The 72,089-nt window shown below is 43.3% G+C and overlaps 1 protein-coding gene and 1 long non-coding RNA gene across 2 annotated transcripts; one reads left to right on the forward strand and one right to left on the reverse strand.

Annotated features, from left to right (window-relative positions):
* The first annotated feature begins 7,973 nt into the window (after positions 1-7,973).
* LOC135107797 (uncharacterized) lies at positions 7,974-14,847 on the forward strand. Its single transcript, XR_010271993.1, has 2 exons — positions 7,974-8,075; positions 14,738-14,847. It is a non-coding gene; the product is annotated as an uncharacterized LOC135107797 (long non-coding RNA).
* Positions 12,798-24,695, reverse strand: LOC135107796 (homeobox protein Hox-B3a-like). Its single transcript, XM_064018101.1, has 2 exons — positions 24,003-24,695; positions 12,798-14,106 (listed from the first exon to the last, which is right to left on the reverse strand). Exons 1-2 carry the CDS (start codon positions 24,622-24,624, stop codon positions 13,046-13,048), a joined length of 1,683 nt encoding a protein of 560 aa, XP_063874171.1. The 5' UTR covers positions 24,625-24,695; the 3' UTR covers positions 12,798-13,045.
* Between the last annotated feature and the right edge of the window lie 47,394 nt (positions 24,696-72,089).

Below are 72,089 nucleotides of genomic sequence, written 5' to 3' on the forward strand. Positions count from 1 at the left end.
AATTTTTGTTTCTTTTTCTCTAGTTTTTTCCTTCTATTTTTCTGTGAGTTTGTGTGTGTGTGTGTGTGTGTGTGTGTGTGTGTGTGTGTGTGTGTGTGTGTGTGTGTGTGTGCGCGCCCCGATGCGTTTTTTGCCTACACGGAGGTTCGTGATTGGGTGAGAGAGGGACGCTGGTGACGGTACAAGGCAGCGGTGACAGCTTTCCCTCCCTCTTTTCCTTCCCTTCTCTCTCTCTCTCTCTCTCTCTCTCTCTCTCTCTCTCTCTCTCTCTCTCTCTCTCTCTCTCTCTCTCTCAACTTTTTCTCCCGTTCAGATCTTCTCATTGTGGTCTAATTCTCTTACTTAATCTTATTTGATCTTATACAACCTTCTCTCCTCCTTCCTTTCTCTTTCTCTACTTCCTCCTGCTACTGCTGCCACCACCACCACCACCACCACCAACAACAACAACAACATTTCTCCTTCCCTTTATTCTCCTCATCTACCCTTCCATCTCTTATACTGCTCCACGACACACACACACACAGACACACACACACACTCATCAAGGGTACGTGCACTTTCTTCCCACTCCCTCTCTCAGCACCAACCCTTGAGTCAGTGTCACATTTCATTAACGTAACAATCTAATTAATTCAGCTAATCGCCGCCTGTCATTAACTACACGGAGGAGGTCGTCTTGGATTGCCCACTCACCAGTGAAGCGACCCGGAATTAGTGTGGGAGTTTCCGCTTCAAGAATCTTTTAATTTTTTTATCAATTTAAATGTTATAGTTGTGTCCTTTGTTAACATTGAGATCACTGTAATAAATTGTTTAACATTTAGGTGGACATAGAAATATATAATATGAGATTAATATTTGCTAAGCTACAGAAATGCGTTTTTAAGAGACTCCAGTGCGGAAAATAAGTCTTTTAAGAGTTGTAGACGATTATGGAAAGGATAGACTAGCAGTGAAAAGGTTAATACTTCTTTCTTACTTATTTCTTGGTATTTATAAGATAGAGAAACACAAAGGAAGAACAAACAGTACCTGACGTCTTGGCCCTTTGATAAAATTTTTTCTTTAATACCAAAACACCTATTCGAAGCCAACAAATGACTTAAAAACACAAAGTTGCTGTAATTATGTTTTTATTAATTGAGTAATCTGAAACTTGAATAAAATATGCATAACGTGTACAATAAAGTTTTCTATTTGGGATTTCTCTAAGATTATAAATAAATTTTAGACAGAAGCGTTAATTTTGTATCAGTTGAATGGCAAACATTAACTAAATCAGGGTCATTATCAAGTGTTTGGTCAGCCATAAAAGCCTCCATTACAATTCATAGCCACTTTAATAATTTGGCATTCCTTAAATCACGTGCTCATATAACTATCTTAATACTTGTCGTTTTTACACATTTATTTTTCGTGAAGCAATTTTTTTTCCACCACTCCGTTAGCAAGGCAGTCACGTGACACTGAAAAAAAAATACAGTATAAAACAAATAGAGGAATACGCAACAACACCAAAATCAACACTAAAAATACGTGAGATCGAACGAACATAAAGTGAAAAAAAAAAAAAAACGAAAGAAAAAAAAATAGGTTACGATGTGGCCAAAATTAAACAACAAATACATGAAACCGAGAATTTGAGAAGCATACATACCCCACTTTCCCCTGAGCGAGGCGGGAGGAGGCCGGAGCGAGGAGGAGGAGCGGGAGGGGGCCGGAGTGAGGTCGGGAGGGGGCTGCAGGTGGGGCGCGGGCCAACACCTCCCCGAATTTATCACCTGAGCGAGGGTAAAGTACTCGCCAAATGACCCCCGCCGCCATTTTTGCCTCTCCCCTCGCCGTATGATGCTTCACGCTAATATTGAGAGAACGCGAGAGCGAATAAATGTTTATAAATGGTGGTATTGCTGCAGGGGGCTTAATACGCCGGTGGTGGTGGCGGCCTGCCCATTGATCAACAGCATATCACAGCATTGTATTTGTCCACCAAACACAGGACCTGAGCCGTATATTACTCCAGACGGGCTGTGCATCACCACCACCCAGAGGCCCTGCGGTGTCGCGGCGGGTGGTGGTGGTGGCGGTGGTGATGGTGGTGGTGGTGGGTAAGGGAAGGGTCGAAGGAAGACTGGGGAAAGTTTTCAGTATATGAGGTGTGAATTAGGAGCAGGACACTTGTGATGGGAAAATAAGATTGCCTGATGAAGGAAGTTGACACCTGAGGAGATTGGTAATGATGATAATAAGGATGGTGGTGGTGAGGATGGTGGTGAGTGGTGGTGGTGGTGGTAATGATGATGATGATGATGATGATGATGGTGATGGTGATGATGATGATGATGATGATGATGAATGTGATAACGACGATAATGATAACAGTAATGATGATAATAATAATAATAATAATAATAATAATAATAATAATAATAATAATAATAATAATAATAACTACTAAAACTACAAAAAAAATTCAATAATTCCTGAAATAAGATACATTAAAGCAAAGAAAATAAGCAATAAGTAATACATCACCACCACCACCACCACCACCAGCCAACAACAACAACAACAACAACAACAACAACAGATACAGCCATTATCATACGTAACCAAATTAAGTGACACAGTTTCCCTATAATATAGAGTAAGCCGCTTTGTGAGTGCGTGAGTGTGCGTGCGTGTGTTTGTCTTTTAATTGTTCGCCCGTGCTGTGTGTGTGTGTGTGTGTGTGTGTGTGTGTGTGTGTGTGTGTGTGTGTGTGTGTGTGTGTGTGTGTGTGTGTGTGTGTTTTACTGACCTACACACACACACACACACACACACACACACACACACACACACACACACCTGTTTGTCGTCCCTCCCCTCAGGCATTCACTGTCTCCCTGATATCCATACACCTCCGATTTTTCCCCCATTTATATACATTTTTTTTTTCTTTTTCTACCATGAGCTCTATTTTTTCTTCCCCTTTCCTCCTGTTTCCTCCCCTCTGATATATTCCCTGCATGTTGCCTCCCCCAGCGCCCTGAACAAGCTGGATCTGAACTTGCATATTCAGCAACGGGGTGGGGTGTTGACAGTTCGGGGTAGGGCGGAGGGGCGGCCTGAGATACACCCCGCACAGTGCCACACGCCACGGTAACGAGGATCTGGTGGCACTCATCCCCCCCAACAGGGCACTCGTGTTTGTACAGTGCCATTCTTACTGCAGCGGCACCCAAGTCTCTTAGGGATTTATATAAAGGGTATCTGGTAGGTGCTGGCGGCCCATTCCTTTTTCCTTCCTTCTTTCTTTTCTTTTTCTCTCAACTGGTTTGGTGTTTGCTAGAGTGCTTTTATTGAATGTTAAGTAACTATATGCCAGTTTTCATTGCGAGAAGATAGTAAAATTGTATATATGTAAATAGATTAATGTATACATGATTCTTATGTTTCATTCACATTAAATAAAATTTTGGGGTTTTACTTCTATTCTTATTATAAGTTGTATTATTTTATGTCTTTCATGAACACTCGCCTTTATGAAGTGTAGCAACACTGTCCTTTAAGTTTCGTTCAGCATCCTCCATTATGGCAACCCCTTCATTATGACATATCTTATTGAAACGGAACAATTGCTGTGACTGGCATTACAGATAAACTTTCCTCACTCTTAACACATAAATTTATTAAAAGTGCATTTCGATAACGCTTGAAAAAGACGGATTTCCTAGGCTCTGTCGAAGGTTTCTGCTGCAAAATTCAGCTTTTCACTCAGTTTTACTTTGGTTGTTCATAACACAATAAAAAAAAATTGATATAAATATTATGATTATTCGTTAAAGTCCAAAGAAAGCTTTTTATTTTATTTATTTATTTTTTTTACGGAAACTCGTACTTCTTAAAAACAACAAAAATAACGACAACAGCAATTCGCTTGATGATGGCGTGTTATATTTTATAATATTATTCATAGAATGCACACACTCATAGCCATTGAAATACTCACCACAATGACCAGTGAATGCCTCTGTAGCGTGTAGTTGCCAGAGGTCGCCACCAGTGAAACTTCCTGGCAACTGACAACACTCCTGGCCGATTGAAGGCTGTACGTGTCATGCCTACCTGCCTGTTTATGTTTTCGTCTCTCTCTCTCTCTCTCTCTCTCTCTCTCTCTCTCTCTCTCTCTCTCTCTCTCTCTCTCTCTCTCTCTCATCCATCTCTCGTCCTGATCCCCTATTTCCTCAGCAGCCCCGGGCATCCTTCCTCTCGTGTACCTCGCCCCGTCCTCGCGACAAACACCCGCCGCTGTTTGCTCCCCTTTCACTTTCTGCCTCGAGAAGAACCGCGAACCACACACGCTAACGGAGAACCACACACGCTAGAGGCAAAACACACACACACACACACACACACACACACACACACACACACACACACACACACACACACACACACACACACACATCTCCCATCAATACACACCAAAATTGATGCTTTGTGCGAAATGTATTCTTAAAACTCATTAATAAAACATATATACATAAAACAAGGAAGGAAATACAACATCCTTTCTCGGCTATTTTCTCCATTGAAGAAGAAATTCACATACAATGTAGTATATAAAGGAAAAACACCTTTGTATTACTATTTTTTTTGTGGTATCAATAATTACAAATACCATATCACGTAAGTTAAATCCTTAATCTCACCTAAGCTGCTAATTTGACTAACTGTCGTCTCAAACAATGGAAAGCCACGTACGTAAAGCCACTCAACAAAGGACAGGTGTGTATACCGCTGCATATTAAGTCATCTGATTCATCCACCTCATTAAAGTCAGCGGGTCAATAATGATTAACTCGTATTTCTCATCACGTCTTTATGCTCGTCTTCATAATCAACACAGGCACGTCACTCGTCCCTCTACCTCTCCCCACACTGGACACAGAGAGGCCCACTAAGCAGCCCTTAAGGACGGACCTCCACCTAACACCTTGTATAGAGTCAATTCATCTTCAGCTCTCAGGCTAAAACACCACCGGGTGATCAATATTACGTCACGACAGCTTCCATTAACCCATGCTCCGTACACACACACACACACACACACACACACCAGGTGCACAAGTCTGAGGTACACTACACTTAAGGAGCCTCAATCGAAACTCAGGTACGCGTGACCCACTCAACACTCCACGTCAGATCAGTAGCATTTAGTCTCTATTACCCCGGCGCGATTTACTTGGGCGCTGAAGGGTCCTCGAGGCAGCGGCAGTGAGCGGGTGGAGAGATAGCCTTGGAGTACCCTTGACTGTCCACGAGTGTTTGATGACAATATAAAACTTGGCTAAATAATCACCGCACCCTCAGAGTCAACGCACTCGAGAGCTGCCCAAACACTACAGGGGGATGTTCTAGGACCCTCCAGTGACCTCTTCCCCCCTGACTCCCCCTTCCTGGCCCTCCACTCTCCTTCCTCCTTCCTCTACCTCGCATATCCCCAGGCTCCCTCATGGTGGCCTCATCCTTGCCCCGTTTGTGTACTCTTGCTCTTGTCCTTTTGCCGGTGTTTACCTTCTAATTGGCCCAGGTGATGCCACAGACTTGTTAGAGAGGAGAGGAGGTTGTGTCTGAAAGGCGGCAGAGTGAGGCGTTCCCTGTAGCGGGGGTGGCCGTCCCGGGAACACCCCACGATACATGATATGGATGTCTAAATATTGTCACTGTGGTTTTGTAAAGCTTCGCGGGGCCTTTAATGTTCGCTTCTGATGGAGGAGGAGAAGAGGGAGGAGGAGGAGAAGGGGGAACAGGAAGAGGAGGACATGCTGCCGTCGATGAGGTGGCGCCCCCTGATCAGCCTTCCTCCAGGGCGCCGCTAAGATGGGTAAGTAGAGTGGAGGGTAACCCTGTGCCAACAACGTGAAGGAAATCTGATGCATTCGCCTCACGGGAAGCAAAGACAAAGAGAGCAAGCAGCTAGTCACTTGTAACACGACCACAGGCACGCAGCGGAAAGTTGACGTCGGTAGGAAGGTAATTACTGACTCCCTTTTAGGACTAACGCACAGTCAACCTAACTACATCAACACAGGGCGAAGGTGTTGATCTTGATGCTACAGGTGACACGAGATTGCTCCTAAGTCAGCTCTTGAAAACGACAGATCCATTCCTCCGCTTTCTCACATGCTTCTCTATTGCATCTCTCCGGATTAGTACATTAAGTTCATCCGCAATCTTTTTTTCCCTAATGTTCGTTTATGATGGGGGTTAGCCTCTACTGCTTGTTGGCTGGCAATGAGATGACCAAGGTAACAATGGAATGAAAATATATGAAAACTGCAGGGGTGAGGCAGACGATGAGATGTGAGTTTGAGAGGACAGGATGAGCAAGAAGGTTAAGTGAAATGAATGGAAATTAAAAATGGATAAATCATGATACGAAGTAGCAGGGACAGAATGGAGCTTACGACATAATCATGATAGGGAAAACAGAAAGGTTAGCATATTATGATTAACAGAATCAAGTACGGTAAATATATGAACTGGCAGATAAGGATTAAGGTTACAAGAGATTGAGGATGCGATAGAAGTAGCAACAAGAGAGGGAAAATATAATAAAATAATAAAAAAAAGAAGCAAAAAAATATGAAATACATGAAGCAGATAAATAATGAAGAACAGCGTGGATAGAAATGGGCAAGGAGTGGAGGGTAATGGTGGAGGGAGGCATGGATGGAGGATGCTGGGGTGGGGGAGGCAGGGGATGGAGTGGTGGAGACGCTGGTTGATGCAGGGTGTTCGTGGTGGCAGGGTGAGGGAGGATGCCAAACAGGTGCCAGCAGTGATGGATCAAGGCAAGGAAGAAGGAACAGAGGGAAGAGCGAGAGAGAATGGCGAAGAGGAACATACGTGCAGGGGGACAAGAGAACGAAAAATAAGACGGCAGACGATGATATAAAAATAGATATACGTATTACAAAACAACAACAACAACAACAACAACAACTACTACTACAGCAGCAGCAGCAGCAAGATCAAGATCTAGTCAGCTGGTGAGGGAGAAGTAATGTCCACGTTGCATGCAAGTAGAAGGCACAGAGAAATCAAGACGATACGTTCCCACGAGGTACAGGGTTCACTGGAAAAATGAGCAATTGAAACTCGATACAAAATATAAGACAATAAAATAATGACGAGAACGTGTTAGTACATAATGTCCACTACACTTACCTTGACGCGGGGAGCAGCGGCGAGGATGAAAATCTGGCCTCACTGCATGAACTCCTAAATTCTTCACCTGCACTGGTTACCGATGCTCCTTAAGCACCGTCACTGTCTGTTGTGAGGCAGTCCACGCATCCCGCATCCACACGCTGGACTGGTAAGTCACGATGCTCTTAGAAACTAATTAAAAAAAACACCTTACTTTCCGGCACGGTTTCCCGCCTTGTATCTCCGCGGCTGCTGCCTGCCACTGCTGCCAACTTATTATCATTTATTTGTTATTATTTATTTTTTTTTTATGAGGGATTTCAAGCAGCAACATCATGGCTTTAGTTTCTTGCTAGGCTGTTTGGTTTCACTAGACTAAAGAAATTGAGTAAAACTAACAACAGTATAAGGAAAAAAAAGTGTTATCCACGGATGAGACCAGTGCTGCCAACCGTTGATACTCCACCAGTCCTTATATAACACAAAACACATTGTTATATTCTTGTTTTTTTCAATCTTCAGTGGCATTATTTTCCTTCTATATATTTTTATCATTTACAAATTATTAATAATGGTAATCAATATGCACTTTAGATATATTCGGTCAATGTATACAAAATATGAACGCAGCTTGACTACAAAATAATAATTACTTGTTATTTTATTATCTTTATTCCACCTTCTAGTGTTATTAGTACTTATTAATTATTAATACTAATTAGTACTATCCATTTTACGCAAATCAGAAAAAAATGTATAGAAAAAATGGATGAACAGGTGATCAGCCGGTGATTGTTTACTTATCCATTGTGAACTAGTGGATTGTGAGGATACTACTCGAAATCATAACATTTTTCTTTATTTGGATCAAGGTAAGTAAGTGCCTTTGACTCAGTATTATTCAGTGAACCTCAAAGTTTCAATAGAATATCAAGACACTAAGTAAGAGAACAGTGAGACGTGACGAGAGGCTTGGCACTGAGTAAAAGGCTGAACTTAGTAACAAGAACAGCTATTTCGTAACCTACATATTTACCTGTTCACTGAAGAAGTACCGGGTTTTGAAAAAGAGGACAGCAAGGATAGTGGTTTGTTGCGTTGTGAGAATATCAGGCTTTGAAGAAGGTTCTATATTAAGACAACGGGGGTGCTATTTAATTTTGTGTACTATATTATGTGTCTAAGTTACATAAGTGAGATAAGTCTGGAGTGTTCCACCGTATATTTCCATTATTATCCCATTAAGTTTGGTGTATTCATATGGGTATAAGCGACGATAATCAGTTCTCTTCACTATAGCCTAATTTGTCGGTGACGCTGTGGCTCGTGAACTAGGCTGTAAGGTTTTCCTGCTTGCGAAAGTGTTGTTGTTGTTGTTGTTGTTGTTGTTGTTTATCATCATCGTCATCATCATCATTATTACTGGTATTTTTACTGTTACCACAAACATGAAGTTTTAATTCATGTCTGCATTGCCTATATATTGCATGCACGAAGACAGCGCGTAGAGAGAGAGAGAGAGAGAGAGAGAGAGAGAGAGAGAGAGAGTTCTACCAGCTGTTCCTCGTTTAGTGTCAGTGTTTTCAGATGTTACTAGGATACCACCTCACTTGTACGAATTAGGCTCAAATTAATTTAGTATTGTTCTCATCCTATCCAGCAGCGGTCACAGTAGTAGCAGAAGGTATGAAGTGACTTTCTGGCTGGAGAAGTGGTAGCCTCGTCGAATGATATCTGTGGCTCCCCAATTTAATAACTCGCTTGTATTATATTTTGTTCATTAAATATAGAGAGTTTCAGATACAAAAAAAAGTATAGTAATATGAAGCTAATAACAGATAAATACAAATTCTTTTAATGGTTACTGGTCCGGAATCACCAGCAGAGAAGATAAATAGTAATGAATAAGTAAATTGATAAGTTAAACCAAATACATCAATGGATCTTTGTTTAGATATAATTTTATACCATTTGCGTATTTGCGTAACCATCACCCTAACCATCCCTTCCGTCCTACTGGTACTTCACATCCCATCACCCTCACCAGCCTTGCTCCTTCCTTGCTCTCACTACCACCACCACCACCACCACCACCGCCGCCGCCATCACATGTTCCTAGTTCATATACACACAACACCTCATCATCCTCGAAACATATAGACTAATGCATGTGTAATACTTTCCTCCGCTGCAAATCAGGGACTGAACCACCGCACAGAGGATGCCTGACGTAACCCACACAGCACCACATGAACACACTGCCCCACACTCATAACCTTGTCTTCCGTGCACTTTTTCCCCTTCACCTCACAGCCTTATTCTACTTCCACTCCTAGTTCTCCTCGTCCTCCTCCTCCACTGCTCCCTGACCTCCCCCACTACCTCCAAGACGACCATTACACGTCAGAGGCACCCCCATTCAAAAACAATATAATGGGGGTCCACGCCCCACCCCACACGGACGGTATTGACAAATTCAGTCCGATACTCAATAAATAAAGGAAAGTCGTATCGTTTTAACCCCGGAGCGTGTATGCGGGAGAAAGATATCCTGCTTCGGCGTTTGTAAAGTGGAGATAGATATTCCTGGGAGAAGGCTACAGGGCTCCTATTTTACCGTGGGAGGTACTGGGGAGATAGGCGGGGTGAGGCTCGTGTCTAATGATTATAAAGGAAGAGATGGTGATGGGGTCTTGCTTCACCCCCGCACTGCCCCTCCTGACGGTGAATATTTCTCCTGACGGGGGAAAAAACTAAGACATGATCGGCGAGTGATGAGCCCCGGGGGAGGAGACAGCTGACGGGGACTTGGGCTTTGTTACTCCTGGGTTCTTTCTAGTTCGTGACGCCGTTATTGTGACGTTGTTCACTCAACCAGCAGGCTAATAAATGTTTCTAAATATAGTTTGAGAAGCTAGTAATTCTAATAAATGCTGGATAACAAATCATAAATATAAGAAATAATTTATCGCTGTCCCTCAAGATTGCGTATAATTGCTAAGTTTACGTGCTTTCCATGTCTTACAATAAAAACACATGGAAGTTATGCATTCATTTCACCGAATTCCAGTTCTCTTCACGGTTCCTTGGTTCCTTGGTTCCTTACCCCCGCCGTGGCCTAGGTACTCCCGCACCGCCCCAACAGTCGTGACTCCTGAGCCTGACGGCGTACCCTCTTGCCCCTGAATTCTCAAATTTTCAATCGACCATCAGGACAATTCTTCTCTGTCCCGCCGGAGTCAAGAACAGGCAGCTGGGGCGAGGTGAGGGTCCTGGAGGCAGCTATAATCATAATCATTTCTCTCCTCAACTTTCCATAAATTAAGACCAGACTCGGAGGATGAAGGACGGACCCAACTCTCTTCTCTAGCCCACCTTTGCCTCCCAGTCGTCGTCCTCCTCCTTCTCTTCCTCCTCAAACACACAAAAGTCACCACTTCTTTTTTTCCCTTACTATTCCTCCTCTCCCTCCCTCGAAGATGTCCCCTGCAAGTGTGTATTGACTATCGTCATCTATATCCCCCGGGGCACAGTAGTCCAATACGTTGTGATTTTTAGTCATTCCCATGCACAGTCGGGGGGGGAACGAGCAGCCGACTTAGCGTGGTCTTGGTACGAGGGCGCAGCCAGTATTTATGCGCCGGATTTGCATAAAAACTGATTTGGGATGGGCACTCTCCAGATATTTGTCGGAATCAGAGCAACTTATTGGCCTATTCGGCTCCTTGGCAACACACTTCACGTCCAGATTAAAGAGCTCCAAGAAAAGGCATCGTTTACGTCGTTGTTGTCTTTTAGAGTTTTCTCGACTATTTTTATCTTTGTTCTCCCTTCCCTCCCGCATCTCTCTCTCACAAGCTTTCTGTTCTTCCTCTCCTTTTCTACTTTTTTTACTGCCTATTCTCTTCCCCACCTTTGAGATTTTGGTTTATGTCTACATGGAAAGGGATTTTTCATTCTATCTTTGTTTTTCATCTCTTTTTCTATTTGTTTTTCTTTTATTCACTCCTGGTAGCGTGCGTTGAGTCTGTGAGGTAGACAGCGGAGCCCTCCATCAGGCGCCTCGCTGCGTGGGCCACCCGGGGAAGGCATCAGCGAGGAAGATGAATCGTAAACGTGGATTCTGAGGAGGCATTCGTCTGGGTTAAACAATAGCTACTTTTCATAGGATGGAGATGCTGTATTCCATCCTTTTGTTCCTTGCCTGTAGACTGAGTTCATTTGCCTCCTGATGCAGAGAGAGAGAGAGAGAGAGAGAGAGAGAGAGAGAGAGAGAGAGAGAGAGAGAGAGAGAGAGACTGACTCTTACTATTTTTGGGGGTGAAAAGAAATAGTTTTATCATCTGCATATTTAACTGTGAGTGCATATAAAGTTAACAGCTTGCGTTGGATTTAACAAAGAGTATAACCGTTTATACAAAGTGTGTGTGTGTGTGTGTGTGTGTGTGTGTGTGTGTGTGTGTGTGTGTGTGTGTGTGTGTGTTACCGTCCCTCCTGTCCCACCCTTCCCTCTCCTCTTTGCCTCGGCCTATGAAGAATTTTTTACCCTTCCACTTTTTCCCCCTCTCTCTCCTTTTCTCAGCGGGAACACAGACTTCGTTTTAAAGTTTAATTGTTAGTTTGATAATGAAACCAGCTGATCGGGTAGAGTTTTCCATCTTATCTCTCGCCCAGTTCAAACATTGGAAAATCAAATTCCATTCAGAGCTGAAAGTTTTAATAACTCTGAGCTTTGGATTGTATCAAGGGCTTCGATCTGTGTTCCGACGATTACGCTGAATATCGACTCAATCATCATTCACACGTAAATTGTTAGGAAATTGCTCCACTGGATCTCAACTCAACACGGTAAGTATTGTAAATGAGTATAGAAAAACTGCCCTCACTTGATATTCGTGGAAGTTACAATAAACTACATGATTGCATTTAGGTACTAACAGCCCAGGCCGCGGCCAAACGAGGCGAACCGAACGGCTTCCTGTCAGCCAGTGTCTCTATCCGTTGATGGATCGCCGACCAATGACGGATGAGGACACACCCCCTGACACAGCCAATCACACGTTGACATCGCCACACACTCTGCAGCCTTCACTCCGGCACCTACATCACTATTTATAATGATTCAGCCGCATGTAAAAGCGGTGTGACTGTGTCCCGAGACTCGCACTCTTCACACGCCGCCCTTCCATCCATGTTTACGAAAAATCTTTACCTGAGATCCCGAGAGGGCGTTAAAACAACTCCTATATACTAAACTATCTGAATTTCAGCGATACAATGTGGGAAACCTTTGTGAATAGGCGAGCATTACGCACATTACGCCGAGCTCTCAGTAAACCTTTGAATACAACTGGCTGTCATCTGTGGCCCAGCGGCTCGTCACCGGCCTCGGGGGTAACTGATGTATTTATCGGGGACTGAGGGCGAGTGTCGCGTCCCTGAGCTGGCTGACGGACCCTTGGGGCTGCCCTGCCTGCCTCCACCCTTCTCTCCTGACAGCTGCTACTATCACCTCTGTTTTCCCAGCCCTGTACCGCCGCTGCCGCTGCTTCCACTGCTGCTCAGAGAAGGTGATGGAGCTAAAAGCCTTATGATACACTGTTGTCACGGTTTTTATTTAACATAGTAAGGATATTAACAAACACTATTTACAGGAAAATCCACGACACGCTACTGATCACCTAGTGACTACTACTTACACGCTAAGGCCCAAAAGTTAATCACAATCATAATTCGGTTGATAGGCTGACTGGGAAGACACGGACATCCACCATGTGGCAGCACTGGGAGGTGCAGTCAAGCCTGGCAAAAGCTCGACGGGGAGAGGCGCGTCAGAGCGCGGCTAGAGTGACACCAGCTCGTCCTCGTTGTCATGGGGCGGCGACGGATAGCTGTTGGCGAGGCTGGTCATCGCTGAGGTAGTGATGGGGGTTTGAAGGGAAGGCACAGCCCACCCCATCGTCTTTTTGACATCCTGAGCCATGTTGGGTGTGAGGGGCTGCGTGGTATGGGGCGGCAGCGGGGTGAGGGAACACGGAGGGTAGTCCTGCAGTGACGGCGGACACGGGCAGCTCATGTGTCGGTCGTGGTGTCCATCCTGCACGTGAGGAGCCACCGGCTGCCGCTGCTGCTGATGTTGATGTGGTTGTTGTGATTGTTGCTGCTGCTGTTGTTGCTGCTGCTGCTGCTGCTGCTGCTGGTGATGTTGCTGTTGATGAGGATGTTGCTGGTGTGGATGTTGCTGGTGCTGCTGTTGCATTTGTTGGTGTCCTGACGTTGGAAGGGAAAGCCCCAGGGGCAGGGCCTCAGACATGGCCGCGGTGTGCGAGTAAGTCTGAGATCCCAGGAAATGTCCCATCTGACCGTGCGGGCCGGACATGGTGGCCATGCTGGGGCCGAGTTGCTGCTTGGGCCCTGCGCAGGTGTTGGGCGGCAGGTAGTGACGGGCGTCCTGTAGGTGCTGCTGCTGGAGGCGAGGCGGCAGCTGGCTGTGTGGCGCCCCGGAGAGGCCTGGGCCGTGGCAGGAGCCTGCGTGGCACTGGGAAGTTGCAGGCATGGTGGACATGTCCCCTGAGGGAGACATGGGCGGCACGGATGTCGCTGGGGAGGCACAGGGGGAGCTGGGGCCTTTGTCGATGCATCCTTTGGCTTTCTGCTCCTTCTTATACTTCATCCGACGGTTCTGGAACCAGATTTTGATTTGTCGCTCTGAAAGGTTGAGGTGCGCAGCCATCTCGATCCTCCTGGGCCGGCAGAGGTAGCGGTTGTAGTGGAATTCCTTCTCCAGCTCCACCAGCTGGGCAGAGGTGTAGGCGGTGCGGGCACGCTTGGTGGGTGCGCCTGGAACCCCGCCCTGGCCACCCACCCCGCCGGCGACGCCGCCCTCGCCACTCTCACCGTAATCTGAGAACACAGTATATTCATTAGTATATCGTTTGGCCTCGCCCCACACAAGCCCCAGCAAGAACACTCCAGCAGCACAAGTGTCTTAATGGTTATAGTGATCATTATGATGGTGATGATGAATGATGATGACAATGATAATAATAAGAAAAAGAGGGGTGATGATGATGGTGATGGTGATGATGATGATGATGACAATAATAATAATAGTAATAATAATAATAATAATAATAATAATAATAATAATAATAATAATAATAATGATAATTATTATTATTATCATTATTATTATTATTATTATTATTATCATTATTATCATAACAGTAATGATTATATAAGTAATGATATTAACAATGTTAATGATAATGATATTTAAAGAATCAGATCAGTTCAAACATACAAACAAGACATTTTAGATATACATTACTCAGATGTGTCATTTTCCATAACCACAAGTACATAGTTGTTCTCTTCCCCATCCCTCCCACAACCCTTCCTCCCTGTCCCACACCCCGTGTTCCCCCCGCCCTTCCCTCTCCCGCCTCCGGCCAGGGAGAGTCGAGGGGCGGCTCTCGCTACCCACAACAGACGCGACCTCCCTGTTTGTTTACTGTTTATTCCTTGTTTACAGTTCCCAGGAGAGGAAGCCAACACCAGCCCACCACAGGAAGCAGACACGCACTAGGACAGTCACCACCACCACCACCACCTGCTTCCTGTGCCTGAGTGAGCAGAAAAGCTCATATTGGGCGTGACGTGAGTGTTAAATTTGTTATTGTTTGTTTTCTCTGACAGTCATTTTTTTTAAGGAAATTGAATGTTCTAAGACAGCAGAGTAGAGAGAGAGAGAGAGAGAGAGAGAGAGAGAGAGAGAGAGAGAGAGAGAGAGAGAGAGAGAGAGAGAATAACACAGAGACCCCTGCAAGACTTCTCCAGCAGTACCCCCACCTCCCCCGCAGCACAGCCAGACATCAGTCACTCCTCCCCCTCTGACCCACTCTGTCTGTCTTACCCTCTCTGTCTGCTCGCGTCTCTTCCGTCAGTAAACCCTCCCTATGCTCCCCTGTCCCCCGCCCCACTTCCCACCCTTCCAGTCTCCTCGCCCCACACTTCACTGCCTCTCCACGCGAACACTCTTCCTCCCCTCCACGATCCATCTCGAGTAAGTGTCTGAAAGCACTCGATCCCTTAAACAATGGGACGGATGGTTACTCTCGTATGTACCCAGCGCGGGGAGAGACAGGTCAGGTGGACAGGGGTGAAGGTGTGTGTGGTAGGAGGAAACTCAAGCGTCAGGCATTAAAGACACGGCGGCGGAGGTGGACTTTGTGGAAAATAATACAAGTGATACTGTACAGATATGTGGAATAGAGTAATAGTTAAGATGGGTATGTTTATTGATGGGAAATATGTTATGTGGAAAAAAAAATGGTTTATATGAATTTACTGATATATGGGAAAACTTTAAATAATGGAAGGAATTAAGGAAAAAAGTCAGATTTAGTATTCCAGTGTGTGTGTGTGTGTGTGTGTGTGTGTGTGTGTGTGTGTGTAAAGAATCGAAGTATTTTCATGACAGAAAGAATGAAAAGGACAGTAATATGAATTCGTTCACTCTACAAAGGCAGGGAATAATGCAAGGAAGAATTTGAATGATGGAATGAATGGAAGGAAGATAAAACTTACACATATATCGAGTAAGTGTGTGTGTTTTGTGTGTCCAGGAACTGATATACGTAAATAATCAATCTTTACACGTCACAGATACCAACCAGCATTTCTAAAACTAGTATTACGTTTAACTGAGACGTAACGCATTTCATTATTAAGAGTCGGGAGTGCATCAACATTTTCTACACTCTGCGGAGGAAAATAATATCCTTTGGTTCATTGGCTTGAGAACACAGTTAATTTTTGTCTGTGTACTTCCATTCCTACGAAAAAAAAAAATACATAATTGATATAAACTGCAATACATTATCATTACATCAATTTTATTACGGCTGTAGAAAAGAAAGAAGCCAAATGACAAGGGAAAAAAATAAATAAATAAAATACACGTCTAAATAACAAGCAGACAGATAAAAAGAACGTAGTATTATTAGAGACAGACTTACTGAACGGCATAAACAGAGACATGGCAGTAAGGAAGACTCCCATATTAGCTTTGAGGGGACCGCACGGAATGAGAGTGGCGTCACTGCACGATGTGTCAGGGAGAGGGAGAGAAGTGAGTGAGAGGTGATCGATAAACGGAGTCTCGTCCCGTAGCCTGCCATCACGCCACCAAGGACACCAGCCCCCTGTGCCCCCCTGTGCCCCCTGCCTCCTGCCCCTGCCGTCCCTCTCCCTCACTCTCCCAGTCATCCCTAGTATTCCTCACATCCCAACCCGCCTCTTGCTTTCGAAAACGCTCCTCTTACTTCCTCTTCATCTTCTTAGATTCCCTACCTCCTTGCATGAGTGGCTCTTGAACAGTCCTCACCTCGCGGCCTGAAGGTTGTGGGTTCGATCCTGGCTCACGACAGTTTTTCGGTGGAAGAAGTAGCGTCTGGTAATGCTAGCAGGTTTCATATTGGTCTGGTTCTCCTTTCTTTGCTCTATGATGTTCTCTTTTCAACTCTGTACAGCTCTTTTTTTTTTTTTTATCTTTTCCTCTTGGATTTAACTGTCTCCTCTTATTCCTGATTATCTCCTCCTTTCGTTCTCCAAAGCAAGTTCCCCCGTCCTCTCTAATATCTCCTTTCCGTATGTATTTAAATATAGCTTCTTCCCTCTCATTCCCTCCTGATTACCCATTTTCTCTTTCTCTTAAAACCGCTTATCTTTTTTTTTTCATCTTTCATCCTTCTCTTCTTCCTAGACCTCACTTTGTCCATCTTTCAGCCCTTAATTTCCCCACTCGCATCCCTCATTCTCTCTCTCGTACACCCCCACTCCTCCCTCTCTGCAAATCTACCTATCTGTTCTCCTTGCGTATGCCTGTGTACTCCTATATATTAATTCACATAATTTTCCAATCCCACCAATAAATATAATACGCACGTCCTTCTGATGTCAACTCTTCCATCACCAGCCTTCCTCTTCCCTCTCACAACCCTCGCCTTCTTCCATCTTCCAGCCGCTCCTCTTCTCTATGTGAAAGCTTCCTCTCCTTTCCCCCGGCAGCTCTCTTCTCCTCCTCCTTCTCCTCCTCCTCCTCCTCCTCCTCCTCTTCCCGTCCCTCCCATTCCTTACCCCTCAATATACAGCCTCCCCTCCCTTGCAGACAGTCTACACTTCTCCTCTTTCTCCTCCTCCTGCTCCCCAACGCCACACTGTCACTCTTCAGTACAAAGTCCGCCCATCACACAAAATAGCGGAAGGTTGCATGACAGCTCCAGGATTTTTTCTTTGTCTTTACTTAGCGGGGAGCCTTTGAAGTTGTGTTGGTGGATTAGGAGTAAATAATGGCACTAAGATAAGCAAAAAAGTGAAATGAACAGTTCGAAACCTCAACCCGCGGCTTCGTTTGGGCGATTCGGGACAGTCGGGCGGTGTTGGAGGTTTCGTTTTCCGCGTCGCTCGTTGAGGTGAAGCAGTGTCCTTGAGGCGGCGCTTGTCAGGTGTAAGACGAGGCATATGATCGCTAAATGGATGATATTTTTGGCCCACGCCGGTAAATATAGCGTTAAACAGTGGGTATGAGGAGGTTGTGTTAGTGAACAGTGTGTCGGTTCAATTTAAACACACACTGTTGACACAACCTGACCAAACCACGTCACCTGGTGGCCGCCTGGATCCTGCCCCTCCCTCTCCCCCTCTCTCCCTCTCCTCCTCTCTCCAGCCCTCCATCTCACGCCTCCCTCTCCATCCCTCTCCCCTCCTCACTCCAGTCCTCCTTCTCCCACCTCCCTACGCCTCCTCAGCCTCCCGCCTACCATCCCTTCCTCACTCCCTCCTCCTCCTCTTCCTCCTTCTTCCTCTTCTACTACTGCTCATACTACCTTTCCTCCTCTTAATCTTCCTTCCTTCTCTTCCTCCTCTTTCTCCTATCACCACCACATCCTTCTCCCTCCGTGTTCTACCACTCCTACTGCATTTCCTCCTTCTTAAGCTTCCTACCTCTTTCTCCTTCATCCTTCTTTCTGTATCATTCTCTAGTATCGCCTCCACAGCCCCGAGACGTGACTGCATACATTTATCGCGTGTCCCTAACGTATTCATCAGGCAAAAATAAGATACTGGGTTATTGTTGGCTCATATTTTGATTTTGTATTCGTGTTTATTGTAGATTTTGTTATTTTTTTATGCGAATATTTGTTTTATTCATTTTTTTTACTTGTATAGTCTCAGTAAAGGTAAGTGATTGTCCATTAATGATTGTTTGTATACAGATTTTTTTTTTATCTATATTCACCGTCGATTTGTTTTTTTTTTTTTTTATACATAGCTTTATTTTATTTCATCTTTACTCATATAGCGTCAGTAATGTGCACAGTTTATATACATTAGTTTGGATTTAAATATAGTACCTTGTTATTCGTGTCTTTTTCCATATATATATATAAAAACAAATCCACCATCCAAAGTTTCAGTTTTATATTTTTTCTCCCCTTCGCCTAAAATTCCAGAGCTTTTTACGTTTTTACGCCATTTTACATTTTTCTGGATTTATTTTTTATTAGTATTTTTTTCCCGTAGTTTTCAGGGATGCCTCAGCGGCGCACATTCATCATAGGCCGCGGCGAGGGTTTGTCACCGCCAGTATTGACACAAGGGGTAGAAGAGAGTATTTTTTCGAAGGTTTACTTATTAAGGGAGTTGTAGGGGCGTCCCTCGCTGGCGCTGGCGGTCAACATGGCGCCTTTGTGCTTCCTCATCGGTGTTTGCGTGTCGGCGGCGAGGGACGCACGAGGGACAGAAACAAGGTAAAGCTGGAAGGGCTTTCAAGAACAGGTGTGGTTTCCCTTTCCTTACTTTTAACCGCGGCGTTGGTGGTTATTGCCCAGTGGATTGTTATGAAAAAGGATGGTGAAAAAAGTGGTTCACTAAAAGCATTATTAGATCAGGTTCAGCCAAGAGCCAAAAAGTGTGGAAAGATTCAGTTATTAAATAAAAAGGAAGCCATATTGGATCTCGCATTTCACTTATACATTTTTTTTTAAACTAATAGCAAAGAAAATTCATGTATTACGCTGAGACTGAACTAGATAAGAACGCCTGATAAGAAATAAAAATATTGAGGTGCCACCAAAACAAACATCAAATCACGTAATTCGATGATGCTAAATTTACAACAGAAAACAGGAATTCAACACAGCTTGCATTTTCTGACTTCAGGATTCACGTCGCGTTGGAAGAGGAGCTGCTTCACGAACAAAACTGATGCATAACTAATGTAACTTGTACTTTGATCCACAGTGTGTGTAGAGTTTGTGTACGAGCGGTTCTTTTCTACAGTAATTAAGTAGCTTTTGTGTTAACTTAAAAACAAAAAAATACAAGATTTCTTAAGTTATACGTTCATGGAAAGAAAATGATGGAATAGATGTCGAGTAAAACTAAAGGAAAAGGGTAGAGAGAGAGAGAGAGAGAGAGAGAGAGAGAGAGAGAGAGAGAGAGAGAGAGAGAGAGAGAGAGAGAGAGAGAGCAAATATTGACCGCGAATGTGTGGAGAGTGAGAGGAGAAGAGCAAACAAGAGAGGTGGATAATGACGAAGATAAAAAGGAATAAAAAAGAAGAAAGCAAGTACTGAAGACGCGGAATCTTGACTAATAAAAGGAGAACAGAAAAGGAGGAGGAAGAAAAGATTAAAAGCAGAACAACGGTAACACATCAAAAAATACCTTACAAAACACAAGAAAATAAGAAGTAGAAAGATAAAGACGAAGAAGCGAATAAAAACAAGTAGAAATATGGAGGACAAGAGAGGAGGAGAGAGAGTAAGGTAAGGAAAGACAGAGAGGAAGGGAGGAAGGAAGGAAGGAAGGGAGGCAGACAGCTGTTGTCAATGAATCATGTTTCAGTCGCGTCTCTCCCAGCTCCAGTTTATGCCTCGGCAGAGAGACATTCCTCTTTCTCTGTGTTCAGCCTCCTCCCTCTTTCTGTCCCTCGCTTCCACGATCACTCAATTGTTCCAGCCGCGGCCTTCGTGTTGTGACGCATACTCCTCTGTTCCCCGTGCCTCCAGAAATAGAAATCTTTAAATCAGGCACAAAATCAATCCCATGAATCACGAAACTGCATTACCGTAAAATCTTGACTCTACACAAACCCTCCGCATTGTTGGGGCGTTGTGAGGGAGGGAAATGCTCTCTTTGTAGGCTGTTTTAGAGGTTGTTATAAAGGTGATTAAAGCGTGTTTCTTCATTTTTACTTGAATTTATTATGTGAAGTGGTAAAACGTGTCAATTTTGAGTTTTCTTAGAGAGAGAGAGAGAGAGAGAGAGAGAGAGAGAGAGAGAGAGAGAGAGAGAGAGAGAGAGAGAGAGAGAGAGAGAGAGAGGATAAAGAGCTTCACGGCTTCACTATCATATTACTGACCCACTAAAATCAGCAGAATTGAGTTACCTGTATTTGTTAGCAAGACGCGTCACAACATACCAACAAGAACGTAAGGAAGACTAAAGGGACTGGACGTTAAGAAAACCGCAAGACGCGATATGAAAAACAGAAAGCTAAATCAAGAAGTATTAAGAGAAACTGAAAGGTGACAAAGAAGAAAAAAAAAAAGGGCTAAATTATTTGGTACTCTAAGAAACACGAAATATAATAAGAAAACATAGATTGTAAGATATTAAGAAAAAAAAAAAAAAGAAAACAATATACAAAGGAAATGAGCTAAAATCATCAGATATTAAGAGAAACACATAATGAAATAAAAAAAATATCAATATGTATAATTAAAAAAAAAATAGAAAAATAAAATTACAAGAGAGAGACCCAAAATCATCAGATATTAAAAGAACACAATGAAAAAAAATATATATATCAATGGACAATTATAAAAAAAAAATGAATAAATAAATAAATAAAAAAAGTAAAATTACGAGACCCCAAAACCATCAAATATTAAAAGGAAAATCCAAATCGTATAAGAAAAAATCGTATAAAAAAAACCACCAAATTATCAGGAATTAAGGAAACCCTCAAGGCGACGAGAAAGGAGGTAAAGAAAAGCGCCGGGGGACAACAGTGGTGTAAACAAGGGCGGCGCGGAAGAGAAATAGGTCCGTCTGTGGGTGGTGGGGAGCCGCGGCCCGATCCATCACAGCCCATTGACAAAATCGAAGCAGGAATTAATTTTGTCCGTGTCCCCCGCGGCTCTGTGGAGGGGTCAGATGTCCAGCCCCGCCACAGCCCCTCCCTTCCTCACTCTCTCTTTCTCTCCCCAATCTCCCCTCCCCGCTCTCCGCCCTTCCAAGATTCAGGGTTGGTTTATTGTTTTTGTCTGTAGTGGAGGGAGACGGATTGGGAAGTGAAAGGGTTAAAAAGTTTGTATTTGGTGATAAAAATACTCCCTGTTTCTCTGTTTGTGTACACTCGGTAGTGGTGCATTGATAGTGAATTAGGGAAGTGAAAGGGTTGAATAATTTGTATTTTGGTGATGAAAAATATTCCTAGTTTTCCCGTTTAAGTATAAGAGATGGTGTGGAATTGATAGTAAATGAAATGGGGTCTAGGACATAAGAAATAAGGGAAACTGCAAGAAGCCATCAGGCCTACACGTGGCTGTCCCTCTATGAAACATACTTACCTGTTTTCACCTATCATCCCATTCATAAATCTGTCTAATCTTCTCTTATCTGTCTAAGATTGGGATAAAAGGGTTGGGTAGTAACACATTTGCAGGTATAGGTATTCTCCGTTTTCTAGTTTTCTTTCATGTACTTATACGGTGAGGTGTGTCTAACTTAACGTGGAGAATTTGCTGCCGTATTTTCTGAATCTTTCATTTCTTTCTCTTTAAATCCAGCTATTGAATTTAACTGAGCGTGAAGAATTTACGTTCGTACATTCCTGGCATTTCCCTTCCCTTCGTCCTTCTCTTCAGCGTACACACCTCTCTTCTATCCACACATCAACAAAAACCACCATCAACACTTTCCTTCATTCACACCAACATCAAACTTTCTCCCCTCACCGTATCCTTCCTCGTCCCCCTTTCCCTCCGTCCCATTCCCCGGTCCAGGAGACACACAATAAATAATCAACCTCTGCCTCTGCCTCTAACCTTCCCTCACAAACCCCACCACAACCCATAAAGAAACCGCCGATAAAACCTCCCACGTAATCAAATTGTTTCCTCACCGTGTCACAGTTCCCAAAAGAAGAAAAATCGATGTTAGGGAATCCGCAAACGGTGTCTACTCCCCTTCTCCAGTCCCCTTATCCTCCTTCCATCCGGCCTCTCCTCCCTCCCTCCCTCCCAAGCTAGCGTAAAATATGGCACTGGTAGCGGGAGTGTCAGATGATGACTGGGCGGGTGATGGAGTGCCAGAGAGTCGGGTCCGCTGTCTCGAAGAATGGCACGGCGGTGGGGCTGAGTGATGATCCTCCGCGGCCCACTGGATCACCCGGCACCCACTTGAACAGGTGTTGGAAGGGCCTTGGGGGAGCAGGAAGAGGAGGAGGAGAAAAAGGAAGCGAGGGAAACGAGAGGGAAGGGACGACGCTGGAGGTAAAGGAGAGTTATCGAGACGCACTGAGACTGAATAGAAGTAATTGGGATGTGATGCGTTTCCTGCCTGTCTGACGTGTACGAGAGAGAGAGAGAGAGAGAGAGAGAGAGAGAGAGAGAGAGAGAGAGAGAGAGAGAGAGAGAGAGAGAGAGAGACGTAATAGTTCGTCCCTCAAAGACAGCATGGTGAAGATTACGTGGTCTGGCCGTGAACTTAAAAGATGGACGCAATCAAACAATTACGCCTTGGCCGGCACGAGGCGATGACGTGTGAACATGTGCCGCAATGAGTTTATTGTGACAACTTCGTGCCACTGTAATTGAAAGTCTGATACATATTTAAAGTAAAGAAATTTTCGGCAGCTACAGGCAAGTGTTGACTCTCCGACTGCCTCTGAGTTTCATTCAGTTAGTTATCGTTTGTTATATTATAGAGATTGAAAGGTGTTTCTTTGAGTTAACATTCTGTGAAATGTTTCAGCACTTTATACCGCCTGCTTTGCTCTCCCCCGGCACAGGCAGAATTTTTGTAATTTTCATGCATCATATTTGCTCTGTACCCTGAGGACTGAACTGTTTTTTAAAAGCTCTGCAGTAGAGGAATAATCCACTCTGCCTATGAACTCTGGACGTATAAATGTTTCATACAATTAGCATTTGCATGCAGTTAGAAATAGAAGACGCAGATTTTTTTTTATCTTTGTAGAAGAAAAACTGACGCACTAAATGTAACTCAGGAAAGGTCGACAAATTCAATTCGAATAGAAAGAAATTTAGCTCAGACGAGCAGAACTACGCGTCGCGGAAAATTTACTTAAAAGTTGCCCGAGGAAGGACAGAAGAATGTGGACTGGAAGAGGGACGAGGGAGAGTTGCACACGCCTGAAGGACACTGGTGAGGCCTGTGGGAGAGTACTGGAAAAGGATCTGTGAAGGAGCAGTAAGAGGTGACTCGTGTCTTCTGTGCTACTGGAGATATGGACCAGAACGGAGATGAAAAGAGGGGAAAGGAGGAGGAGGAAGAGAATTAAGATGAAGGGACTTCAGTTGACGTGTCACGTTGCACGCCTGTGCCTCAGTGTTAGGTTGCTGCTCCTTTATTGATAGCCAACAACCACATGGATGCTGCCGTAAATTCTATGAAAATATTTGTTTACGAATGAACACACATTCTCCCGGTAGAAATCACACCCTCCCCCTCCCACGCACAACACTGTAACAATAGTGACTCACCTGCACCGGACGGGAGAGAGATGGGCGTGAGTTGATTGGGCGGCGTGACAACGGTGGGAGGATGTCCCTGAGGCGGCGGGGGCGGCTGCACGCTGGGCTGCTGGACGCTGGCCTGCGTTGACGTCTGTGCTGGCGGCTGAAGGGAATGCTGGGTGGCGGGTATCGTAGTGCCCTGAGCTGAAGTGGGAGTCAGATGGGCTGTGGCGGAGAGTGGGGCCGGGCTCTTCTTGCCCTGGCCGCGGGACGTTTCCCTCGCCCAGGCGGGATAGTCCCTGGTGAAGCTGGACTCGTAGTAACCCAGCTGCGGCGAGCTCATGTAGGAGGAGTAGTCTGACTGCGGGCCCTGGCCGATCATGAGGTGCTGCGGCATCATGTTGGAGGCCAGGCCGCACGCTGCACGGTAGTCCACGTACTCGTCGTAATACTGTCCACACGAGCCTGCGTCGTAGGAATAGCCATTGTTGAAGGCGTTGTCGTAATAGGAGGTGTAGGAGGGCGGCTGGGCCGGGTATGTCTCGTAGAAAGTCTTCTGCATGGCGGGGAGGTGAGCGGGCGCGCTCGTGCTCACGTCCTGACCCTCACAAGTCACCAGGTGGACTGACCCCTGCCCGGGCTCGCCCATCTCGACCTCAGGTCACGGCTTGTTCGCCCCTCCCAATCAGTGTAGCCAATCAGGTGACTATATTTTTTCTTCTACCTGCAATGAAAGTTTATTGAATTAATAACTTGAGTGACTAAGTCATTGGGTCATTGGTTTTGTAAATGTAAAAAAAAAAAAAAAAAAAAACATGTAAAATCGGGTAAATACGTCATCTTACCTTCTAAAGTAATGTTACAGAATTAGTACTCGTCCTTGCTCCTCTCTGAATCCCCACAGCAATGATTGTCTTCAGACGTTTACCTTTCCCTTTGATACTCCCAAGGAGTCTGTAATGTGTAGTGAGGCCATAAAGGGCGAGCATGGTCGTAGCGACACCTGCCCTGTGAGCGGCGCTGGCCTCCGCCCCGCCTAGTGACAACACGCACTCGGCCAAGACAAACACGTACACACACCCGCAGCCTGAGCCCAGAGCCACTGCGGTGTCCTGATCCATCACGCCAAACTAGCGAGAGTGTGGGTGTGGTTACTTGCCAAGAGAGAGAGAGAGAGGAGGGAGGTGAAAATAGAAGTTCCATTTTTGCTAAATTAAGCGTTATCCATGACTCATATTTATTTCCTAGGCCTTCATAGCGCACTATAGTCCCTCATAGTCCTTTGCTTCCTCTGGCGGTGTAATGGCGGCCCTGAAACACAAGCCAGGCAGGTGAAAAGACGAGGGAGGCGACGCTCATTATCTGTGACGAGGCTCAATAAGTAAACACAAATGGAGGGATAGGGGGGGAGGGGTGCTCTTCCTCAGGCCACGCTGGTTATCAGAGTTACATCCTGTCTCGAGGCGATTCTCTCTCCCTCTCCCCCTCTTTCTCTCTTCTATTCGTCATTCAGTCGGTGTTATGATATTGTACAGCAGTTATTATGTTGTAATGATTTATTGTCTCATTGTTTTTCTACGTTCATTTTGCTCATTTTGTTGTTGGGGCTTCATCTGTTTTCTTCTTTTCATGTTGTGATTCATTTGGGTCATATTTGGTTCGGGACTTTTGGTTAGTCTTCCCTGGTTTAGCTCACAAGTGGACCACCGCGGGATTGCAGTGGTTAGATGGTTGTACGCTTACGAGCCAAGCTTAAGCTCAGCTATGTCTTGTGAGGCACTGTGTCTTCTCACGTACTGCTCTACTGTACCTGCTCCTCTTGAAATCCCTTAATTGGTGCAAGTCTTTTATTTACACCCAAGAATACAACACGCAATATTTTCTCCTCTTTGACTCAACTCCATTACTGTAAAATTTCACTTTACCTCTTTTTTTTTTTTTTTTTTTCTAGATATTTACTCAGACTTGGTTATGTTTTCCCAAGATTGTTTTATGTCTCCTTTCATCACTTACTCAGTATATCATTGTCTGTCCACCCCATATCTATTTCATTTACTTTTCCCTTCCCCATTCATTCTTACTACACATCCCCCATTTTGTCACCACAAGGGCACAGAGCACTCCCAACAGGTCAGCCGTCTCCTTCCCTCCCTCTCGGTCCCCCAGCGTGTACCCCCTCATATCACCTACACTCCCTCGAGTCATCAGTACAGGTATAGGATCATCAGTGTTCCCCGTCAACAAAAGGTCAACTCGCCCAGGACTCATTAGATGGACTAACAACATAATTATTGCCAGATGTGTTGAGTTGTCCTCGGGAACGACTCAGTAAAGTCACTCACGGCGTCTGGGAAGTGAGAGGAGGAAGAGAAGCACAAAAGTTAAGTATGCATGGTGATGTCTTTAGTTCCCACGTAAAATAAGGCTGGGAATTATTGAATATCAAGTGTACCGGTGTAGCTTATTAACTTCATGACTCAGGAAAACCTACCTCACAGCCTCCACAAAAGAACCATATACTTTTTTTTCCTGCACGTGAAAGAATATTGTATATGTGTAGTTAATGATCACACATGCAGTTTATGATCACACTAAGCTCATGACTCAGTAAAGCCATTCATGATCACTATAGTAGGGAAGATGAAAAATGTATACCAAAAGTGCTGTTTGATTCACTATTTTGTAACGTAAAATAAGGGTGAGTGTTGTACTAATGCTTCCTTCCACTCCTTGCACTCCCATCCTCTGGAGAGGCAGACAGTCACGTACAGTGGAACATAATTAAAATAAGGCTGCACTAATGTACTTTTAAATCCACTCATGGCAAGCCTCAATAACCACTGAGTGCTCCGCCTTGAGATGCCACACCTGTCAGGTGACCGCACGGCCAGCTAACGAGGGATATCACGCAGCACATTAGCAGCCTGTAACTCATTAACCGTTACCTTCCATTCACCCATCCTTGATTACCGCTCCTCGACCCCTCATTGACCTCTCACTTCCACCACTATCAGGAAAAAAAGAAAGAAAAGAAAAAGAAAAGAAATTGATCGTCTTTTTTTTTCTTTTTTCATTTAAACTGGGCTTTCTCGGTACACTTAAATATTTTTTTTTTTTTTTATCATGAGTCTGTGAATTATTTTAAGACGCTGTTAACACGAGTACATGTAGCGCCGCCATTCTTTTGTGATTTTATAAGGATTCTATAGGGATGAATTCTTCTTCTTGTGGATTATTTAGGAATTAACAAATATCTGGTCATTAATTGCTTTACGAGCGACTTTTTTCTTATTTATTTATTTTTTTTTTTTTGTGTGTGTGTGTGTGTGTGTGTGTGGATGGGTGATGGACATTTTTTTTTGTATTATCTAAGGAATGAAGCGAATGACTGGTGTTTTCATAATGTTTTGTAAGTTAAAGATTTTATTTATTTATTTATTTATTATTATTATTATTATTTTTTGGGGGGGATTTTGGAGGAATAGACGAATGATCTTTATGAAACTTTCCAGAGAGATAAACGAAACTTTTTTTTTCATTTATTTCATGATTTATTTATTTATACATTCACTTAATTATGTTGTTGTTTTATTTTACGAATTGACACGTGATTTTGTGACACAGATTCTCCAGGAGATCGTCCTCTTTCCCCTTGGCGTCTCAAAGTACTGGCTCATTACACGTGAACCCTCCCTATAATAAAGAAAGCGTAGAGGGAGGCGCCCGGGGGAGCAGCGACCCCCACCACAGTCACGACCACAACCAGTAATCATTAGCATTCCGTAAGTGTTCCCCTCGCTTCCTCCTGCTAATGATGACGTCAGCTCCTTCACCTCCCCTCCCCCCACTAGCCCCGAAATAAGGGCTATGTTATCCTTCCACCTCCCTTCTCCTTCCCTCTTTTCCTCTTATTCTCTCCTTCACAAAAAAAGTACGTTAGGCTTTCTCTCTCTCTCTCTCTCTCTCTCTCTCTCTCTCTCTCTCTCTCTCTCTCTCTCTCTCTCTCTCTCTCTCTCTCTTGCAGTAAAATATATTATAACTCCAAAGTATAAAACGTAATTATGTTAAACTACAAAAGATATTGTAACATGCTGGGAAGTTTTATCTATTCATCTAATTAAATATTTGGTATAATTTTTTTTTTTTATTTTACATCATACTATTTGCTTATTGGTGATTTCTTTTTATATATACAACTGCATCTTACATAAACAAACCCAGCTTCTCATTTCTTTATATTAGACTTTTTTTTCTCATCAAAGCCTTCCACTCTCTCCCACTGGCCACTTCCTCTCACCCAACTAAACTCAGACATTACCCATGATTCTCTCTCTCTCTCTCTCTCTCTCTCTCTCTCTCTCTCTCTCTCTCTCTCTCTCTCTCTCTCTCTCTCTCTCTCTCTCTCTCTCTCTCTCAGCCACCTACGTAGAGACCACCTGGTATTCATTCTATCGCTTCCTGCATCCGCCTCTCACCAGTGGCCGGGAGAGGAAGGGAAGAGAAGGGGGGAGGGGGGTTCTCGCTCCCTCTCTCGCTGCCTCATATGCAAATTCTGTCTCCATTTTCGTAATTGCTGCTCGTTAAGGCGAAACATGACACGTAGGAACTTTGTCTAGGTTTCCACAGTCCTCCAATACTAATCGACGGATGTGTTCAGTAGTCCCCTTTCTCTCTCTCTCTCTCTCTCTCTCTCTCTCTCTCTCTCTCTCTCTCTCTCTCTCTCTCTCTCTTCCCAGCCTCCTTGTTGTGTTATTTCTTTCCTTTCTTTCAAATATTTCTTTTCTTCCTGTTCATCGTCTTATTTTTCTCCCTTCCCACTGTTCTTCTCTCCTCCTTCCCTAATGTGCATCCCTCCCCTCTCATCCCTTCCCAAGAACCTTAAATATCAATAAAAAAAAATGTCAGTATTTCACATTTCCATCACCAACTTCCGTTTCTCATTATTTATTTTTTTTTCCAGTCCTTACTGAAGCCAATGAGTATTTTAATGTTAGTAATGCGTAGAGTAAAAAGAAAATGGGATTGGTGTTGTGTGTCGTTATCTGTAATTCACTTCACTAGGATATACAGAGGAGGTGAATAAGCTTAGAAAGTATAAGTGTTTGGATCGGTGTTTTAATTGGTCATTGCTGCTCATTCACTTCGTTAAAATGTGCAGAAAAGAAACTAAGGTAAAAAGATGTCACTTATTGGTAGAATGCTGTAAAGATATGTCGAAAAAAAAATTAATTGATTCCTCGGATGCTTTAACTAAGATATACAGAAAAGAAACTAGGTAAAAATAATAGACTAATCAGCCGTTTTAACTAATCATCACTATACTAATTCACTACCGGAAAGAAAATAGATCGAATACTTCTGAACGAGGCGATGAGCAGGCCGATAAGCAGAAGACTCTCGGGCAAAACAATTCAGTGGTAAGTTGTTAATCCGTCAGGTGCGACGCGGCTCATGCATCACCATAAAACTGTCCAGGGCCTGCGTGTCAGATCCAGACTGATCCACCGTGACCACCAGACCTTTACCGCCCTTCCTCCACCCCCAATACCCCCCCCCCTCCTCCTCACCAAAACCCTCATCCCCAACCCTAGCTACTCTCTCCATTCCTTAACCCTTTGACTGCTGGGTAATGACAGTATGACACTTCCCTCTTCATTTGAGTAATCCTAGACTTTACTGAACAAAAAATTAACTACAGACGCTGAATTATTTGAATTAATCGGTGGTTCCTTTCAAAATGACACTCTTAACTTGTCTAAACTCGTATCAGACTACTTTATCAACCCTTTCAATGTGACATGTAATAATTCACAGCGTTAAAACCAATGCACAACATTTTAACCTACAAAAACGAAAAGGGATAAAAAAAAAATTTATTGTCGGTATTTACCATATATGATGCTTAGAAATACCTGTAGATTAGAGAAGTTCATGATGGAGGAAATGTATATCAGAAAGCAGCTAAATTGGTTAAGAAAAGCTAATGAAATAAAATGAGTAAATAAATAGATAAAAAAATACCTGAGCAATGAAATCATACTCATATCAAGCCAGAAACTGAACAGCCGTGGAATCCAAGAAGTGGACACAGGACATACCCCACCATCTCACCCCGACGGACATTAGTAGTGGGTGGCGAAGCATAAATTATGAGGCTGTCGGTGGTGGCTACAGGCAGGTCAACACTCGACCTTGTTGTGGGACTGTCTGAGCACACCTCCGGGAGTCGAAGCGGGGAGAGAAACAATGACGGAGTCGGAAGTGAGGAAAGGAAAGGAGAGAGGAGAGGAAAGGAAAGTGTAAGGCGAGGAGGACGAAAGAGAGGATAGATGAGGAGAGAGGAGTGGTGAGGAGAGGGTATAGGATGAGAGGAAAGCAAAAGGATAGGTGAGGAGCAGAGAAGAGAGGTAAGGAAGGCTGAAGGGGAACTGAGAGAAATTAAAAAGTAGGTGAAAGGAAAGATAAAAAAAAAAATGCAAAGGTGAGAAGAATGAGGAGATGTTGAGTAGAACAGATAAGAAAAGAGAGGAGAGTGAATTAGAGAAAAAAAATAATAAGAGAGAAGAAAAGAAGAGACGGAAGAAGGAAAGGTGGAAAACGAAAGAATTTATAGGAGAGGAGTGAAGGGAAAAAAAGATAGTAGTAGTAGTAGTAGTAGTAGTAGTAGTAGTAGTAGTAGTAGTAGTAGTAGTAGTAGTAGTAGTTGTTGTTGTTGTTGTTGTTGTTGTTGTTGTTGTTGTTGTTGTAGCCTCATAATATTAAGAAGGAAAGAAGAAGGTTAAGAAAGGATAAAGAGAGGAAGAGAGCCGTAAAGTAAGAGGAAGGGAAGAGGAGGCGCTGGAGGGAGTTCACTTGGCACTTTCAGGAGCCATGAATGAGAAAAGTTACCTAATAGCTTTTATAATTCCATTAAAACCTTCCCACTTGACGTAAGAGTATCAAGTGTGTAAGAAAAGGTAAGATGTAAACCTGCTCTTTCTTGTATTTTTTTTATTTATTTACTTTTTTATCATAACGTAAGATATTTCTGTACTGTTTTTTTTTTTTTTTATTGTGGAAACTCGATTGTTTTGTTGGTACTTTCTCTCTCTCTCTCTCTCTCTCTCTCTCTCTCTCTCTCTCTCTCTCTCTCTCTCTCTCTCTCTCTCTCTCTCTCTCATTATCTTTTCTTTCTCGTTCGTTATCAAACTTTCCTCCATTTACATTATTTTAACATATTAACATCTTATTTCTTCCCTTTTCTCTTCTCTTCTCTCCTTTCCCTCAACCAGATTTCCCTTCCATCAAATCACCGCTCCTTTCTTTTCCCTATTCTTACCCTTTCCACCTTCCCCACGTTCATTTTTCGTCCCTTTTTTTTTTTTTTCTTTCCCTTCCCTCCCTGAGCCTCTTCCCACTCCGGCACTCTCTCAAAATGACCAATTACAAAAAGGTGATGTGGACATTCAGAGGCATTTAGGTTTTGTCGCACCCAAGAGACCTGTTAATATGTCCTGCCTCCGCCCCCAGCCCTTCCCTCCTTCCGCCTTCTGCCCTCCCCTCTCCTGTGGCCCCCCTCAGTCCTCCTCCTCCCCCTCCCCCTGGTGCCTCTCTCCCTGAACGCTTAAGAGTGTAAGTTCTTGCAGTGATTAATGGATGGAAATGATACAGGACCCGAAGATTGGGAAAAATAGCATCATTGTGTTAGTGGATAGGGAAAGAAGCAAGGAAGGAGGAAGAGGAGGAAGAGAAGGATAAAAGAGAAGATGGAGAACGCATAAGGATAAAGAAAAAAAGGAAGAAGGATAAGAGTAAGAACAAGAAGTGTAAATGATAAGAAGAAATGTGCAAAAACGTCATATTTTGGAAGAGGAGGAAGAGAAGAGAAGTAAAGGAGGCGTAGGAGAAGGTGAAGGAAGTATTGGTATAAAGATAATGAAAAAAAAAGAGTAAGCACAAGAAATTTAAATAACAACAAGGCATATTTTGAAAGCAGCAGAACACAGAAGAGAGAGTTCCCCCTTGCCTTTCATCCCTTTCCTTTTCCTGTTCTCACCAACTTCACCTCACTCCTTGCCGGCCCTCGTCCCGTCCCCCTCTCCCCTGTGTGTATTAGAAAAGGCCTCTCACGCCTCGATAATAAATGACCTTCGACCTCCCAAGTGTAGACGAGGCCATGGGGGGTATGGGGGAAGGACGGCGGGTCAGAGAGAGGGAGGGGAAGGAAGGATAGAACCACAACACCTGGGGTCACTGTTCACCTCCTTCCTTGTGGTTCACTGACCTGGTTCGCCCCGATTTTTATGGTCCATCACGAGCAATTAGAATTGAAGTATGAGGGGCAAATCACCCGGGAAATTGGGGGGCGAGAAGGGTTGGGGAGGCGCGGGGCAGTGATGGAGGCAGTGGATATGGCGGCAGACGGCAGTGGTGGGGACTACGGTGATGGTGATGAGAGAGAGAGAGAGAGAGAGAGAGAGAGAGAGAGAGAGAGAGAGAGAGAGAGAGAGAGAGAGAGAGAGAGAGAGAGAGAGTTGGGATGATGAAAATACCAATGATAAAAAATGTAGGTACCAGGAGATTGCCATACATAACACCGTGTATGGGGCTGAAGGGAGGCTGGGCTGTACAGTTAATTGTTCGTGCTGGCTGGTTACGTGCGGATGAAGTACACTCATAAGGGAAAGCGGGGGATGATCTACGCTGCTAAAGGGGCCGTGATGTTTCTTAAAAGGGAAGTAGTGAAGGGATACCGCTTGTTTACATTGAAGATATATGCATGTAAAACTGCCATACGACTTATTCATTACACGTCTGTTACTTGTAAACGGAAAGTGCCTCATAAGGAAGTGTAGTTTATAGTTACAAGTAAATTTTCGATGGGTGGTGGATGTAAATGCTGAGTGGAAGTAGATTTTGGTGAAGGCGTTTGGTGTTAGGTAAGAGGAAATTGTTAGGTGAAAGTTGCGCCATAAATTCTGAAGTGATTTTCATTTATTTATTTATTTATCTATTTGTTTATTCATTTTTAGTATAGGAAGTCAGGTGTCAGCTGAAAAGAAACTGTAGGGTGGTGTCTTTAAAATATATTACTACTACTACTACTACTACTACTACTACTACTATACTACTATTAAAGTGGTAGTTTCTTTAGATATGAATAATGTTATGTGAGAAAGTTATTGTCCAGCCACGTTGCTTATTCCTGAGAGAGAGAGAGAGAGAGAGAGAGAGAGAGAGAGAGAGAGAGAGAGAGAGAGAGAGAGAGAGAGAGAGAGAGAGAGAGAGAGAGAGAGAGAGAGAGAGAGAGAGAGAGAGAGAGAGAGTGACCTTGACTGCCCTTACGGTGTACCTTGATAAACTCAATGACGGAGATTGGAAGGAGAGATAGTCATGGATGGTGCATGTAAGACTCTCCTTGCCACCCACGCACTCAACACCCACACCCTCCCCTCTCACTCTGCCACCCTGCCTCCCTCACTCCTCCAGCCACCTCCTTCATGGGTCCCTCCTCTCTCCTGTCCCTAACCGCCAGCACACCCTGTCAAACACAACCTCGTCATGTCACCCACACATCTCATTTTGTTGTGTAGGTGTTAGGTGAGACAAGTTGAATTATGATTGTGGATGTGTAAAAAAAAAATGGATAATGAATGTGCTGTGAAAAAAAAAATATGGCTGTGGGGAAAAAGGAAAAAGGAAAACAAAGGAACAGAATAAAGTGAAGCTCTTTATTTCTTTATCTATTCTTTTTAATGTTGCATCATGTTATGTTTTCTCATCACTATGTTTCGCACACCTCACTATGTAAAATAACTCTGTGTCACCGTGAGGTACACACTGTTGGAGGCATGTAAGGGTTATAATCCAATACTTTAAAAGACAAATAAATCTATAAGTGATGAGGACTGAATGAAAGGTCTTTAGTGAATATTCCGAAGGTTCAGAATCTATTACATTTTAGAGTGTCGAATTTATATATTACTGACCATGAGTAATTTTCATTCATGGTGGAGTGTTTCTGGAAGTGAGGGAAGGTTGTGTGAGGCATTGTGGTCAACGATATCATGCACAACTGATCATCGACTCACTGGAGCAAAGAAAACAGGTGTTGGTTTTAGAAAAGACAGACCAAGTGTTGGTTTTAGAAAAGATAGACCAAGATTTATACATATTTTACACTTGGGTTCATTCGTCCATGTTGTGAAGACAATTTCTATACATTCTAAAAAGAGCGTGGTCTTCAATTTTGCCGTACAAGTGTCCTAAGTGTGTTGCCAACCACTGCCGTATCTGGACACGTTTCACTGTCAAACCCGTACACTTGTGTATGTAACATTTATCACCGTCATTATATACGTGATTGCGTCCTCCATCACCGCAATTGTGCACGTGTTTCTCATAACAGCCATACATCCATGCACGTGTTTCCTTATTACTACTGTATTATGCATGTGTACGTGTTCCCCTTAAAACTGCCATACACCTGCATACCTTCCCCATCTATCAATAAGCACGTGATCTTCATTACTTTTCTGCAGGTGTTTCTCATAACGCTGTATACCTGTGCACGTGTTTTCTGCAACTGCCATACACTTGCTCACCGATTATTCATTGTCAATGTGTGCGTGTTGCCATTAATATAAGGAGGCACGTTTTACTATCACGTTTGTATAGTTTTGCCCGTGTTTCCCACCAGCCCTGTACACTCGCGTCTTGGTACAGGCCGCGCCGCCAAGACCTGGGGCAAGCCGGACGGTGGAGGGGAAGTCTAACAAACACCCATTAGCATAATATTTGAATATACAACCTCTCATCCCTTGTTCTGCTCAAACTCTTCGCTGGATTTAAATATTAGCCGATGTTATCTCCGCCGATGCTCGATATCCGAACACACACGAGCCGGCCACGGCAGGTTTCAAGGTATTATTGCAGAAGGAGTCCCCTGTGGTGCTATCTGTAGGTTCTCTTATTGTGTTATCTCTTTCTCTTGTTTCTCTCACCTGGATATTCATTGACTGCAGCAACAGGTGGGCGTAATCGCATTCAACAGATTTCAACGTCTAATACAATCTTCGGCAACTTGTTGGGTGTTAAAGGGAGAGAAATGCTTGGCATTAACGCCTGCGGCTCCCCGCCTGTGCTCTTCCCGGGTATTTCCGTTTCGTTTGTGGAATAGTTGCTCTGTACACAGTTTACCTTTCTTGTGAAGCTTTTTTTTTTTTTTTTTCCACTGGCATATTCTTTTGACCTTTCAGTCTTCCAATGCGACTTATTTTTATAAACCATTTCTATACGCGTGTGTGTGTTTATATATATATATATATATATTATATATATTATATATATATATATATATATATATATATATATATATATATATATATATATATATATATATACACACACACACACACACACACACACACACACACACACACACACACACACACACACACACACACACACACACACACACACACACACACACACACACACACACACACATACCTCTATTTTACATTATTTTTAATAACTATACGCTTCTATGTATTTTTCGTTAGATACTCTTTTATATTTCCAAAAGCACCTACAACATAATATTCTGCATTATTCGTTTCGTCACGGAGATGCAAATAGGAGACACGACAAGACAGTATAAAAGCCACTCCAAGGAACGCTCCGCCTGGCTAAAAGAGTTAATGGAGTCTGCGACGCGAGGTGTTTCAGACAGCACGCCGCGGGGAAATGGAAAAACAAACAAATAATAAACCAATCATTTATAGCGAGACTCGATATTCCGGAGCTTATCTGTAGCACTAACCTCATGACGAGCCCACGTCTGTATTCCCCTTGACGTTCAACCGAGACACACGTGCCCCTCTCTTAGCATAGAGGTGTGAAGCCAATAAGCGGCTTCATCAACCCTGACTTCTCTCCTCCCCACACTAACTAATCCTATATATAAACAAAAGCTTCATGCCGGGTAGACACGAGGGCAGGTGGGCCCGGTCAGGTCATCCCCTCAGGAGCGGCTCGGGTCAAAGGTTCACCGGGAGGTCATTAGCACCTAGTTGTCAATTGGCCTCAGAGGTCACCCAACACCCTCCTGTAGGGGTCCGGAGATGCAGCTGTCCTTGGCGGTGTTCTTAATCATTGGCAAATATTCACGTGGGGAAACGAGTCAAGTGTACGCGGGGCCTTTGATTGATGAGGAATGCGGGGCGAAGGAAGTGAGGCAGAGATATGCATATAGGAGTGAGTGAATGAGGGAAGGAGGGAGGGACAGGTGAGGTGGGGGGGGAGGGGTGGGTAGATGAGGGACACAGGGGAGGCGAGGTTATAGTGAGAAGAGAGAGAGAGAGAGAGAGAGAGAGAGAGAGAGAGAGAGAGAGAGAGAGAGAGAGAGAGAGAGAGAGAGAGAGAGAGAGAGAGAGAGATGACAAGTGGGTGAGGAATCAAACCTAGGAAAAAAAAAAAAAGATAGAAGAGCACCCAACAGAGAGTTTCGTGGAAAAGGAAAGGGGAGACTTTTATCGTATAGGATGGTGGATGTGCTGAGTGGCGGGAGGTGAATGGAGAAGTGGGGTGTGACGAAGTGGATGAAAATATATGAAGTGGGCAGTAGAATAGTGGATTATTTTGACAAGAGGACGCAAGAAGAACGCGATGGAAGACTAAGAGGTTCATCGCTGTAATATGAGATAATTACTATACTTTTAGATACAGTATGCGTTAATTTCATCTCATTATTCTCAGCTTTCCTGAATTAATAGCCATTCTGATACGTTTCTTGTTGTACACGCACCTCCAAACATTATACTGGCTAAAAATTTCAGTCTTCTCTTATCAATATCCCTTTTTCTTATAAACGCTGTTAAATATTTCACACATGACTTCTACCGTTGTGAATTCTTGCATATCGCAGTGAAAGAGTTAATCAATAGTATCAATGCCATATAAAAACCCCTCATTTCCCTTGCCTCTGTTATTCTTCCCTCCTCCCCTCCCCACCTTAAGCCTGTCCCGCCCCCACCCACCTCCCCTCACCGTCACACCGCGGCGGAAGTCACGGGCGGGAAAAGAGCTTGCTCGCTCCGGAATGAAGAGTTAATGGTCATTAAGACAAATGAGACGCAGCTCAGAAATTCTTTTTTTGCACAATTACCTCAGCAGCGCACTAATTATTATTAATCATCTCGTGGCCAGCGCCGGAAGAAAAATAGTAATAGTATGAGGCGCACCTGTAGCAGGGACGCTTTACTGCACCTGCCTTTGCCGCCGTAAAGTTACCCGAGGCTCTTTTGTCTTCCTCGATACTCGTGGTTTTTGTTCCCTCCTCCATCAATTTTCTTTTCAGTATTTAACGCGCATCGTTGGCTGCTCTTACCGAAAGCACACAGGTAATAATGTTCAAATTAATACTTTTTCTTAAGTTTTTAGGACCATTGTGTGTTTGACTGGTCCTGCTGGTATTCATGTTGATATATGTATAGCTTAAGTAAATTAATGTTTTTTTTTTCCGTCGCAAATTCCTCTCAGTATTGTGGTATTGTAACACTCCTCCACGCTGTAATGCTTGATGGATACTCACAATCGCAAATGCTCAGGTAAAATATTACTGTTTTGCGATTTAATTGTAACATTTACACGTTCCCTTCGTTACTGTCACTACATTAACATTTTTGTCTAACTTATTGTTTTTCTTGCCAACGGTTTAACCCAGCCAGTACACATCACCCTCGCCCACGCCACCCACGCCTCACACACAGCCACACCCACGCACATCACCGCACCTCACACACAGCCACACCCACGCACATCACTGCACCTCACACGCATCCTCAGGCAGAGGCGCAGGCACCCCGTCATACAGGGGAGTCATTAGCCATCTTCCAGACATCATGTTTATCATTAGAAACTCATTAGCAAATACAATAGAGAGCCGCGGGAGGAACAGGAGCTGGGCGAGAGGCGGCGGCAGGCAGGAGGGCGTCAGTAGCTCAACTTACCTGTGTTGTGGAGAGAGCGGTCATCCGGGCGGGGCTCAGGTGGTGGTGAACACTTCATTGAAACAACACAAGTCTCGCGGTGATAAAGTGAAGGTGACGCTCAATGAATCAGTGTGGTGCAAGTGGACATAAGTGACGTGTAGTTTAGCAGAGGAGAGGTAGGCGAGGGAGGTGGCTGAGTGAGGGCCACGAAGGGTGCTGTGTGTGTGGCGGCGTGTCCCGGGCGTCGCGTGCACCGGGGGAGGCAGTCAGTGATCTTGAAGAATCTGGACCGGATGGAAAGCCTGACGTTCTCTTTCCACGTTACTTTTTTTTTCTCTCTCTTCCTCTTCCTCCTCCTATTACCCATTGTTGACCGCATGCTGTCGTTCTGAGAAATTTTTAAAATCAAGTTTTGTTTGTTTTATGACGTGTCCATAGGTTTGCAGACAAGTTACGTATTTTTACCAGCGACGCAGTGTTTATTGATCTGGTCCACGATATATTACATATGTATATTGCCTCATTTTTTCTTTTTTTTTTTTTCTAAACATTCTTGGAAATCATGTTCTTATTTCAGAAAAAAAAAACTTGACAAATTAGAATTTTCGATAATGAACCTGTGATGCAAATACTCTTCAAATCTTGGTTTTCAGTCGTGGTATGTCTGGAACGCACAAGTCACGAGTTTGTTACTGGGATACTCAGTACTGAAACACAACGAGAGGAATCAATAACTGAATCAATGGAATGTGTACATCTTTTTTATTTATAGAAAATTGAACAACTAAAATAATGACTGCATTTTCTCGTTTGTGTATCTTCTACTGAATACAGGTCAGTGTGAATTTGGGTCTTGGTGTTCTTATTTGTGTCACCATTATCACCCAAATCGTTATCTTAGCTGCTCCATATGACTGTTGTGGAGCTGAGGACCATCACTCTCCCAAGCAGTAAATCAATTAATCAACCAATCAATAATCTCTACAACTACTCTTAACTCTCAGTCGTTGGTCGCCACACTACCGTCAACACCACTGCCATTCCCTTATCGCTATTCCCAGTCACCATCACTACTAACCCTATCATCACATTCACTGCCTTCACACCAATTCCTAACATCGCCCCATCGCCTCCTCACCACCATACCGCCGTCACCACCACTCAGTCAGTCTCCATTCCTAGCCTTCTTTGATGTTTATAACTCCCTTACACTCGCTACTTCAATTACCGTTGTCCCTTCACCGTCTTGTCATCTCACCACTTTCATGCCTTTTATATTCTCTACCATTAACCTCGTATTCCTAAATCCTTGACTATTTTCAAACCCCATACAGATGAATAGTCTGAATGTCTTTTTTTCCTCACTGAAGATCCAGAATCGTAGTTAAGCCGTCACTAGAATCATGAATGCACCCTTAGAAACTCCTAGTAACTTCCACTAGACTTGTTGGCAGAAGACGCAGCAGGAACGTTTGACAATACTAGTACTTAGCTTCCTCCATTCCAGTGTCAGTTTTCGCCCCATCGTCATCCTACTCCCGTCAGCGCCACTCCCATTCTGTATATCTTCATCATTCCCTATCAACATCTATACCCTCATCACGGGCCATAATCAAGTCCACACTGTCTTCACACATAGCCGCCCTCGTCGCCACTCGCCACGGCCTCCACTACCCCCACCCCCTTCGTCGTCACTAAGAACAGCCGCCGCCGCCTCCCTGGCCACGGAATAAGCAGTAGGGGAGCAATAAGTTATTTAGGAGCACTCATACATCTCGGATTATTGATTGGTGGTCACGTGAGGGTCGGAAGGGAAGACGATCAGCTATTGGTTGGCGTTGGTGGGGAGCTGACTGATCTGTGCCTCGCCATTCGTCTGTGATGATTAAGTATGAGAGTGTGAAACAGTGAGAGTAAACACATCAGGAATAAGTACAAAATATTGGTTCGATTTGTAAGGTGCCATTATGCGTTGAGAAAGTGAAGATTATTGGAATATGTTACGATTTAAATTCATGGTTGATAATACAGTTCAGTGAAAATAATATAATAGTTTATTCATAGGTCAAGAAAATAGCTATTATTACCATAAAAAAAAAAAAAAAAAGAGGAGAACGCTGAATATAGATCAGTTAATGTAAAAAAAATAGAAAACGGGAAAACTACTGGAAAAATTATAACAACAACAATACTTGGATGAAATTATTTAAAAAAAATATTGAAAACTGAAAAAAGAACCAGCGAATAATTGCAACGTAATTAATTGAACGCTTCCTGTACTCTGGTCCAAGAGAATAAAACAAATATAACAAACTTTTCCAACTGTCGCTAATTTTGATGGATTGTTTGAGTTCAGAGTTAGATTAATGCATAAGATCACGCTTCCTCCTCCTCCTCCTCCTCTTTTTCTCACCTGCATTTAACTACGAAGTCACCTGCCATTCTCTCTCTCTCTCTCTCTCTCTCTCTCTCTCTCTCTCTCTCTCTCTCTCTCTCTCTCTCTCTCTCTGTCAGTACCCTCGCCTGTTTTCCCTCTCTTACTATCTCTTTATGTTCTCTTTCACTCCCCATTCCAGCTCCCGTAGTACCCTTCACCCTCCCATTTCCCATCCTGCATGTCCCCTTCCTCCTCCTCCTCTTCTTCCTCCTCCTCCCTTCGCCCGTCTCTCATCCCCCTCACTCTCCCTTTCCCCTTACTCTTCACACTACATTGAACCGTTTAACCCTTTAGACAGCGCTACTTTCAGCAATGGATCTCCAGAAAGACTGACAATTGATCGTTACCAACCGCGAGAGAGAGAGAGAGAGAGAGAGAGAGAGAGAGAGAGAGAGAGAGAGAGAGAGAGAGAGAGAGAGAGAGAGAGAGAGAGAGAGAGAGAGAGAGAGAGAGTTAATAATAATGACGGTGATGGTTATGATGATGATTATGGTGATGATGACAGTAGTAGTACTAGTAGTAGTAGTAGTAGTAGTAGTAGTAGTAGTAGTAGTTCGCGTCCATTTTCTTAATTTTTGGTATTAAAAGTCGATATTTCAGTATTTTTTCCTCTTTTCTTCCATATATTGAAAAAAAAGTTTCTGTAAAGACTTAAATAGAAAAAAACTGAAACCTATATTATTTCCACCTCTCCCTATTTTTTCTTCCCTTTTCCACTTCCCTCCTCCATCCTTTCCTTTTCCCTCCCTCTCCTGTAGGTTTCCTCCCTCCTCATATCTCCCCTCTTTGTACCCCGCTGCCGCTCATCCCTCCTCCTCCCTGCTCACTCACCCTGTTTCCTGGACTTAGGTCTCCCCTTCATTCCCTTTTCCTCCTCCCCTCCTCTTCTTCCCCTCCTTCCTCGTCCCCTCGTCCTCTCACTTGATTACTCTTCTCTTCGTTCTTCCATTTTCTCTTACGCTTGTTCATTCATCTCATTATTTTTCTTTCTCTCATCTTCCATCATTCGAAGTTATGAATCGATGTAAGTATTTGTTATAATTTGTAATTGGTGTTATTTTTATTCCGTTCTTTTTATTTCGTTGTAATTGTCATAGTAATAATTGTACAAGGGTGGGATCATTGTATTTACTCCTCTCTCTCTCTCTCTCTCTCTCTCTCTCTCTCTCTCTCTCTCTCTCTCTCTCTCTCTCTCTCTCTCTCTCTCTCTCTCTCTCTCTCTCTCTCTCTCTGGAACCTGATACCCGCCAGTCAACAAGAGCCCTGCCGCCCCTCAAGGTACTCCCCCTCCACCCTCGCTGTTCCTTATCATAGACTGGTGGACTGAACCTTTTCGTCTTGAGGGGTAAGGAGGGGTAGTGGCTGCGTGACTTGTAGAGGGTGACAATGTTAACGCTGGCTTCTCTGTTTCTGCTATCTCTCTTTCTCTCTCTCTCTCTCTCTCTCTCTCTCTCTCTCTCTGGGTGAGGGTGTTATTGGGGTGAATGTTGTTTTGTTATTGGGGTGAATGTTGTTTTTGTTGAGTTTATTGTTGTTTTTGTTGAGTTTATTATTGTTGTTGTTGTTGTTGTTGTTGATTATGATTTTCTTCTTCTTCTTCTTCTTCTTCTTCTTCTTCTTCTTCTGTTTTGTTACCATCATTATTGCTCAAGACAGGGAGTGAAATTCAAAGCCAATTTACGTTGTGACGAATTTACGAAGTTGATTCCTTGCTCCCTGTTATGTTTTTTTTTCCGAATTTGAAATCCAAACAGACCAACACTTGTCATTTTTTAAGTCAACTCCACCCAACACTTTCAGTAACCAAACTATAGTGCCCGAAACCTCAAGAGTTCGACGTTTGCTAAGGTTAATAGACACTTCCCACTTACCTGCACCACTCAGCATATTGACGCAGACCTTGCTGGAGATTTGCTCTGTCTTAATGAGGAGGGAAGTGGATCTCCAGCTCATCTATCGCTGGTGATTTCCCCGGGAATGGCCAGAATATTTGTCCTCAGCAGAAAGTTTAGTGGGAGAGAGAGAGAGAGAGAGAGAGAGAGAGAGAGAGAGAGAGAGAGAGAGAGAGAGAGAGAGAGAGAGAGAGAGAGAGAGAGAGAGAGAGAGTTGACTGCTTGACTTAATGCACGACAACATCACTGCCACATGGAACAACAAATAAATAAATAAATAAATAAATAAATAAAATGGAATCACAAGCCTCTTTCTCATAACAACTTCCATTTTATATCCTCCTGACAGTCCACCTCACAACTTACAAGCTTTAAATATCCACTTCTATCCCACCAGTTACCTCATATTCACTCCCTCCTGACAGTTCACCTTATAACTTACAAGCTTCACATATCCACTTCTATCCCCTTAGTCACCTCATATTCACTACTACCTCCAATACACTCCATCCCCGCCAGTCCGCCTCCCATCTCCTCATCTACATGGTCCAGGCACGGGTGTTCTTGCTTCAGGTTAATATCTCGTCCGCCGCAAGGAAGCAGCCCCTCCATGCGGACGTCGCGGCTCCCTAAGTGTTCCAAATTGCCGCGCTCTTTTCCTAATTGCGAGACGGACATGCAAATGGAGCTGACCCGGAGATTAGGCTACTCTGGTTATTATTTCTCCTTCTGCTTTGTTTTCGATTTCTTGGTGCATGGGAAGGTGTGTGTGTGTGTGTGTGTGTGTGTGTGTGTGTGTGTGTGTGTGTGTGTGTGTGTGTGTGTGTGTGACCTCTTTTCATGCACAAGTGAGGCAGTCTAAGGGCAAAAATAATTACAGAAAAAAATGTCATTATTTGTTTCTTCCGTAAAAAGAAAAACCAAGAATTGATATCACCAGTAGCCTTGAAATTATTACATGATCTAGTAATTTCTGTATGTAAAATTATGTATGAACTAGAAACTTTTCTTTCAGTGAATTTTCTTTTTTTTTTCCGCAAGACGAAATTAATGCAGATTTTTCTTTTCTTTATTTTTGGTAGCGCTTTTTTTTTTTTTTCATTCGAGGCCAAGAGTGCAATACAACAACACATTTATTAGTTTCCCATGAACATAACACAAGCACCACCACTACCACCACCTCCCCCTACGTAAAGCACTTGTAGCAACACTCACTCACTCTCAACACCCACCACAACACACCGTCAGTAGCAGCAGCACCTTCCAATACACCTTCCCGAGATCCGTCAGCGACACATGCTACACCTTCCTGACACACACGAGGAGACACTTGGGTGAATCCTGCAATAGCTGTGCAGGATCACCGCGTTCCCGCACATACCAAAGGTCCTCATGAATGTATATGTGTGTGTAGCAACGACGATAGCTCCCAGCGGGCCATCTGTCTCCTCTCGACGGCGGTGGTGGTGGCGGTAGCGGCAGCGGTGGTGGTGGTGGTAGTGGTGATGGTGGTGGTAGTATTGGAAGCAGTGGTATAGATAGGACTGTTTTATCTTTTAAGGTTTTGTAATATTTAGTTTGGTTATTTAGTTTGTGATGGTGGTGGTGGTCTTGGGAGTACAGTAGTGGTGCAGGTAACTTTATAAAGACTTACTACTCTATCTTCCAACGTTTTGTATTACTTATTGTTTGACTGTGATGTTAGATTGAAAGGTTTTCCTCTCCCATTTTGTGTTTGGTTATGTGTGATGGATTTTTCCTTCACATACGAAGAGAAATACAATATCTACACTGATGATTATTTTTCTTATTCAGTTTTAGTGTCGGTTTGCAGCTTTTTCTTGCAGTTTTTTTTTCTATTACATATTTCTTGTATCAAATATATATATAAAAAAGTATGGCTTATATTAACATTTATACTTTCCTTTATCTTCCATTTTCTTTTTTCTCTTTTTTTTTATACTTTTTTCACGTATTTTATTTCCGTATTGACTATTTTTTTCCTTTTTTTTCTGAATATACTTTTATTTTTATATTCTTCCATTCCAACTCCCGCCTCCATCCACCCGTCCATTCCATTTTCATCGAACATTCATCCTCCGCTCTTTACTCACCTCCTTTCCTCTTCATCATTCATCTTTCCCTCACATCCTTCACTTCTTTCCATTCCCTCATTTGTGTTCACTTCTTCATTCACTCATTCTACCGTCTCCTCCCCCTCCTCCTCCTTCTCCTCCTCCTCCTCCTCCTCTTCCTCCTCCTCTCCATCCCGCCTCGTTCATCTTCCCGCCTGCTGTTCATTAGATTAGTCTCATTGCCGTTGACAAACCCAGTTCTGCCTAAATGGATCGTAAGTGGATTTGGTAGCAACTGTCTGTTCCCGTTTCCATCCGTTCCTCCAACTTCCTCCCTCTCTCTCCCCCCCCCCACCCTCTTTGCCATTCCCTCTTTTCTCCTCTCGTTCACGTCTTTCTCCGTGTCTCGTAGTTTCTGCTTCCATCTCTCCTTTTCGTTTTCGATGGCTTTTTTTTTTTTTCATCGTGGTAATGTATTGTCTGATTTTCTTCATTTTTTCTTTTTTTCCTTTATATTTTGATGTTTTTATCTTTTCTTTGCCGCTGTCATCTAGTTTCCTTTTTGTTTTATTTTATTTTTTTCATCCTTCGTCTACTTTCCCTTAGCTTTTCTTTCCTTTATTATTAATTTCATTTCTCTCATCATTTTTTTTTAACTATTTTTCAAGATACTATTTTTTCTCTCTTCCTTCTTGTTTCTTATCGGAATCTGTTTCTTTTACTCTGATTGTCTTTCTCTTTTGCAGAATACACAGGAAGATTTACAAGGTAGAATTTAAGTTATTCTTCTTTACCTTCCTCCTGTGTTTCAGAATGCAAAGTTGGAATAGACAGTTAGAATAAGGGAAGCAGTTAATTAGGAGATCGGGAAACCAGCACCCCTCACCATTCCCACCAGCACCATCACTACCACACCATTATAATCACACCCGCTTGTCACCACCACCACCACCACCACGACAATAACAACTCAGGCATTATCAACACCTACACAATATACCTTGACGCCACCACCAGACACAACCGTCACCACTGGCATCGTAACAGCTATATCATTACATCACATCACCATCACCACGACCACTATTAGCGGAACCACGACTATCATAACATTTTCACCATTAATATAACCACGTAACTAAGCCAGACACTTCTTAATGTAATCTTGAACTTGTTTTTTTTTTTTTTTTGGATTGTTTTCTGTTAACTGACACCTTCATTGGAGCTGATTTTTTTTTTTTTTTTTTTTTGCCTTTGCCCAGAAATCTAACATAGAAAATACTAATAATACATGAATAAATAAATAAATACTTGAATAAATAAATAAATAAGGGCGCCCTCCAAAGCTATCCCACCATCACCATCAAAATCACACAGATTCATCATCATCACCATCACATCATCACCGCAGTCACTTTCACCAGTCACCACCACTACCACACCAACTTGTCAACACCCTCACCACCACATCACCACCACAACAACGACCACCGCTACCACTACCACACCAGCTTGTCAATACCACCCCCTGACCACTACAATCACTACAATCACTTTCACTACCACACCAGCTTGTCACCACCCTCACCACCGCGACACAGCAGCTTCCTCGCGGCTCCATCCATTACTTCCCGTCACAACAAACAAGATAACACTCTAAATGTTTCGTTCATTGTCTGCCCCACCCTCGCGCCGCCCCGGGGAGATAGTAGCGGAGGAGGGGACTCTTCGGGAGGAGGAGGCGGAGGAGGAGGAGGAGGAGGAGGATGGGAAAAAGAAGTGAGTGATGGGAAAAAAGGGTAGAAAAGTAACAAAAAAAAATGTAGAAAAGGAGTGAAAAAGTGGAGGGAAAGAGGGAAGATGACGAGGAGGAGGAGAAAAAAAAGAAGTGAAGAGAGGAAGAAGAACGCCAAGGACTAGAGGAGGAAAGGAAGGAGAAAACGGTGGGGAAGATGTAACAAGAAAGGCAGCAAAGGAAACGAAAGAAAAAAGAGGGAATGGAGGAAGAGGAGAGAGAGCGAAAGAGTTTATTGGAGAAGAGGAAGAAGAGAAAGGAGAGCAAGGTGTAAGAAGAAAGGAAACAAAGGAAATAGAAGAAAAAAGCACGGGAATAAAGGAAGGCGAGGGAGAGAAGGAACTTGTAGTAAAAGAGAAGAGGATACAAAAGAAAAGAAAGAAAAGTAGAAAAAAAATAAACTAAATACAAAAAATTAGATTACATTGACCATGTTAGTGTAGTGTTTAAGTAAAGAAGTAAATAAAAAGCTTAATGAAGTGGATATAACAAGGGCCAGATAAAAATATATAATCAATCAGGTCATTTCTCGAAATATTTAATTATTCATCTTGTACATAGGAACAGTGGAGAGAGAGAGAGAGAGAGAGAGAGAGAGAGAGAGATGAGAGAGAGAGAGAGAGAGAGAGAGAGAGAGAGAGAGAGAGAGAGAGAGAGAGAGAGAGAGAGTCCACATACATACATACATACATATATACATACAGACAGACAGAGGCAGACAGACAGACAAACATACAGACAGACAGGAGTAAAGAAACAGTGACGTAGTGACTGCCATATTGTTTTTTTTTCCTTCGATTTTTTCCCCCCACAACCGGATGAGTTGGGATGAGTTTTCTTCTCCGAGTGTTTTTTTTTTTTTTTTTTTTTTTTTTCTATTACTTGAGCGTTTGCTGTGATTGTTTCTGCGCTTCCTTGTTTCCATGCTCTTCTCAACTCCACCTGGAAGACTTCATGTAAACTGGAGTCACGTTTATGTAAGTTTAATTCCTATAAAGTTTTAGATATGTTGGTAATGATTTTTTTTTTTCGTTATCTGTAAAAAAATCTCACTAGACTTTTTTGTATTCGTTCATTTATTTATTTATTATTATTATTACTTTTTTTTTTTCTCGTCGTTCCAAGTACCGCGTCAAGTAACATCACATTAATTTACGAGGAAAAAAATTGAATTGTAATATTCTGTTTGTTTTTCATCTCGATCACCTGACACCTTCTTTGGCCATGTACCAAGGTATTCTCTCTATATCATCATCATCATCATCATCATCATCATCATCATCATCATCATCATCATCATCAAGAACCTCCCACACTATTCATCATTTACCTGTTTCGGACGCAGGTCTTTCCACGCCAGCCCAGGAAGATTTCTTTCTTACAATTTCATCCATCATTTTTAATCATATTTTACAAGAAAACTCCAACATATGTAATAACACATTAACCAACAATATCAACTCTACCTTCCACACTCCTGACAGTGGTGGCGGTGGTAGTGGTGGTAGTGCCCTAACCTGCGGAAGACCTGTGTGTAGAGGGACAGGCTGGGCCCAGAATCCCCTCCACGAGCCATAGTCATCTCGGGAATCCGGATTTTCTCTCGCTTTCCTACGAGACACATACGATTTTCTTTATAGGCGGCGGGTACTTCGCGGAGGAGGAACTGTGTCGCGATCCTTTCTTTATGTCTGTTTAGGTTATTCTCACTCTTTGCGGGTCCGCGGCACGAGGGATAAGTAGCGGGGCATAAAGATGTGATGGTAGAGGACTTAAACTATAGTAAAGGGTGCGGAGGGGACGAGAGGAAAGGTGTCGGGACTGAGAAAGAGGAGGAGGAAGAGGAGGAGGTGGAGGTGGGAGACGAGGAAGAGGATATGGAGGAGGAGGTGTCATTGTCTGTGTGTGTTTATGCAGAGTTTATGTGTCGCCAACGCAAGGGTGACGGTGTCGTTACGTCGCCTTTACGTCGTCGCCGCCGCCTAGATTGACTGTGTTTGGACGGTGTTTGTGACGGGGCTCCTTTTGTGTGTGCTTGGCGGGGCTCCTCACCTCCCGCACCTCCCGCACCTTCGCCGCCTTTGTGAGTAAGATGGTTACTCCCTCTTGGTTCCGTGCTTCCCTGCTCCCTTGCTTCTCTGTATCGTGTTCCTCTCTCCCTTGGACGATACGGTAAGATTACAGTTGTTTTAAGTATGATTTCGTCGTTCTTTTTCAGTGTTTTGTATTCTGTTTCGTATTCTTTCAGTTTGTCTGCGCTTACTGTTGTCTTTGTTTTACTTAAGGTGTTATTGGTGTTCGTGGTGTTTGAGGGTAATTTTCAAATAGTAACCCATGTTTAGTCGAGTAATACGTTTCTTTTATAAGTATTTATTTTTTCCTCCCCTCTCCTTCCCCTCTTCTTCCTCCCATTCCTCCTCCTCCTTCCGCACTTCTGACTTCTCCTCCTTCTCCGCCTTCTCCATATGCTTGGCTGCGGGAGTGACAGCTTCTGACGGAGCACTTCCTGACGGAGGCACTGTTGCCACACAAACGCACGCCAGCAAGACACGCCACCCAAAAAAGATGCACAACTTACATCAACAAAACACAGACAAAACTAGACGCTGATTTTTACTCAGCTTTAAACAGAAAAGCACATTGAATCCTCCATTATTGTAAGGCATCACGGGTTGTTTTGTTTCATTAGTACTGATAAAGAGAGACATAGCGGCGTGCTTGGCTGACTGAGGTGCATTTGGCAACGGAGGAGAATACAAGGGGCCGGATGGACGCGCATTTGCTCTGTTAATGGCAAGACGCTCCAGTGGGTTTTGCCTCCAATACCGCCGCTGACCCGAGACATTTACCGTCTTGCATCTGGTAATGGTGCTGCGGGCCCTCTGCATAGCATGTCCCGGCCACCGCTTCACTTATCAAACGCTTGCCAGGAACTGCTTCTTCGGGTGAGGTGTAAAAAGCACCTACATTTTTTTATTTTCGTACGGCTTTTTTTGTGATAGACGTGCCAGAGTGAAGTTGTTGGATAGGTTAGATAGTTAGTGGGTATTTATGCGAGTAAACACACACACACACACACACACACACACACACACACACACACACACACACACACACACACACACACACACACACACACACACACACACACACACACACACACACACACACACACTCACACACACAAACACTATAATCATTGTGCTAATCCATATCTTCTTCTTCTTCTTCTTCTTCTTCTTTTTCTTCTTCTTACTCCTCCTCCTCCTCCTCCTCCTCCTCCTCCTCCTCCTCCTCCTCCTCCTCCTCCTCCTCCTTATCCCTTCCCAATCCTCCCTTCCCCTCCTCCTTACCCCTTCCCCATCCCTCCGTCCTCTCCGTCCCTCCCCTCTCTCGTGTCCCCAGAGTCTGCAGCGTCGATTGTAAAAAGTGTTCGCGACGCATTAACAAAACTTGAGGGCGTGCCTTCTCCCTCCGTCCCCTGCTGCCTCTCCCGCCCGCCCCTGTACATATGAGCCTTGTGTCTTGTGTACCATGATTTCCTTAAGATTTTGGTGGTTATTTTAATGTCTTAGTATAATTATTGTCAGCCTTATAGTATTTTTTTTTAAAGATTTGTTGATTTCATATTGTTTCGTTTCTTTATAAAGCTGTATGCCATGTATTATTTTTTTTTTCGTCACCTGTATGAGTAGTTTCGTTTCTATAAAGTTTTGGATATGTTGGTAATTATTTTTCCTTTCATTATCTCGGAAAAATCTCATTAGACTATTTTTATTCGTCCATTTATTTATTTATTTATTTTTTCCGTCATTCCAAGTATTTTAGCACGCCAAGGGGAGCCGGTAAAGAGCACAAGTAAAACATAAGTACTGGAAAGTGTAAAAAAAAAAAAAAAAAAAATGAAGATACCAGTCATATATCACTTAATAATATTCATTCATCCACAGCGAGACAATAAGGCGGACATGTCACTTCAAATAATATACGTAACTTAGCTCATCATCTTAAATAAGTGGAGTCAGATACAGTTTGTATTTCTTCACATGCTTTTGTCACACCTACCGCGGCCCAGCTGGTGCTTTTACTACATCCGATTTGCGTTGGTATTTAATGAGTTATTATAGTGATATATATTATAATGTACCTCATGCATTTATTAAAACAGGAAAAAGCGTTCTGAAATTGTGTGTGAGTGTGTGTGTATGTGTGTGGAGCCCGACACAGTTCGTATGCTTCTAACACACCTGCCGCAGTCCAGGTGAGAAGCTCGTTCTTTTAATTACATCTGCCTTACAATATCATCTTATTATTCGTTTTGGTGATGTATATTTTAATTTATCTCATGCATTTATTCAGACAGGAAAAGTGTTCTGAAATTGTGCGTGTGTGTGTGTGTGTGTGTGTGTGTGTGTGTGTGTGTGTGTGTGTGTGTGTGTGTGTGTGTGTGGAGGATGAGGCTAGGGTAGAGGTATAGAGAAGGAAGGAAGGAAGGAGGCTCTGGCATTCCCGACCTCCGTAACCCCCCCCTCTCTCTCTCTCTCTCTCTCTCTCTCTCTCTCTCTCTCTCTCTCTCTCTCTCTCTCTCTCTCTCTCTCTCTCTCTCTCTCTCTCTCTCTCTCCTCACCAGTGAATGAGTGAGAGTCGTCGACGGAAGGTTTTAAGAAAATTAAAATACAAAGCGGGAATTTCTTTTTTTCCCACCAAGAGTTGCATTTTTCCCATATTCCTTCATTATGGGCCACACTGAAAGGATTGAGTCGAGACAGAGGAGGCCGCGCGTCCCTCCCTGGGGTGCCGCTCCCGGGAACAATATCTTAATAGAACTATTAATTTGCCTCGTGAACTTTTTCCCCTCCCCTTCCCTCCATTTGCTACACCAGGAGATGAGAGAATGAGAGGTTTTGATGGCTACAGGGAGAGGAGAGTGTAAGAGAGAGAGAGAAGGAGAAAGAGAGAGGGAGGTGGGGGTAGGGCATGCGTAAAGACGGGAGGAAAAGAGGAAGGATTGGAAAAAAAGAATGAAAAAAGAAGAGAGAAAAAAAAGAACGAAATCCCCAGAAAATAAACATAAATTAAGCATAACGTAACATACCCACGCCAGACTATGCATGCATAAGCTACAAATCTACATAATTATTTTTAGATTTCTGCCGCCGCCTCCAGCCTCCCTCGTGCCCTCGCCTCGTTCACCTCGTCCCAGAAACTTATGCAAAGGCGTAGAATAAAAATAAATGGCCATCTGTTATAGTCCTTACACTCCCTTCGTCCCTTTCTCCCTTCCCCGTGACCCTTTTTCTCCTCCTCCTCCTCCTCCTCCTCCTCCTCCTCCTCCTCCCTGCTCCTCCCCTTCTCTTTTCTTACCTCTTCCTCCTCTTCCTTCTCTTCTTCCTCTTCTTCCTTCCTCCCCCTACCTCTACCCTATCACCATCATCACCCTAGAGGACTTTCTTCTCCCTCTCTTTTTTTCTTCTTTTTTTCCATCTTTTGTTCTTCTTGAGCGTTGTCTTTGTCTTTGTCCGGTGGCGAGGAAAAAAATCTTTCCCATTTACTTTTTCCTCATTAATAACCTTTATTTCATTTGTTTTTTGTACGAGTTTCGTTCCTTCCTCTATTTACGCTGAAAAGGAAGGTTTAAAATGCACGTGAGTTTGTATGCGGGGCTGATGAATAGTGAGACCCACATTAAGTAGCCTGGCTGGGTGTGTCTGTGTCTGATTGTCTTTTTTATTGTGGTGGTGATGGTGGTGGTGGTGGTGGTGGTGGTGTACTTATTATTACTATTATGATTGCCATTAACCTAATCAGCAGTAGAAGTATCAGGTATCAGCAGCAATTTAAGTAGTAGCAATAGGCCTAGCAGTAGTAGTACAGTATAATCTAATCTGTAGTAGTAGTAGTAGTAGTAGTAGTAGTAGTAGTAGTAGTAGTAGTTATAAGGGCTTTCTTTCTTCCATCCTCCATTCCACTCCAGCCTTCTGAACATTTCCTTCCATTATTGCTTTTCCTCCCCTCATTTACCATCACCCTCTCAGCTTTGCCTCCAACCCATACTAATACTTCCCTCTCTCTCTCTCTCTCTCTCTCTCTCTCTCTCTCTCTCTCTCTCTCTCTCTCTCTCTCTCTCTCTCTCTCTCTCTCTCTCTCTCTCTCTCCCTCTTCTCCCTCCCTCCTTCTCTCCCTCCCTCCCCTTTCCTCTTTTCTCCTCTCCTTCCTTTCCCACTTGCCCCCATCCCTCCTCCTCCTCCTCCTCCCCTCCCGGCACGCGCTACTCTAATGAAATATTGCAATCCGGCCACTTCGCATAATTACAGCCGCCTCTCACATCTCACTGTAGACTCCCTCCCTTCCTCTTCTTGTCTGTCCGTCCGTCTGTCTTTTTTATTGTTATTTTTTTTTTTATTCGTTGCTGTTTCTGCTTTCCTTGTCCTTATTTCTGGGTCTTATTTTTTTTTCTGTCTTGTTTATTTTTTTCTATGTAACTCTGTCTGTCTGTCTCTGTCACTGGCTCTCTCTCTCTCTCTCTCTCTCTCTCTCTCTCTCTCTCTCTCTCTCTCTCTCTCTCTCTCTCTCTCTCTCTCTCTCTCTCTCTCTCTCTCTCTCTCTCTCTCTCTCTCTCTCTCTCTCTCTCTCTCTCCTATTCTGTGTGTGTGTGTGTGTGTGTGTGTGTGTGTGTGTGTGTGTGTGTGTGTGTGTGTGTGTGTGTGTGCGTCTGCCATTATTCTTCCAGTCTACCTTCTTTGTTTTCCTTCCTCTCTCCCTCCCTTTCTCTCTTTCTCTCACTCTCTCTCCCATCCTTTCCCTCCAGAGGCTATAGAGATAATTCAAATCCAAAAATTAAATTACATGTACGGTTTGCCTAAAGAAAAAAAATGGGGTTGAGAATAATGGAGAAATATGAGTCTAGGCCTATATGTGAATGAGCCTCTTCTTGGGTGAGTCTCGAGATGAGTGAAGGGGAAGGGAAGGTTGGAAGGGTGATGTATGGCAAGTGGCTCAGGATACAATGACAACTTAATGCATGAATAAGAGGTACAGAAAATTAAGGCAGGATTTATTTTCTGATTAAATATACATGTAACCAGTCAGTATATGAGTGTATACGTAATAAAGTTCGTAAATAGACGATGGACGCATAATGAATAGATTGAAGAAACAAACTGAGGGTTAAATTAAAGTAAAGATCAATGATGCAAACAGATAAAACAATAAAGTGTGTGTGTAGTAATCAAAGCAATTCATTAAAAGACAAAAGAAAAGTTCTAAAACCCCACATTTGTAGGAAGAAAAAAGAAAGTTGAAACAAGCACTTCCTTTTTTACAAATGGCAAGCAATAAAAAGTGAAATTCCCAAACAAGCTTCGTTAGGCAGTCAGTCTTGTTAATCAGAGAGGAGGTGGAGTGGGGGAGGCAGGGCGGCACAGGAGGAGGGGGAGGCAGGAGAAAGGGAGGGTAAGGGAGGGAAAGAGAGAGAGAAAGAGAGAGAGAAGCACAAAATCCTTGCTCCAGTTCGCCTCTTCATCACCCTCATCACCGTCGGGAGAAACTGGAAGCTTCCCGTCCAGCGGCTGCATTGTTCCATCCCATCCCTTAGGCGGCTCCCGTAACATCCATTCGACAAAAAATAGTGAAGACAGTAAGCGTCACGCGGCCCCGTCACCCCGACCCGTCACCCGGCCCAGACCTGCGTGGAAACGGCCTCCTCTGCCATGAAACCCCCATCGGCTGTCACCCATCTCCGGGATTTATTGTTCATTTGGAAAAGTGGGTGGAACAAGCATAATTCTGGTAATGCACAGGCAGTTAGCCATTGTAATGATATAGTTGCAATTTCTCCGCTTACGGCGTTCTACTACGGTTTTCTCTTCTCGCTCCACGGATGCTGGGATGCTGACCCCTTATTCTTTTATTCTCCCGCATTTTTTCTTTTCTTTCTTTTTTTTTACTTTAGTTTATATTTCTTCCTTTCCTTTCCATTTTTCACTTTCTTTTTTTTCTTTTATTCTTTCTCTTTTTGTTTTTTTGTTTAGTTTATTATTGCCTTTTCTTCCTTCCTTACTTTTGTAATATTTGTTTTTTTATCATATATATATTTTTTTGTTTTCTTTTTGTTTGTTTTTTTTGTCTCTTTCACACCTTTATCTTTTGCATTCATTCTTGCTGTATTTTCTCCCTCTTTTCTGAACATTTTGCAGATCTTTGTGCAGGCAGTGACTATTGATTTTATTGATTTTATTTTTTTAAGATTCTTTTTTTTTTTTTTTTAGGGGTTTGAAAATTGTAGCTTACTTGAATTTAATGCTTAGGAAAAGAGACTCTTCTACAAATGGTTCCAATAGTTTCGAAATACTGAAATGTCTGGCTATGGTGATGATAATGATGGTGATGATGGTGATGATGGTGGTAATGATGATGATGATGATGATCGTAATAATAATAATAATAATAATAATAATAATAATAATAATAATAATAATAATAATAATGATGATAATAATAAGAGTAATAATAACAATGGTAATGATAACAACAACAACAACAACAACAACAACAACAACAATGAGTCTACTACTATACTATCACTACTACTACTACTACTACTACTACTACTACTAATAATAATAATAATAATAATAATAATAATAATAATAATAATGACAAAAATAATGATGAAAAATAAATGAAAAAAAGGAGAGAAACAAGAAGTAATACACAATACAAAATATAGCAGAGAAAAAATAAATAAATAAAAACACAGTGAGTGTTTTCGTAATCATCACAGGTGAAAGAGGAACAATCAGAGGTATTTAGTAAGTCAAGGACGAGACGGCAGGTGTGACAGCAGGTGTGTTTGAGGTAGGTCGGGAAGATGGGGAGGGGGTGGTAGTGCCTGCTCCTTCAGCTACCACCAATACTCAGGTGTCAGCTTCAGGGAGGGTGTGAGGTGGCGAGAAACAAGGCTTTTGAGGGAGGCATGGCAAGGAAAGTACTGGCGGTGTTTCTGGTACGTGTAATGTCAGCCTTTTTTCTGTATAGGGAGTTTCATGAGACCCTACTTGTTGTGTTTGCTTCTTATTTTATTTATTTATTTATTTATTTATTTTTAGTCCGGATAGTTAAAACATAATTATTTTAAAGAGTTTTGGTGATATTTGCATTTTATTTTAATTAGTTGTTTTATTACCGAAAGAGAGAGAGAGAGAGAGAGAGAGAGAGAGAGAGAGAGAGAGAGAGAGAGAGAGAGAGAGAGAGAGAGAGAAATGGTGAAAAAAAAGAAACAGAAGAGTGATGGTGGTAAAACTCAAGGTGAAGGGCGGTTACTGCACATTCCATTACGTTTCAACTGCGAGTCTTTCTTATGGAAGGACAAAAATCTAAACGTTGTAATATGTCCACGTAAAATAGTACTCGTAAGGCGTGTCAAACAGACCTAGGGAAATACATAGTACCTCTGCTTTAACATAATTTCCCTATCCTCTTTCCAATTAACTTAGACACATACAGGAAAGGCCACTGTAGTCTTAGAGTCAAATAATTTAGATAAAAAAACACCTGCGTAGCCTGACAGCACTCCGTTCCCCAGGTGTTACTCCAATTAGCGGGCAATCAAAGGAAGACACTCACCTGGACCACTGAGATGACCCAATAAATCCCAATTCTTGACCTCGCCTGCCTCCCCCTCCCTCCTGGGGCGATTTACGAGGGGAAGAATCCAGTAATCACCGCTTTTAATTAGAGAGAGAGAGAGAGAGAGAGAGAGAGAGAGAGAGAGAGAGAGAGAGAGAGAGAGAGAGAGAGAGAGAGAGACATAGGGTGAACATCATTATTGCTCCGAGCTAAATGGGTCTCTTGAGTGTGTAGTTGATGCTGATGGTGGTGGTAAGGGTGATGTTGATAGTGGGAGTGATGTTGTTGATGGTGATTTTGTTGTTGGTAGTGGTGGTGGTGGTGGTGGTGATGGTGATGGTGATGGTGACAGCGAGGAAGGATAGTTAGTGGTGGTTTACTGGTCACTGTGGTAGGGATGGTGATGATGGTGATGATGGTGATGATGGTGAGGTTGGTGATAGTAGTGACGATGACGTAGGTAGAGTGATGGCAAACGTCTTGTAATAAGTTAAGCGAGGTTTCCCCACAAAATACTTAGAAATGAACACATGAACAAATTATATTGCTTAAGGGAAGGTCCACGTGTATGCAGTTTATACATGTTTAAAATCTGTGACATGACCAATTCATTCGATTATTTTAAAGTTTGAAATGCTTAAACTGCATCATCTTTAATTATACACCAGCTAAATATTTGCCTATAAGAAGGGTAGCGACTCTCTCTCTCTCCCTGACTGATCCCTTTTGATGTGTAGTTGTTCGTTGGCACCACACACTCAGTAGTTTTTATGCCTTGCTTGCACCTCCTCACTCGCAGTCTCACGTACCTCACCTCCTTCTCTTCCTCTCTCTTCATCAATAAGGCCGCCACGAACACAAGCAGGTAATCATAATACGAGTATCAATTACGGACTTCACCGACAGCCACGGGGAGAGAGAATGAGGGAGAGAGGAGGGAGGAGGAGGAGGGAAAGACGCTGAGGAGAAGGAGGAGGAGGTGGTGGGTTTCCCTGTGAGGTGTGACTCAAGTGGGTTGATAATTAATGTTAGCATATCCATAAACTGTACAGCCCCGTTTTCCCTAACTGGAGAAGATCACGTCTCAATCCTGTACTTCATTCCTAACACTACACCACTAACTACCCCAATACCACGCTAACTTTACGATCACTCCCTCATTCACTTGACTAGATCAGTTACCAGTGGATCGTGGTGTTGACTTCCACTCTCTGTTACTCTCTAATGCGGTTCTAATAAGGTGTTCATTTGAAGTGGAAGTCGTGGCCGCGGTTAGACTCAGGGATCGGGACGCGGGCAGCTCTCAGCGGTAGGCTCATTCATCTTCCTCAATTTGGTGGTCTTGTGACGAGCGATCAGGATAAACAAAGCTTCTCGGTGTCGCACAGTCATATCAGGAGTGCCATCGTAGCCCTCCACACTCCCTGCCTACTTGCCTTCCTCCCGCCTCTCTCTTGCTCTCTTGGTCTCCTCCTTCACACTCTCTCTCTTTCGCAGCTTCACTTTCACTCTCCTTGATTTGTTTTGTTTTATCCGATCTCTCTCTCTCTCTCTCTCTCTCTCTCTCTCTCTCTCTCTCTCTCTCTCTCTCTCTCTCTCTCTCTCTCTCTCTCTCTCTCTCTCATGTATCCCTTTACATTTTCGGTCTTTTTCCATCTGTTTACTTCCTTCTGTTCCTATAGTATTCTCTTATCATATTCGTAACAATTCTTGCTATTGTTTTATGCGTTTTCCTTAATTTCTATACGCAGCCTGTTTTATTTTCTTCAGTCTTATTCACCAAACATGTAACTGTTTTCTTTACTTTTTGACTCCTTTCCCGTGTCCTCTCCTTATTAACACTTATATTCATCTCTCTCTGTCAGATCCATCTATTTCATTTATCTGTCTTGGCTGATCTTGAACCTGCCCTGCGTTTCGTGTTCTGTTCACCATTGAGTAGAAAGCTGTATCCTAATAAAACGAAGTCATTTCTCCTGATCTATCGAAACAAACATTAAGCACAACACAGACGAATATTAAATAAACAATGAAACTCCAACACTGAATTATTTGACGCTTCCTTTACATGTGGCATACTTCTTACGTAACGTTTAGGTGAACTGCACAATTTTCGAAGGAACGAGATGTTTATAATGAGTGTATGTCCATATTTACTAAGGTATCCGACTTTCTTATCCATTGCCCTAATTCTGTGATCTGTAGAGATAGCGAGATAGCATATAAACTTAGATCGGACTTAGATGGATTGTGGTGGCGAGAAAACACTGGTTAAAGTAGGAAATTTTCATATGCCCATATTTATTAGCACCTAAAGTTCTGATCGGAGCTTCAACCGTATGCACGTGTGTACTGCAATACGCTAAGACCATGACAGCGCAAAAGAAAGTCACCTAGATAGAAAGTTTCAGAGACACAAGATGTTTATAGAAAGTGCCTCGTCTGACTGCCTGTATACCTCTCATTTCCTTTTCTATTTACCTTAAGTAGCAAATTTCATCATATTAAACAAGGAAATTCACCTTAATAAATCTAACCAAACATGAAGGTCTCCTAGGTCTCACGCGGCCTGTCTGCAGGATACGTGAATCTGTGCTCAATGCAAGTCTGTGGCCGGCTGGGGTGCATCAGTAGGGAGGGAGAGAGAGGGAGAGGAAGAGTTTGGTGTGGACATTCCGTACCGACAGCCATGAACAACTGGTGTCTTGCCGAGTAATGGATCACTGTAGGGGCGAAGAGAGGGAGCAAAGGAGAGAGAGAGGGAGAAGGGAGAAGAGATGGTGAGAGGGAGAGAAGAGACAGGCGTGGAGGGAGCAAGGGGAGGAAGGATGAAGAAAGAAGAGGGACCAAGAGGGAGGCAAAGAGGACGCAGAGGAGAGGGTACAGAGAGAAAAGTGAAGAAAAAGGTAGAAAATGGTGATTGTTCATGTGAAGAATAATGTGCCTAAAAAGTGATGGATTTAAAGGTAAGATGAAAAAAAAAGAGAAAATAGACGGAAAAAAAAAAACAAGGCGAACTTTGGAAAGTAACGAGAAAGAAAGAAGGAAATAGAAAAAGATAGAAACGAGAAGTGCTAGATCTGTTTCAGAGAGAGAGAGAGAGAGAGAGAGAGAGAGAGAGAAATGCTATGATAAAGAAACCCGATGATAGTTTGTCGCGGGTAAAGTTGGAGCATAAACCATCAACGGGGGATGAAATAACAGCGTCCATTCTCTCTCTCTCTCTCTCTCTCTCTCTCTCTTCCTCCTCTCTTCTCTTGCTTTCACGTCTTTTGTTTTCTCACCACTCCTGTCTTCTCTTTTCCTCTCCTCTCTTCTTTTCTATTCCCTGTTTTTTTTTTTTTTACTTGTCATCTTTCTTTTTTTCTCTTCTCTTCTCTTCTCGTCTCTTCTCCTCTCTTCTCTTCTCTTCTCTTCTCTTATCTTATTTTGTCTTGTCTTGTCTTGTCTTCTCTTGTCTTCTCTTCTCTTCTCCTCTCTTCTCTCCTCTTCTCTTCTCTTCTCTCCTTTCCTCTTCTCTTCTCTTTTCTTCTCTGTTCTCTCTGCATCACTTTTCGGTACCACTTGTCCCTCTGTTCTTTCAGCAAATACCACAATCGTTTCACGCCTTTTAGAACTCCATTTTGATTTCTCGTCATTGTAACGATTAGTAAACAGTTTAAAAAGAAAGTCTTGAAAGGAAAGGACAAGTTGTAAAGCAATGAATATTTCAAAATAAAACAATGAATACAATAACACGTGTTACTGTATTAGCCAGATTACTATAGTGTATTTCATCATCCTGTACAGTACACAGTCAGAACGAACACAAGAGAACATAAGGGACGAACGAGTGGAAGTAGACGTGTTGGCTCTTGTAATACTGTCTGTAATTCACTACATTATTTCAAGAAAGAAAATTAAGACATTGAAAGCGGAAGGGAAAGAGGAGAGGAGACAGAGAAATGCAGAAGTATGCCAGTGACTTAAAGATTCGAAGAAGAAATGAAGGAAAAAATAAATGTAGTAAATCTTTCGTATATAGAAGAAAACTGCATTTAAGTTAGAGGGAAAAATATATATATCTAGTACATCCTTCGTATTTAGAAGAAGAGTACACACAAACAAGAGGGAAAGCAGAGGGAAATAGAGATCCATGGTGACTCAAACACAGAAAAAAATGAAGTGCCAGAAAAAAAAAAAGTGTAGGAGATTATACGTGCACAAAAAGCGACTGCACATAAGTAAGAGAGAAAACAGACGGAAACAGAGACCCACGGTGACTCAAACAAGGGAAAAAAAAGTTGTCAAAAAAAAAAAAAAAAGTGCAGCAGGTCTTCCGTACAGCGAGGAATCCTGCGCAGCCTGCCACGTGGAAATCATTTCTGACACAAGCCCGAAAAACCTGTCCGCCAAGTGAGGCCCTTTGACAGGTGTCGTGGGGGAGCGTCAAGGTGTTTTTCAGGTCCCCTCCGCCTCCCCTTCACGTCCCCATCCTTCCCCTCTGGCCCAAGTTCTCTCCTTCCTCTCTTCCTAAACCTCCTGACGTGGACTCTTCCTTTCTTGGGTCCCTTCTTTTCCTTCCTTATCTTCTCCACGTTCCTGCGTACAGACGAGACTCCCAAAAAGGATAAGATGGCTACCAGTGTGTGTGTGTGTGTGTGTGTGTGTGTGTGTGTGTGTGTGTGTGTGTTTGACAGGTGTGTGAATCTTGCCAACAACATGGAGCGCCAGACTTTCTTCCTCTTTTCCTCTTTCTTTCTTATTTTTCTCCTTCTCTCCCATCTCTTTCCTCCTCCTTCTTCTTTCTCTCTATCCCGCTGCCTCTTCCCGGCCATCTTAAAACCAAACAGCTCTCCCCGCTGCACCTCCCGGCGGCTCTCTTTCCTTTGCTGTTTCTGGGTCTGTTTTTCCCCCGCGTCACTGTCTCCCTGCCTCGCCAACTGTGTCTCGCGTGGCTTTTCTTACACACGAAGCGAAAATGTTAGTGCGGATTTACTTTTTGGCGGAGTGTAAAGGACGAAGCGGAGTCATGGTGCTTCCTTCTGGCCATTACATATTGTTTGGCACAGTGAGAAATGACTCTTGTATCATTGTTATTTGAATGGAAAATCAGATAATGTTGTGTTTTCTTTTTCCTCTTTTTTTTTTCTATCACAAACAGTCAAATATTTCTGTCCCTGTGAAACACTCAGTCAGTAAGAATGCTTTGATCTCACTCAAGATAAATCGGTTGGAGTTTTGACCGGCTAGTAAATGTTCAGATAGTGTTTGCGTTGTGCTGTGATCAAAGAGGACTTTTCTTTTGCTGCTTCCTTTTATACAAAAACGCAGAAGGGGCAAAGCTCGCCTTATGAATGCTTCCTTCAGTTATGATATATTTAAAAATGGAGTCTAACCGTCTTGCCAGCGCTATTTGAGTGGAATAAGCAGGAGGAAATTAAAGTTGTATTGGAATTGTGTTGTAAAAAAAGAAATAAAAAAAAACTATAAAAAAAAAGTAAGTAGGAGCATTACAGTCCTCTAGTGATTCATCTACTTGTACATATAGCATTGAAACATTAGAGAAATTAAGTACTTGTTTTCATCTCTTGTCTTTTCACTATTGAATTTAACTCAGTTGCTGTATTAATCTGAGTTTGATTACCGTATGATTAGCAGTGACAGAACACTTGCTCACTCAATCCCCATCAACACACACACCCACCTACCGACACACACACACACACACACACTACTCACAACAACGTCACACCCAACTGAAACGATACCAAAGAGAAAACAGTCTGAGAAGTATCAACAACAGAGACCAGTAGGAGTTTCCCAAGCGAGGCAGCGGCGAGAGACTGTTTGGACTGGCGAGGGTAGGATACAGGGAGACAGAAGGAGGATGTAGAACGGAGTGAATGCAGAAAGAGCAGGCAGGAGAGTACGAGGTGGAAGGTATTAATTTAAGGGTATACAGCTGGGAAAGGTGAGGGCGTGTAGAGGTAATGGAGGAGTAGAAGTGGTGAAGGGTGGAAGGTGGAAGAGGAATGGGTGAAAGGCGAGTGTGTGTGTGTGTGTGTGTGTGTGTATTTGTGCGTAAACTTAGATGTTAGCGACTCATATTGAAACCTCCAAGAAAAATATTTCCACACACACACACACTCTCTCTCTCTCTCTCTCTCTCTCTCTCTCTCTCTCTCTCTCTCTCTCTCTCTCTCTCTCTCTCTCTCTCTCTCTTGCATATTCATCGCCTCAGTTTTGTTGGCAGTGACTCACATCCGCCCGAGGGAACCTTTATGGGGGCAGGGGTGACGATTTCTCTCTCTCTCTCTCTCTCTCTCTCTCTCTCTCTCTCTCTCTCTCTCTCTCTCTCTCTCTCTCTCTCTCTCTCTCTCTCTCTCTCTCTCTCTCTCTCTCTCTCGGTAAACACACAGGTAAACAAAGAAAACAAAAAGGAAGAAATGGATATGTTAATGAATATACAGTCAGTCTTTTTCTTAACATGATGAATGATATACTAGTACTTACGCCGTGTATTATGTACTGAATTTCGTCTTATAGGTAAGTGAAGCATGAAGGGAGGATGCAACTTCACCTGCTGCACACCTGAATGTGTCACTCATCTGCATAACAGTAAGGTGATGATATGTTTTCTTACACCTGTTCTTTCCTCGCTCTGAGACTTGTGAGTGTAAATTTATTGATATTACCCTTAGACTCAGCTATCAGGTCTTTAGTGCAGTGTTAATACAGCTTTAAGAGACGATCTGACGCATTAATGGGTAGGGGTAGGGATACTCGTGTTATTAAGAGAATGTCGCGTGTAGGCCTACTGGCTTCCCTTATGTTCTTGTGAATCGCTACAGTTACTCTTATTGACAATGTGACGATATTACGAAGATCAGTGTACGTAAGTCATGGGCTGTGTCGTGTGTTTGCAATTATTTTAAGAACTGACGTGATACTGAATACATATGTGCAAAAAATAAATAAATAAATAAATAAATAGATAAAAATAAATAAATAAAGTCATGCATATCTTGCCTGGGGATCTAAGATGAAGTCCCAAAGGAAAGGCGACAGAACGAAGAGAGGGAGAGAGGGAGCAGGAACTAAAAGAGGGATGAGGCAGGCTAGGATGGAGGGAGGAAGAGGGCAATGATGCAGGCAGGTAGGGAGGCAAATGAAGGGATAAAGTCATAGAAGTAAACAGGCAGACTGGGAAGAGATAGAGATGAGATGAGGAAAGTGGGAAGGAAAGGAAAGAAAGGGATAGATAAGGTAAAGAGCATAGTGAGTAACAAAGAAAAGGATGCAAGGGAAAAGGAAAGAAAGCAGGAAATGGATAAGATAGAGGGAAGATAAACAAGTAGGGAGAGAAGGAAAGAAAAAGGAAGTAAAGAAGAAATGAAAGATGGGGAGAAACAAGTGTGTACTGAATGGGAAAGAGGGAAGGGAGAAGAGAAAAAGGAGAGGAAGGTAATAGGGAGTGAAGAATAAGGAAAAAGATGAGGAAAAAACGAAGACAGATGAAATGAAAAGAGGGATAAGGAGGGAAACTATGGAAGAGAAAATGGAGATAAAAGTAAACAGGAAACAAGGAATAGGGAAGAACGAGGAGGGAAAATAAGGATGCAAAGGAGCTAAGGAGGGAAGGAGGCAAGCAGGGAGGGAGGGAGAAGGATGGGAAAGATTGACTGGTGCGGGTGATGGGTCCCGCGACACTGGCCTGGCGCTGGGGGGCCGCCGCGGAGGTGCCACCAAATGAGGTCAATAAAACTAAGTCAGGCAGGAGGACCCCGAAGCTCGCCCAGGGCCAAGGATTTTTTTAAGACTTATTTCAGTAGAGTGTTTAGAGCTTAGGGTTTAGTTAATGGTTAGGGACGCAAAAAAAAAAAAATCTAGTTGTTTCAGTAGTGTTCGGAGCTCAAGGGTTGGTTAATGGTTAAGTTAGAGGCCCAAAGAACTGTCTCTGGACTTACGAGTGTTTCAGTAATGTTTAGACCTCAGGGGGTAGTTAATGGGTAGGTTAGGGACACAAAGAATCGTTTCCAGACTTATTTGTGTAGTGTTTAGGGTTCAGGCTTTTGTTAAGAGTTATGATACAAGTCCGAAAAAGTTGTTTCTAGATTTATTGTAGTAGATTAAGATAGAACTCAAGTGATAGTTTACTGATAAGTCACTGAGTATGTGTTGTTGATAGAATGACCTGGTCTGCATATGTTAGTTCGTGATCGTGACTTGAAGTGTGTGAATTCCTTATCTCGTAAGAATGAGGCAGAGGCAAAACATTGTATTGTATTGTAATGTTGAAAAATAAATAAATAAAATAGAAAATAATTAAGCAGTCGTTATAGTGTCTTCCACGTATATGCACGAATAGGTATATTTATCATACAGCAATTCTGAATAGCAACACAAGTCATTATGAGGAAAGCATGACCACGTATACATACAGCAAAACTATACATTCACTATCAGTCTTGTCTCCGAAACATTTATGAATATTTTATCATTTTACATCACGGTGTGTGGGAAGGAGGGGAGGGGGAGAAGGTAGGCGGCACTGGTGGTTGCATGCTGGTGGTTGCGGGAGTTAAACATTTATTCTCATTCATTCCCTCGGCCAACACATCCCGGCCCGGTGCTGGCTGGAGCCGCGACCGCCTCCAGAAGTCTTTCCCGGGACGGACGACCATTTTAACCTGCGGGGGGCGGGCGGCAAGACGCGGGCGTTTCTTCGTCGTGATTCTCGTCGGCATTGTTACCGTTGTGTTGAGGCAGAGTTACGGCGGCCTGTATCGCGCCTCTCCATCACGGCCTCCTGCTGCTCTATGTTATATTAGTCTGTTTTGTGAGTGACGCAAGCCCACGTGAGGTGTACTGCTACATTCCTCCTCCCTCTGTATTCCTCTCCCTTCAGCTGTTTCTCTCTTCTGCTCATGTCTCGCTTCTCCACGTTATCCTTTCTGTTTTTGTTTATGCTACTCCAACACGTCTTTTGGTACATGTTTCGTTGTGTTTCTCTACTGTAAATAAAAGGAGACTTATGTGAAGTGTGTGTGTGTGTGTGTGTGTGTGTGTAGTATCTTTCACCAAGTAAATGTACAAGAAAGATATGATATGTTCGTTTGTCATATTGTGTAGCTGATTGTTTCAAAGTTGTTATATTTTCTTGAAACTTCACTCTGGTAATTTCCTATATTGCGTAAAGTCTTGTCCGATTAAACGCTGCCATGCAAACACACACATCACTGCCCTTACCCAAATCATTCATACGAGTTGCCACTCCCACTCAAGGCGTCATAACCCACTTAAGTCCTTGACTCTAACATGACCACGCTCACTCAACTCCCCACCCTTGACATCACTTACTTGAGTTACAGCTCCCACTCCAACTCTCAAAGCCCACTCAAAACCATCTAACACAAGCCTTCACGTCACACTCAAATCACACTCAGGCCTTAACGTTCCATAGAAATTTCCCTCAAGGCCTCAAGTCCCCCTCAAGTCTCCACCATGACCCTTTCAATGAGCTGACCTTGGCTCCCACAACCCAGGACGCGGCGCTACTTGGTCTTGCGGCGGGACGGAGACAGCGAAGGTGGCGTGTCAGGGAACTATTAGGAGCCTGGTAGTGAGGGAGGCGGGTAGATTTAGAGCAGCAGAAGGCAGAAGTCGTAGGCCTGGCGGACGGTGCGGCAGCTTCGGCGGTGACATGTTGGCCCAGCGAGGTAGGGACTGCTGAGGCGTGTGGTTCTGATGCTCCCCTTCTCCCGTGCCATTTAAGGGGTTCAAGTACACCATTTCTCAGGGGTATTTCAGAAGGCCTAGTACTCACCTAACCAGCCATATTTTTCTTTTTATTGTATGCAGAGTAAAGGTTGTGCAGTAAAGTGTTTAGATATGCTTCACGAGTATAGCACTCTTTAAACGTTCTATAGTGTTTAGGCCTCCTTATCATATACTGTGGGTTTTCTTTCTGTATTACAGTCATTCAGGAAGGTTTGTTTTAAGAATTATGTTTTCGACGTATAGCAGAGTAAACTATCCTCCCAAAAGTATTCTACTGGATTTTGTTTTTTTGTAAAATCTCTTCACATGCTACAGTATCGCGAATGTTTAAGTATCGCGGATAAAAAGATAAAGCGAAAGCAAATCTAAAGGAAGTAAACAAAGTCAAAGAGGGGAAAAAAATCGATGAGTACTCTGGAAATCCTGGGACGTTGGGGTTCAACCAGCATACATTAGGGAAAAGATGAAAGAAAGAGAAGACAGAGGAAGGAGGGAGGTAGAGGAGAGACGCGTCGCCCGTCGGCCCGCTGGCAGGCAAGGCGACACCCGTCACTCACACAATCGATGCTGGCTTAGGGGACACCTGCCGCCGCCCCCAGGTGAGCGGCGGCGGGGGGCGGCCTTCCCCTACCCGAAGGATCGATAGTTTGATGTCTTTCAGCTTGGTTATGTGTGCCTCTTTTCTCTCTTTCTCCGCGGGATATACCTTGTATGTATGTATTTATTTTCAACTCTAATATTTATGGAAAGAAGAAATTATTTATCTGTGCTATCGGTGTATTTTGTGGTCCCGGATGATGAGTACTTCTGAAAACTCCACACTGGTATCTGCCTTCCATCCATCGATATCAAGACGTCTGATAAGGAAGCTGTCTGACCCCTCACCTGGCGAGGGCCTCGATGGAATCAAGGTCATTAGCCACCTGCCTCACGTTACCTGGCGGGGTACAGACTAAAGAACCAAGGCGGCGGCGTGTGTGTGCTTGGGCTTTATGCTGAACACATTGGGGAAAAGAACATGAAAAGGTGAACGACTGCAGGCCGACAAGTGTTTTCTTCACCTGACCTCCCCGCCATCATGCTCCACCAGGAGGATGGTGCCCAGGACTGCTGGTCTTCTCTCATCACAGTGCAGTGCCATACTTCCACGAATTTGTACTACCTGTTATTCTCTGTCGGGTTAACAGGTACTGAAAGCACAGTGAACACTATTGTCAGTTATTACCTCTGCTTCTGTTACAGCGATACTGATTAAAAATAAAGTTATGCTGATGATAACAACAACAGTAGCAACAGCAATAACAGTAACAAGAACAACAACAACAATAGTAATGATGATAATAATATTATGTATTAATAATAATAACATTAATAATAATAATAATAATAATAATGATAATAATAATAATAATAATAATAATAATAATAATAATAATAATAATAATAGTAATAATAATCAACATCATCATCGTCATCATTATCGTCATTATCATCATCGTCGTGGTCGTTGTCATTTCCCAGCAGACGTATGCTTTGTATACCAAGATAATATCTCGGTTTACATTGGACCTGAGTGGGATTTGTAGAAGGACGGATTTCAAGACAAAAACTGCCTCGGGTAAATGCGAATTTTCTAAAATGAATCTAAATTTTCTCGGATGCCGGGAAGAAGTGGTGCATTAAGTGTGGGATTGCCTTAAAACACCCCGGAGAGTGCGGCAGTGAGGATCTGCAGGACGTCTCTCGTGGAGCCCTGGCGGGGCGGCGTGGCGGCAGGGTGTCGGTGGATCACAGGCCAACGAGAGGGTGGGCGGGGCGGGCACAAATTAGAGGGTGGGTGCGAGAAGCGCCCACCACTTGCTCCATGCACTTAATATCCCTAACCTGCCCGCCCACTGCCCTGGCCCACCTGAGCGGCTGAGCCTCCCTCAGAGACAACTGTCCCAGCCGACGTTTATCCTCCCTACTCCCTACTTCCTCCTCCCTCTCCCCCCGCGTCCATGGATCTTGTGCCTCAGTTCTAAGTTGCCTCTTCTAGGATTTTTTTTTTCTTTTTTTTTCACCGTGGTCCGGTTGGACAGTGTAGCGGCACGTCCTGAAGGCTGCAGTCCATGACGCACTGGCCTGAGGGGCGCGCAGGTGGTGGCAGATCAGATGGGCTTCCCCGTGGTATCTTCTATAGGGACAATTAGACGTCATGATCGTCCCAGTCCACCTTCCCGCGGGAACACACCGAGGCTTTTATCGGTAGTAAGACTGGACCTGGGCGAGGGGAGTAGACTTGTGGCCTTCAGTAGGCTCGTTTGCGGAACGACCATAGGTTTGTTGCCAGCGTGGAGGGAGGGATAGGGCCAACCGTGGCACGTTCAGGGAGGCTGGAAGTTCGTTATGGAGGCAGTCAGCGGTAGGACTCACCGAGACCCACACAGAGGACCTCCTATTCTGACGGTGCTGACATGTAATAGCGGTTATGAACACAAGGAAAGCTGCGAGGAGGCAGTTCACCTGCACGTGGCAGTCTTTTTATAATGTTTATTACCATTCATAAATGTGTCCAATTTCCTCTCATACATAACTAACCTGACGTATAAGTCCAATGCATGTATTGGAGGATACACTTTGACTCTAGGACTACATATTCATACAAAACTGAAGGCATGCTGCGTGCCTAGTGTCACCATAAGCTCCTTACTTTCGTTGATAAGTTGACGCATGTCACGCAGTGCAAAGGTGTCAGATTAACGTGAAATTACGAGTTGCATCATGCAACGCGTCATGACACAAATAAGTAGGTTCACCGAGGCAAGGAGTTGTGGGAGGACGGCAGACACATAAACACTGGGTGAGGGGAGGGATAAAACCTGTGGTGACAGGTAAGGGTGCGGGAGGAAGAAAGACGGGGGAGGGAGAAGGGAGGGGCAACTGGCGGCGGGTCACACTAGGGTGCTAACAACCTCTGATCATCTCCGCAGCGCCTCGGGAATTGGTGAGGGTGGCCGCGGGCCTCTTCGCTGCCCTTACTTTGTTGTCCTTGGCTGCTTACCTTGATTAAAGTCTGCTTCGACATGTATCAATACTACAAGATTCTCGGTCATCTATCGAGTTTGGAAAGAAACTCCAGTTTATTAGAAATAACAAGAATGTTTTGGTAATAAAAATACTATCAGCTTAATATCAAACAGGTAGTAGATAAGTGAAACTTATTACTTTATTAATATATATATATATATATATATATATATATATATATATATATATATATATATATATATATATATATATATATATATATATATATATATATATATATATATATATATATATATATATATATATATATATATATATATATATATATATATATAATGGGTGTGTGTGTGTGTGTGTGTGTGTGTGTGTGAATTTTGACAAAGTATATATTCTATTGTTTGGCTTAGAAACACCTGGCTATTGATAAATGGTCACGTGATGACCACAAGGTAATTGTGTGAATTCCTCTCCTAAGCGGCACACTTAACGACCCAACAAAGTAAAGCGTCGAGGAAGCTTAGCACGGTGATTCGCTCATTAATGAAATATCACACCACAGCTTCTCGGCGCCTGTGCTGCTTTACGGCCCCTACCCAATCCGTGGTGTTCCTCAAGGTAAATAAGTCTCTTTCTTCTAACTCTCTCTCTCTCTCTCTCTCTCTCTCTCTCTCTCTCTCTCTCTCTCTCTCTCTCTCTCTCTCTCTCTCTCTCTCTCTATATATATATATATAAAGTTAAACTGACAAGTGTTCGTCATAAAAATTTGGTTAATTATCACTTTCATCACTATGCTTTTTCACTTTCCACACTACTTAGTACGGCACTTTTGCTACCGTTACCATGACTTTGCCAATGTACTACTACTGTTACCACTACTACCGCCATCTCCACCACCACTGCTGCTGCTGCTGCTGCTGTTACTACTACTACTACTACTACTACTACTACTACTACTACTACTACTACTACTACTACTACTAATAATAATAATAATAATAATAATAATAATAATGGTCCTGCTGCTGCTGCTGTAACGATTACTGAACCATGATAAATAAATTTCTAAGTTGATAAGTCGGTAAATAAATACGAATAAAAAACAACAATAATAGCAACAATTATCACGATCAGTAAGCTTTCCTCCCGAGACAATAATTCGCAAGATAATACTGCACAGTCGATCGGATGTGTGTGGCAGCGGTGGTGGTGACAGGAGTGACGGGAGGACTCCGGGGAGGCTGGGGCGGTGGGGCCTGGGAGCGGCGGCCTGGGTTGCCATGAGTCCCGCTGAAGGAGTGTCCCGTCCCGTCACTCGTCCACACCCTCGCTACAGTGACCTACGGCTTGCCCATGTGTGAAATTTCCCTATCAGACCCATCATCCCTTCTTATTATGGTCGCGGAAACTATTTCGTCAAAATCAAGGTTTCTATTCCGGCGTCACCAGTTGCCATGGAAACGACAGGAGAGTTGCCGAGCGTCGTCATGTTAACCTGACAACTATTGACGAAGGCCTGGGCGTAGTGAGTCCCGGCAGGCAGGTGTTCGGGGTGAGGGTCAAGCGGCAACCCTCAAAGGCTTTACAAACATTTCTCACCTACATGTGAACTGGCCAGGTGAGGTCAGGTCACTGGTGTGGTTGCCGGAAGTGCCTGGGCGGCTCGGCGTATTGCCTCTCGCTACCTGTTGCACAATTACTGACTGAGAAACATTAATAAAACAATCTACATCTTGCGTTCCACAAAATCCCTTGTGATTCTTGAGAAATCACTCATGCAGTAATTATATGATTTTGTTTCCACAAAACTCTTGATCCAAGACTCCTCCCACTTCTCAGCGTCACCTCCACGCCCCGCCCTCGCTCCCTCGGCTCCTCCCATCCCTCCAGCTGAGCCACTTGTAATTTCCCGTTTTCTGTAATTCAGTTTTTGCTGGGGAAGCTTATAAAATCTTTGGATCCCGACTCTTCTCTGAGATTTCAGGAATTTTCGCCAGCAAATACTTTCCGAAAACTGTTTACATCCGACAAATGTAAAAACTTTTCTTATTCCACTGAATGTAGGTTTAGATTTAAACAATATTAGATAATCTCAAGGTTTATTTGTTTACATCAAAGCTTTCTATTGAGAACACCAAGTCCGCTACAGCTTTTGAATTTAGTGCTGCACAGCGGCCATTTGACGTGTTACTGTCAGTTTACTCAATCTAAGGTGTGGATTCCTGATGTAAACACACACACACACACACACACACACAGAGTTGGTATCTTTGAAGCAGTGTCTGATAATTAAGGCACATTCTACCACACCTCGTGATGAAGGTTTTCCGTCATTTATTGAAGTTTCACAGTGTGTGTGTGTGTGTGTGTGTGTGTGTGTGTGTGTGTGTGTATGTGTATACATATATATATATATATATATATATATATATATATATATATATATATATATATATATATATATATATATATATATATATATATATATATATATATATATATATATATATATATTTTTTTTTTTTTCCATTAGTAATCATGTTTTTTTTTTTCATATTTTCCATACACCGTAAAGATGAAAATATAACACCCATGTCTGAAGTGCATGTTTTGCTAGCAGTGATTTTGGTGCTAAAAATATAAACGGTGTCAGGAACATAGAATATCTGACGATACTACTTTTCATATTTGATGTAAAGTGTTGTCTTTCTGAAAGGCAATCGATGGGGTTCTACTTGAAATTTATGGCACAATTGTTATAGCCTTGTTCTCTGCCGAAGGAGGCTTAGCACGTGTATTCGAGAGATATATAGGTAATCTTATTTGCTTGCAATGACTCTACTAAATCCTGGCGGCAATTTGTTCATTAGTAAAATTTGTAATGTAACCTGTATCGTAATTTAAAAGAGGTGGCATTAATCTTGTCCAGCCAACGCGGCGATTTATCTCGCGGCGAGGAGCGGTGAGCGGGCCGCCGTATGCACTGGCAGCACAGGACGCAATAAAACACCGCCATAAACCAATCTGGAGGCACTAGTACTGTTCCCCGCCTACAGTCACCACGGCAGGCACTGGCCTGTCCACACTGACACAGGCACACGCTGATGCTCCCTGCGCTCACACACGACTGGTAAATAAACAAACGGCAGTGAACGCCGCTAGAAAAATCGAAATAATCACGAGAGGTTTACGAGCGTGGTCCCGAGCGGCGGAGTGGTTTACGAGGGCAGCGGTGGCGGGCCGCCGCCGCGGCGCTGGTCTCTCCCGACACTTTCTCTATCGCACTCTTTTCTCTCTATTTTCATCGTCTTTCTTTTCCCCTTCTGTCTCAAAACCTTGATTATTAAGAACTTCACTTACTATAGTTTCTTATAATCTTCACTCAGCATTACTACAAGCACGAATTGCCAACGAAAATACAAAGTGTTTTATGGGTTAACGGTAAAGACAGTCACGGAGGGAGTCGGCGAGAGTCAAGGCCAAGTAACCAGACCTACAGGCTCACTGAGGGTTTACATGGCTGCCA

The sequence above is a fragment of the Scylla paramamosain genome, chromosome 16, assembly GCF_035594125.1.
Source record: "Scylla paramamosain isolate STU-SP2022 chromosome 16, ASM3559412v1, whole genome shotgun sequence".
NCBI lineage: Eukaryota > Metazoa > Arthropoda > Malacostraca > Decapoda > Portunidae > Scylla > Scylla paramamosain.

Bases quoted from the DNA above. Each gene is read 5' to 3' on its own strand.
- LOC135107796 (XM_064018101.1), bottom strand. From the start codon at position 24,624: ATGGGCGAGCCCGGGCAGGGGTCAGTCCACCTGGTGACTTGTGAGGGT. The intron at 14,107-24,002 runs GTGAGTCACTAT...CTGTGTTCTCAG, and splicing joins CTCTCTCCCGTCCGGTGCAG to ATTACGGTGAGAGTGGCGAG.